Source organism: Tenrec ecaudatus, chromosome 3, assembly GCF_050624435.1.
Source record: "Tenrec ecaudatus isolate mTenEca1 chromosome 3, mTenEca1.hap1, whole genome shotgun sequence".
In the NCBI taxonomy this organism is placed as follows: Eukaryota; Metazoa; Chordata; class Mammalia; order Afrosoricida; family Tenrecidae; genus Tenrec; species Tenrec ecaudatus.
The window spans coordinates 182,501,847-182,573,935 of record NC_134532.1 but is presented as its reverse complement, the minus strand read 5'-3'; the positions used below and the strand labels follow the sequence as shown (position 1 = coordinate 182,573,935).

The window sequence follows — 72,089 nt, the reverse complement described above, 5'->3', positions numbered from 1 at the left end:
TCCCCATTGTTGATGCTTCCTCTCTGGTAGCTAACCGTGGGCTACTTTGAGACAGGCCTCTGACTGAGATGTGGAAGTGCTATTCCTCTTTGGTTTCATCACAACAGAAAGAGCCATGCCTTCCATTTACTCTCTAGAGACTCGAATACTGTCTATTTGATGTGATTTCTTTTAAGGTCTCCTTTACTAATCACTGAGCAGATAACAAAGAATGCGCATAAGCTGTAAGTTTAAAGAACAACAGTATGACAATCACCCAGATACTCCCTCCTTTCTGCGAGCAGAACACCAGTAGCTTCTCGTCCTCCCCGCCCCTCCCCTTCCTGATCCCATCACTTCCTGATTCCCTCAATACTAGTCTTACTTCTGAGTTTATTGTTTCTGCATCCTCCCCCCACAGACTATCATGTATATTTGTATCTCTTAACCAAATGGTTTACTTTTGAATGTTTCAAACTTCTTGTCAACAGCATCAAACTACGCCACTCTCTGTGACTTGATTCTCTCCGCTCTAAGTTCTTAAGGACCATCTGTCCATGTGCCTCAAGTCGCCCTCTCTCCTCTAGCTGATGGGCGACACGTGTACAAGAGGCTGCAGATTCTGTTCCGTTAAAACCGCCAGAAAGCCCCCTCCACTGGATGCCAGCGAACCCTACAACACTGCGAAGGCAGTCGCAGAGTGGGGGCTGGATTACGTCGTCCTGACGTCCGTGGACCGAGATGGTGAGCGCGGGGTGGCCTCTTTCAGAGACGGGCCCATGCGGAACTGTGCCATCACCTTGAGCGGTGGGTTCTCTCCTTTCTAGACATGCCTGACGGGGGAGCTGAGCACTTTGCCAAGACCGTGTCGTACTTAAAGGAAAGGTACCCAGTTTGCATTTGCATCTTTTCCCCCACGTAAATTCAGCTCATTTAAGCTTTCTACCTGAGAGCAAAGGTTATCAGTGTTTAGGGGGTTCTAAATCTTCTGCATTCTGCTGGAGGTTATGTAATTGTTTCTCAAAAAAAAAAAAAAGAGTATTTGCTTGTAGGTACATATTTGCAGACTTCAGTCAGGAACTTAGCTACAGACCTCCGTGTCTTGAGTATTCATTAAACCTTGGATGCTTTCTCAGACTGACCATGAGTGCTGAGTGTTCCTGATTTCAGCAGCACTTACGTCCATCCCTTTCCTTGGTTTGATACGTTTCTTTCTCTCTCTCTCTCTAGAAATCCAAAAATTCTTGTGGAGTGCCTTACCCCTGATTTCCGGGGAGATCTGAAGGCGGTAGAGAAGGTGTCTCTGTCCGGCTTAGATGTGTACGCACACAACGTAGAGACAGTCCCAGAACTGCAGAGGTGACTGTGGGGAAAGTGGACCTGCTGGGTCTTCTCGGGTTTTTCAGGGGAGGACTTGGCAATGAACAACTCCTTTTCTTTCTTACGCAGAAGCACTGCATGCTTATTACAGAAAAGTCAGGAAGTGTAGCCAGCAAAAGGAACTTGAACCTAAACATAGTATCCCAGGAAAATCTTTGTTAGCACCTTAGTACGCATTTAATAAATATATATGTGTGTGCTTTGGTACATACATGCACACAGTGCACATCATTTTTTAAAACATGCTGATTAGTTCCTTCCAAGTGTACTTTTCATAGATGAAAGAGAATAGGAAACCAGACTATTCGCAAAACTAGTAAGTTGAGTTTTGTTGTTGTTGTTTTTAGATTAGTAGAAAATAGCTGGATTGACCAAAAAAGAAAGCTGCAAATCACCACAATAAGAAATGAAAATGGAGACAATGTGAGTGACCCGACAGTGATAAAAAGGGTCATAACAATCCTCCGAACAAAAGCACACCCACAAATATGATGACTGAGATGATAGGATAAACTCCTGGCAACACATGATCTACTTAAACTGACTCAAGAAGAACTAGCAATCTCATTAGACCCTTAACAAATGCAGAGTTTGCATCAGTAGTCCTAGTCTCAAACCTCACATGGCTTCATTGGGGAATTCTATCGACGTCTACATTTCAAAAGAAAAAAGTTCGATAAGAGCTATTGTTCAGATTGTAATTCTAAAGACAAGGCTTTGTGAAAGATGCAAAGTAGATATTGATTCCTGAATCTACTTTCGGCTTTGGCAAGTGAAGAGTAATTTTACTTCTGTTTGTATTCAAGTTGCAGAATAGAGAATGATTCTAACCTTCAGACAAGATTCATCGTGTTTCTTGTTCATCTTTCATTTTAGTAAACTACTCAACGGTGGTTTTGGTTAGCATATACCCATTCTTTCCTAGGACTTGGAAAAGAGTTAAAATAGCCAATAGCCAGCATTTCCACGGATCATCAGCATCCACACAGCCTACATTCCCTGAGCAATCCTTGGGGAGTCTCCTTTCTCTGCTGTCTGTTTTACAGTGATTGGTTAAATTCATAAATGTGTGTCTTCTCCTGCCAATTAAGCTCTGATTTGGGAAAAAAAGAAAGAAAGGCGTCCTGAGTCATTTAGACGATACCTTAGGATTTCAATGCGAGCTGGTTTAACTTGGGTCACTTTCTGGCCCTTGAAGCTCTGGCACAAGGCCTGCAGTCACACCTGATGCCCCCGGGGTGCCTGGGAGACCCGTGCCCTTGGGAACTGGGGAAGCAGGCTTTCTTCGGCGGAGGCGCAGGCTGGGCCGCCAGCAGAGGGCAGCTAGATCTACTAGATCTCGAGAGAATCCTGAAAGTTTCAGCGCTCCTTTGTCCCCGACACGCAGGCGCCTCCGCCCCGTGCGCTGTCTCCACGATGCCCGTGTGCCAGCTGGGGGAGGCGCCGTCGGTTTTCCGCCCTGAAGCCGCACCTGTGGGCTGCGGCCTGCGGTCCCCAAGGGCCTTCCCTGGGCCTGCAGCGCTGCGCCCAGTGCAATGTGGGGTGTTTTCTGCGGGTCTCTCCAAGGAAAGTTCGCGATCCCCGGGCCAATTTCGAGCAGTCCCTGCGGGTCCTGACACACGCCAAGGAGGTTCGGCCGGACGTCATTTCTAAAACATCCATCATGTTGGGTCTTGGGGAGACGGACGAGCAAGTCCACGCAACGATGAAAGGTAAAGAAAACCCCCGGGAAGTGCCCGCTTGCAGGGAGGAGCGCAAGCAGGAACCCCGCTTGGAAGAGCCCATCATCCCATCGGGCTGCTGTCGGTGGGCTGGGACGCCTGCTGGTTTCCAGGGAGATGCCCTGTCCGGGTTCCGCTGCTGGACCCCCACTTCAGCGAGGGCGGGAGACCCCCCAGGCCTGGAGGGGGGACGCCGGCTGCCCCTGTTACATAGGTGGCATGTGGAGGGGACTCGCCTGCCGTTTTGCCCCTGAGGCCCATTTACAATTCCTAGGGATGCTTTCCCGCCGAGGGTGTTTAGATGTTGACATGTAAAACTATTGCTTGTACCAGAGGTCCTGGGCTTAGTTACTTATTGGTTCACAGAGTTCAAATGGCGGTGAAAGGTGGTTCGTTATAATAGTTTCTCTTTCCAAAGCTTCTGGTAAGTCAGAGGTCAAGTCACAATTCCGGAAGCCAGATGTGACCCGCGGGTGGCTTGACGCTGCTCGTTGAGCCCTCTGGCCTAGCAAGCGCCCTCCGCTGACCATTCTCTTCCTCTGTTCTAGCACGGCTTCCAGGGCGGTCAAGGAACTCGCCCCTGTGTCTAGTGTACCACGTGTGTGTCTTAATCGTTGCTCTGTGTTCGATCCGAACCTCAGGCCCTGGCACATAAAAACCCAAAACACCCACTGCCATGGAGTTGTTTCCGGCTCCTGGTGACCCTGGAGGACAGAGGAGAAGTGATGCTCTTAGGTTACGAGGCTCTAAGACTTGACCCAGTGGGTGATGGAGCTTTGTGCTTCTACCTGCTGACCCTGCTCTTTACCCACTGCACCGCTGGGACTCCTTCCCAACTGGGTACAAGACTGCAAATTACAACGTAGGCGCCGTTGTATTAGAAATGCCTAACACCATACTGGGAGAAAGCAAGTATTGACACTGCTTGTTTTAGCGGCTCAGGCATCCGATGCTTCCTTATTTCTTACAAATACTCTTCTATATTGGCCAAATTTCCCATAGAGAGCTTCTGTTATTTTTCCCATCAAAGAAACCCATCTTGAAAAATCCAATACAAAACCCAGCTTCCGGGACAAAATCCATTTGAAAGGACTTCCAAAAGCAAACTCTGCCATGGAGTCCATTCCAGCGCATGGTGACCTTATGGGACAGGGTAGACTGTCTCTGAGTTTCTGAGGCTGTCACTCTCGATAGAGTACAAAGCCTCGTCTTTCTCCTGACGAGCTGCCGCTGGTTTCGAATTGCTGACCTTGCTGTCATCAACCCAGCGTGTGAACCACTTCCCCAGGGTTCCCAGGCACATAAATATGCTTGAATTACTAAGTATGGCTTTACTCCCCAACATCAGCGTCACAGGCCATCCTGAACTATCCCATGAGATCTACAATGTCAGTATGGTCACAACAACTGGAAGTCACCTGTGTTTTATCTGTCGACAGCTCTTCGTGAGGCAGATGTGGACTGTTTGACTTTAGGACAATATATGCAGCCGACAAAGCGCCACCTGAAGGTACACCTGTCTGGTATTACTGAAAGTTTCTTATTGTCCATCGGTGAGATTAAGAAGCCCCTGCTTCTTTAGCTAATGTTCCATGTCTGTTTCTAAGCCCCACCTTCCACTTTATTTGCAGAAAGCAGTCCAGCTGTCACTTGTTTGCTGACCCCCAAATTGTCCGACAGCTCAAGTGAGCCCGCGGGGGGCAAAATTAAGGGTTGGAAATTGCATTCATTCATGCTCGGTGATCTTGCATTCTATGAGCGTCAGAGGTGAAGTGAGGAACAAGCCAGTCTCTGTTTCTGTAGTGGATGCTCGCTCACTCACTCACTCACTCATTCGTTTATTCGAGGAACTTGTTGAGTACTGACCATTTGCCAGGCAGTCCTAAGAAGAAGAAACATGATGAGTAAGACATAGCCTTGTCTTGAAGAATATGAAAGATGTTCCTAATTCTTGATTGTATCTACTGGTCCATGAGACACTAATCCAGATATTACAGACATATGGTCTCATCTTTCTCTGTCTTTGAGATAGCTGATATAGTACAAAACAAAAAGGTTCCCCCTCCTCTCTCACCCCAAATAAAACCCACTGCCATCCAGTCAGTGCCGACGCTTGGTGACCCTATAGGACAGGGTAGAACTGCCCCTGTGCGTGTCCGAGACTGCCCCACTGCGGAGTAGAAAGCCTCCTCTTTCTCCCACAGGGCAGCTGGTAGTCTCCAACTACTGACCTTGTGGGTCCCAGACGAGTGCGTAACCACTATACCGCCTAACTGCCCATGGTTATGTTCTGAGAAAAGGTGGAGGAGGGGTGCTGATAAATTAGGAAGTAAAGACCATTCTGCATCCATGGGCAGAAATTTTTAGTATAGTCAAAATTTCGGTGAATTCTAGATTCTGACCAAAGTCATTCTTTAAATTAGGTTGAAGAATACATTACTCCGGAAAAATTCAAATACTGGGAAAAAGTAGGGAATGACCTTGGCTTTCATTATACTGCAAGTGGCCCTCTGGTGCGTTCTTCATATAAAGCAGGTAAGTTCATCAGCAGGGACTGACTCAATGTAGACCCTAACTCTGTACATTAGGTCTGCCCCTAGGGTACGGTACAGTAGCTGTGGCTGGCTTCTGGTTTCAGAAATGAACGAGTTTCTTTTCTTGGGCTTCCTTAAGAGGTTTGCGCCATGATGGGAAAATCTTTCTTAAATCAAATTTGTTCCTTAAATGAAGAGCCTCTCCCTTTATAGTTCAGCTACAAGGATGAAAACAGAAGCAATCCATTTATTCCCATGATAGCTCATTCAGAAATAACAAATATCAGTCAAGCATTTAATATGGTTTCCTGGAAAATGTACACTCATTTGGAAATGATAATAGCTACATCTCTAAACTTCCAATTTCAGATTAATGTCAGCCCTATGAAGCATCTGGGTGGAAGCCACGCTGCTTACACCATTCATTTCTTTGTGCTTCTCTCCCTCCGACCCCCAGATGTAAAAAGAAAATCTGTATTTTTCCCTGTAGATATTTTTAGTCTTACTAGCTACAGTGCAGTTTTCACCCTTTGGAATCTTAGCTATTATTTTTATTATGAGCCAATATAATATTATAATAGAAATGTAGGTGTTATAGGAACTTGAGCTAATGTATGAAAACAATAGCATATCCCCAGGATTAAAAAGTAACATGATGAGAGAAAAAAGGAAGTAACATTATACATTAAAGAAGAACAATAAACCAGGAGGCCTCACACTTCCTGTCCTTGGGACCTGCTGCACAGCCCTGGTGGTCAAAGCGCCTGGTGCTGGTACGACACAGCCCCAGGGACCAATGGACAGAACGGAGCATCCAGAAGTAAGTGGACAGCTGACCTTCCACTAAGGGTCAAAGCCCATGAAGCAGAGGAGAGGTAGTCCCTCTAATAAACGGGCTGGCAAGACTGGATATCTGTTTGTAGAAGAAGAAACTAGGGCCCGTGCCACACACCAGACAAGACAAACTCAAAATGAATCAAAGACCTAGATCTTAACCCAAAAACTATAAAATGCATGCAAGAAGAAATAGAGGCAGCTCTGGAACCTAATTATGGAATGAACAGAATATCAAAAATGCACAAACAACAAAGGATAATTTAGAAATTGGAACCTCCAAAAAACCAAAACCAAAAGATCTCACCAAAAGAGTAAAAGCTAGACTTGGCAAAGTAAAAAAATTGGTAACAGCTATCTGAAAATAATCTAATCTCAAATTTATTTTAAAACTTTACTGCATCAACAACAGAAAGACAATTTTAAAATGGGCAAAGGGACATGAAGACATTCAGACACTTGTGGAGGTTTGATCGTTAGCCCTTGTGGTTGGTGGGGGCCATCTAGTCAACTGTGACCCATAGTGACCCTACTACGTACAACAGAATGTAACGCTGCCTCGTCTGCGCCACGCTCACAGTTGATCCTGTGCTGAGCCCATTGGTACAGCCACTGTGTCAGTCCATCTTGTTGAGGGCCTGCCTCTCCTTTCCTGTCCCTCCACTCTACCAAGTCCTTCCTCAGGGACTGGTCTCTCCTGGCATGTCCAGAATGTTAAATCTGAGTCTCCCCGTCGTTGCCTGCAAGGAGCACTCTGGCCTTACTTCATCCAAGACAGACCGGTTTGCCCTTTTAGCGGCCATGGTACTCTCAGTGTTCGTCTCTAGCACCACGGTTCAAATGCATCCGTTCTTTGGTCTGCCTTACTCAGTGTCCAACGTTCACGTGCATGTGAGGCGATGGAGAGGCCCTGGCAGGACCTTCGTCTCCAAGTTACAGCCTTGCTTCTCAATACGCTCAAAGGGCCCGGGCAGCAAAGTTGCCTGCTGCAACCTGTCTCCTGTTGTCTTTGCTGCAGCTTCCAGGGGCATTGATTGTGGATCCAAGCAGGACAAAGTCCTTGACAACGTCAACCTTTTCTCCCTTTAATATGAAGTGACCTCTCGGTCCAGATGTGAGGATTTTGGTCTTCCTCACATTGAGTTACAATCCATCCTGAAGGCCACAATCCTTGCTCTTCATCAGCGAGGCTTCTGTTCCTCCTCGCTCTTAGCCAACCAAGTTGTGTCTGCTGCACACTGCAGGTCATTCATAGGCTTACTCCAGTCCTCATGCCACACTCTTCTCCACATAAGCCAGCCTGTCTGACGATTGCTCAGCATGCAGATCACATGATGATGGTGAGAGGCGAGAACCCTGACGCACCCCTCTCCTGATTTCAGACCATGGAGTGTCCCTCGTTCCATCGCAGCTGCCTTGCACTAGTTTCACGTGAGCACAATGAAGTGCTCTGGACTTCTCGTTCTTCTCCAGGGTCTTGCCTTTGCTCAGTCAGTGAAACACAAGGAAACATCGTTCTGGTTGTCTCTGCTTTGAGCCAGGATCCATCTGACATCAGCAATGACATCCCCTGTTCCACATCCTCTTCTGAATCCTGCCTGAACTTCTGTCAGTGTACTGCTGCAGCCGTCTAGGATGATCTTGAGCACAGTCTTACTTACGTGGGATATCAATGACAGTGTTCTATAGTTTGAGCATCCTGTTGGGTCACCTTTCTTTGGAATGGGCACAAATATGGATCTCTCCTAGTCAGTTGGCCAAGTAGTTGTCTTCCAAATTTCCATTGTTGTTGGATGTTATCAATCCCATCTCAACTCACAGTGAGCTATGCACAACGGAATTATAGACGGCCCTGCTTCAGCCACACTATCAGTCTCCTTCACGCCCTTCCCCATTGCTGCCCTCTGCTTTACCAAGCTTGGTGTCCTTCTGGTGTCCACAGGATGTGAGTAAAGTCCTGCCATCCTCCCTTCTAAGAAGCATTCTGGCTCTGCTTCTTCTGAGACAGTTTTATTCATCTCTCTGGCACCCTTTGCTATTCCGTGTTCTTCACCAGCACCACAATCCAATTTTTCCCTGCATCTGAGGAGACTGAAATCACCATGACTCGAGTCAGACACCCCGTACTCCTCAAAGGGACATCTTTGGTTTTCAGTACTTTAATGGAGTATTTTTTATAGAAGATTTGCCCAATGCAACATGTCATTTGATTTCTTTTGTTTTTCATGTTTAAACCTTTTATTAGGAGCTCTTACAAATATTATTACAATCCATATTTCCATTAGATCAAGCATAATTGTATAATTTCTGTCACTATTATTTTCTTTTTATTCTCGTCATTATTATTTTCAATACATTTTTTTCTTGAACTCTTTGATATCAGCTCCCTTCCCGCCTCCGCCCTACCATCCCCATGGATCCTTAATATATTATTTGTTGTTGTTGTTATTATTTCCAGATCTTACACCCTCCGATGTATCCATTCACTTACAATTCTATTGTCCATTCCCCTGAGTGGGGTTATACATTCATTCACTGCTGTCAGTTCCCCCTCCCCCATTGCCCACCTCTCTTCTCATGCCCTCAGGGGATTGTTACTCCCATTACTGTTTGAGGGGTTCATCTCTCCTGTATTTCATGCCTCAAAACATCTAGATTATACAAACGTGTACACGCAGGTCGAGCAAGATTGGTGAGGCAAAAATAAGACCTTAATAGTTGGGGGAGGAAATTTAAAGAACTAGAGGGTAGTTGTGTGTTTCATCAGTGCTATACGGCACCCTGGATTTTTGATAGTTGTTTTCTAGGCCATTGATTATGGATCCAAGCAAAATGTGTTCCTTGACAACTGAATTTTTTTTTTCTGTTGTGATGCTGCTTATTGATCCAGTTGTGAAGGTTTGTGTTTTCTTTATGCTGAGGTGTAATCCTTTCTGAAGGCTGTAGCTTTGATCTTCATCAGTAAGCGCTTCAAGTCCTCTCTCTTTCCTGATCCTGACGCCACATTCTTCTGTATGTCGCCCAGCTTCTTGGATTACTTGTTTGGCTTACAGACTACACAGATGTGGAGAGAGGATTCAGTCCTGATGCACACCTTTCCTGATTCTCGAACACGCAGCCTCCGCATGTTCTATTCAAGCAGCTGCCTCTGGGTTTGTGCACAGGTTCCTCGTGCGCACAGTGAAGGGATCTGGAATTCTCGTTCTTTGAGGTGTCTTCCATAGTTTGCCGTGGTCCGCGCAGTTAGATGCTTTTGCACAGTCCGTCAAGCGCAGGTAAACATCCTTGGCATCCTCTGCATCTGACGACAGCGGTGGTTGCCCTCATCCCACGGCCTCTCCTAGGGCTGGGTTGAATTTCGGGCACTTTCTATTGATGTACATATAGCAGCAACCGTTTTTTAATTATCTTCAGCAAAATTTTACTTGGCACGTGGTATTATTAATTATACTGCTGAGCAGCTACCACATTCTGTTGAACCCGTTTTCTTTGGAATGGGCACAAATCTGGATTTCTCCCAGTTGGTTGGCGACGAAGCTGTCCCATGCATTCCTAGGCATGGACACGTGAGTGCTTCCAGCATTCCGTTCACCTGTTGACACATCTCAACTAGTGTTCTCACTTCCTGAAGCTTTGCTTTTCACCGTGAGCCAATAGAGGGAGGCAGGTCAAAACTACAAAAGATAACATCACACTGTGGTACTGATAGTGTTTTTGTTTTGTTGGTACTGACAGTATTGATCAAAAAGAAACCAAATACTGAGAAGGCTGTAGGATGATTGAAACATTATCACTGCTGTTGGGACTATAAAGTGGTAAAACCTCTATGGAAAATGGTACATTTCCTTTAAAAGCCAGAAATAGAAGTAACATTCAAAACCCAAACCAAACTCACTGCCAATGAGTTGATTCTAACTCACAGCGACCTTCTAGGACAGAGTCGTCCGGCCCCAATGGTGTCGCTGAGGCTGTAACTCTTTCCCTCAGTAGAAAGCCTCGTCTTTCTGCTGTGGAGCAGCTGGTGGTTTCAAACTGCTGACCTTGCAGTGAGCAGGCCAGCTCGTAACCCGTGACACCATCAGGGCTCCATCAGGCCCACTGCCAGTTACAGTCGCCCCATAGAACGAAGGGCTGTGGCTTGATGCTCATGGCAGCCTTAGTCCCGATAGCAAAACTAGGCAAACAGCACTCAGAATGAACAATTGTGGTATAAACATACAATGGAGTATCACAAACAATGAAAACAATGACTGTGGAAAACATGAATCTGTAGGATATTTTACTGAGTGAAGCAAGGCCAAGGGAAGACAATGCACAATCCAGGAGGAGTCAGCATAACGTGACTGACCAAGGCAAAGGAAGACGCTGAGGTATGCAGAATAAAGGACAGTATGACCGGTGCTGCAGGAGAAAGCCAAGGCTTTCTACTCCTGTGAAGAGTTACGGTCCCAGAAACCTCCGGGGACAGTTCTACCCCGTCCTATAGGGTCACTCTGAGTCAGAATAAAGTGCTTGCCAGTGATTTGGTTTTGTTTTATAGTAAATACTATAGCACAATCCAGCAACAATAGTAATGATAATTTGTGCTTGGATACTTAAGTAGACATGTATGCTAAATAGGCGTGGGGGATAGGTATAACCAAAAAACACTGCCGTCAAGTCGATGCCAACTCAGCCATCCTATAGGACAGGGAGGATGGACCCACCCTTTGGGCTCCTGAGGCTGTAAATCCTTACAGGAGCAGAACGTCCCATCTTTGTCCCAAGGAGCAGCTGGTGGGTTAACTACTGACCTGGCAGTTATCAGCCCAGCGCATAATCCACTATGCCACTGGTTGTGGACATGCTTCATATACCTTTCTGTAACTCCAAAGACAACAAGCACCACACTGCAGTGGAGTCAGTTCCGACTAGGACGGGGTAGATCTGCCCCTTGGGTTCCCAAGGCTGTAGCTGCTTAAGGGACTAGAAGCCTCATCTGTCTCCCCTGGTTCAGAACTGCTGTCTGGGTGGCAGCCCGGTGTGTAACCACTACACCACCAGGGACCTACACGTTTGTCTGTACCATGTATGTGTGTATGAAGCCCCGGCCTCAGCACGAAGCTGCTGCCTACAAGGTGAGTGGTTCAAACCTACCACTGCCGCTTGAGAAGAATGCAGCTGTCTGCTGTAAAGATTGACAGCAGAATGCTGCTCCGTCCTAAGGGGTCACTCTGAGTCAGAATGGACTCACTGGCAGAAAGTTTGAGCTTTAGAAGTTTCATGTATATTTGCACATATATATGTATAATAGAATGCATTGAGGCACAGTTATGAAAATTCCGTAGACATAACCAAGTGTCTCCCGGTACTGTGCTGCTGGCCTTGAAGCCGAAGGGCCCTTGACTCTGTGGCCATGTAGAGCAATGGGTATCGCCCACACCAGCCCCACGGCCTTGGAGTCAATTCCAGCTCCTATGGGACCGGACAGAACTGTGCCCCAGGGCCTCCTTGCAGACTGCTCCTACGTGGGGAGCAGATCGCCACACTGTCCTCCGTGGAGAGAGGCTGCCGGGGTCACACTCTTTGGTTAGCAGCCGGATGCTTAAAATACTCCACCGGGCGGCTTGTTGAGGGGCATGGCATAATTCATAACGATGATCTCCTGCCTCCTGGTCTGGCGAGTGGCATGGAGGGGCTCTCAGAGCTTGCACGCAGCCATCCAGACACAGGGAAACAGACTCGGGCAGCAACTAGTCCAAAGATGAACGGCCCCCAGGGGCACCGCGATGCCTGGGAGCAGCAGAACTACGCGGTAGCTACCACCATGAACTCCTGACCAGGCACATGAGAGAGGGTCCTGGTTAGACGAAGTAAAACTAGAACACAGTTCAAACGCATGAAGACCAGGCGTCCTGCCCTATGAGAACACGGAGGAATCCACGACCGCTAACCTGAGCTGCCCTTTTACCGTTTTCCCAGGGAAGTGAGGCCACTCCCGGAGGCTACCACCAACCAAGTAACGGACTGGCCTCCAAACCAGCCCTGGAGAAGGTCTCCAGGGCACAGTCAACTCAGTGCCACCAAAAGGCCTGCTCTGCCCAGCACGGAGGGAGGGAGGGAGCCGCAGGGAAGCCAGGCAAAATGGGAATGGGGCCCAGGATAGAAACGGGGAGGGAGCTGACAAATGTAGGGATGGCATCCAATGTCCTTGGTGCATTGGTGTCTGATTATTCAATGGCAAAGCAGTCTGCTGTGTAAGATTTCACCTAAAGCACAATTCAGTGCTTAGAAAGCATTATGGCCATCACAGGGTACAGGGAGTTATAACTCATGACTGAATGTATTCCATCAAGTGTTTGTTTTCCCTGTCAGGCTTAACTATTAGAATTTTTCTATTTAAAAAACATTGTTTAATAAATCATTTTATTGGGGGCTCTTTTAGAGCTCTTGCAACAATGGGATTTTTCAAAGCATAAGCAGCCAGCTGTTTTTTCCACATGCCTGAAATGTGCTTTATTGCTCTTAATGATCTTACAAATGACTGTTTGATATCCCGGAGCCTAAATTAGAAAGACATTTAAATAGGTATGTAATATACTCTTTTGCAAAAATAAATGCACTCAGAATAATAGTGCTTTCCTATGAAGAAGTTCAAGGTAACTTAATGAACTGCAGCTGACGCTGCTGACACTCTTAAGCATTTGCTTTCGCACTGCCTGCCCGCGTATGGGGACTTTGGACCCCTTCCTCAAGCAGAGCTGCTTCAGACTTACATTATTGCCAAGGAGAAAGCCAAAGGCCGTTTCCAAGCTGGCTCAAGTAGAGTAATACCATTTGGAAAGAATTTTTACTGATTCCAAGAAAGATTTTTAACATTTATAAGGGCGTGACTTGCGGACGTTTCGATGTTTGTTGAAACTACTAGTAAACCATAGACATCTGGTAATTGGCGCGTTCAACGGGGTGGTGGGTTTGAGTGTGGAAATGCTGGCTCTCCTCTCCGTTGTTAGGCTGGACTGTGAAGGGGGGTGTTAGTCGGCCATTGGATGCGGGTATGGGCATGGCCACTCTGCTCTCCTCCTGTGTGCATGCGAGATGACAAAGAGATGTTAATCAGACTCATGAAACCAGGGGTCCTGTGCTGAGCTGGCCAATGAGCGCTAGGCTGCGCTGCACCAGTGATAAGACTAAATGGAACCCTAATGGCCTGAGAATAGTTAATGTGCCCCTCGAAGCAGCTCACTTATCACACAGGCACATCCTAGGAGAGGGGAGGGAGGGAGTCCGTGATCATGACAAGCTCTGGCTTCCCTGGAGGGAATAAGATTCTATCGGATGAGTCCGCTCAACTGCAACGAGGTCTGTTTTATAAACATCAGGTCCAGGCTAAGAATGGAGCAGAATGGCTCTCTGAAATGAATTTTGCCAGCAGCAATGCTGTGTTGGTGATGAGGAATCAGATTGTGCAGGGGAAGTGGACGAAGTTTCCAGGAGCAGGCCAGTGGACACAATAGGGTCACCGAGAGAATAATCTGTTTTAAAAGAAAACTGGCTAATCGTTACTGTTGAAAAAAGGGCCAAAGAGACCGGGGGTATGTGAGGCTACAAAAATAGATGTGCGAGGCTAGAAAAATAATTGCCACTGAAAATGAAGAAACGAACCTCCAATGCATAGCTGAGGTAAGACAAGTACATGTAGGCGGGGAAGCTGAAACCCACTGGGGAGCACCGCGGTCTGAATGTGACATTCTGATCTCAATCCAGCGGTTCTCAACCTGTAGGTCACGACCCCCTCACGGGGGTCGCCCAATTCATCACAGTAGCAAAATGGCAGTGATGAAGTAGCAACGAAAATAATTGTATGGTTGGGGGTCAGCACCACATGAAGAACTGTGTGAAAGGGTGGCGACATGAGGAAGGTGGAGAACCACTGATCTCAGTGGATCTGCTTTGCTTTCAGTTAATTGTGTGTGTCCCTTTTCCCTAACTAGGTGAATTTTTCCTGAAAAGTCTTGTGGCCAAAAGAAAAATGAAAGCCCTGTAAGGCTGAAACGGACCAAGCGGGCAAGGCTGCGGGAGCAGGACGCTGGGCTTGCTGCCCGTCACAGGAGCGCCAGGGGGCCCGGCTGCTGTGGATGAGCTAAATATATTTCATTACTGTGACTCCCTTGGCTTCCAGCATGTCGTCTTCTTCCCCGTAAACAATGCCTTGCTTTGCTTTAACTACAAAACACTTTTAAATGTTAATTTAACAGTTTAATTTTAAAACACAGAAAGAACTTCTGAGACTCAGTTTCCTTGTAACTGTTCAAAGTACACAGGATTTGAATGTGAACTGCCTCTTCCCACGGTGTGACTGTCTCAGACCGGCTCTTCACAATCATCTTCCACCGATGACTTGCTAGGGGGTTCTGTGAAACCTAGACCCCGAATGTTGTCCAAGGCAGGCTCGCGGACCACCGCTCGGCTCAGGGAATGCTGCCTCCATGGCCCACGGCCCAGTCCACTGGGTCCTCGCCTTCTTCCAACACTCTCCTGTCGACGGTGGCGAGCTGACAAGAAAGCCCCTCATTTCGTTTTGACCAGTAGTCAGATTCTCTCCAGTTAACCCACCGGCGCCCCGGGGCAGAAAGGTGAGGCCGCTGCTCCCCGAAGTTACAGCAGCGGGTCTCACCCTGCGCGTCGCGACCCCTTTGGGGGGGTCAAATGACCCTTTCACACTGGTTACCCGATTCATCACAGTAGCAAAATGGCAGTGATGAAGTAGCGATGAAAATAATTGTGTGGTTGGGGGTCACCACCACAGGAGGGACTGTGTGAACGGGTCGCACAGCGTGAGGGAGGTTGGGAACCGCTGCTCTACAGTCTCAGAAATCCCGTGTCGGTCGAGTCGCCACGAGTTAGAATGGACTCAATGGGGGCAGGGCTGGTTGAGCTTTTTCTTCTTTTGGGGGGAGGTGGGGGTACAGTGTCTACATTATTTTACCCCGCCTCAAAATTGTAAAGTACAGTAAAAGGAACGCGTAACTGAAAATTGTGTACGTTTTAATTTAACCCAAAGGAGACAGCTCTACTTAGATTTTAATTTATTTATTTAACAAGGAACATCAAGTCCATCCTGGCCCCGATGAACCCTGTGACACCTCTTGGACAAAGTAGAACTTCCCGTAGGGTTCCCGTGTGTCCCCCAAAGGGCAACCGGTGCATTTGAAGTGCTGCCTTCTTGTGGCAGCAGAGCACCTTGACCTCTGGGCCACCAGGACTCCTATTTTGTCGCTGTGTGAAATTAACTCCAGACATCCCAGGCAACCACCCACTTCAAAGCCGGCTTACCTCACACACACACAAACCAAGTAATTTCAGGCTTTGGCTTTGTGACTTCATCCAGATTTTCAATGGTGACCCAGTCTTTTTAGCAGAAGAGTCATTTTGTCAAATGACATTTTCAAGGAACCAAATATAAAATAGATGAAATGATACTTTATTTTATTAACATTTTGTTTAGAAGTTCCAAATTTCTTCAAAAGCAAATAAGCCTATTCTGGTAACACAAAGGTGAAACTTGGAATCATGGATGATATTTGTAGTCTTGTATCACCTCTACCTATACAGTTCTGACTCTTAGTGACCTACTCCAGAGACCGCCTTAGTTTCACTCCTGTAAAGATTCACTCCTGTCAATCTTCATGGGAGCAAATAGCCTCACATCTCATGGAGAAGCTGGTGGGTTTGAACCGCCAACTTCGTGGTTAGCAGTGCAATGCACCGAGGGTTCCTTTTATCATACTCAGCAGGCTGTTCCCTTTTCATTTCTTTTGGTTGTTCGGACACCAAAAAGACCCCAAACTCACTGCTATTGATTCGATGCCGATTCATAACAACTCTATAGGACAGGGTAGAACTGCCTCATGAGTTTCTAAGATTGTAACTCTTTGCAGGAATAGAAAGCCCCCCCCCCCATATTTTTCCCGAGGAGCAGCTTGTGGTTTTGAACTGCTGGCCTTGCAGTTAGTAGTACAACACGTAACCACTACACCAGCAGAGCCCCTTTTTGGTTGTACGGTATGGAGAAAATTCCAGACGATACAACTAAATACTAGTCAAACTGAAACCACACTCGCTGCCATTGTGCCCAGTCTAGTTACCACAATCCAGTGTGACAGACCAGGACTGCCTCTGTGGATTTCTAAGACATAATTTTTTTTAAATTATTGTCCAGAAGCAACAAAGCCCACATGGAAGCAGCACACCAACATGTGTGATCATGAAGGGTTGAGGGGACCAGGTTTCAAGCAACAAAGGTGGGGAAGAAAATCATTGTGAATGAGGGGAGTGCATGATGGGGACACAATGCCCATCTGTAGACAACTGGACATCCCTTGAAGACGGGTAGTAGGGAGGAGATGAGTCACTGAGGGTTCAGTGTAGCAATAGTGAAACTCAACAACCTTCCTTTAGTTCTTAAACGGTTCCTCCCCTCCAACTATCATGATCCCAATTCTGCCTTGCAATCCTGGCTAGACCAGAGAATGCACAGCAGTGCAGTTAGGATCTGGAAACACAGGGAATCCAGGACAGATGAACCCCTCAGGACCAATGGTGAGAGTGGTGATACCGGGAGGGAAGGGGGTTAGAAAGGGGAAACTGATCTTGGGGATCTACATATAACCTCCTCTCTGGGGGATGGGCAACAGGAAAGTGGGTGAAGGGGGATTCCAGGCAGTGTAAGATAAAATAAAATAATTGATAAATTATTAAGGGTTCATGAGGGAGGGGGAGGGAAAAAAGGAAAAAGCTGATTCTAGGAACCCAAGTGGAAGGCGAATATTGAGAATGATAAGGGCAACGAATGTATAAGGGTGCTTTACTCAATTGATGTATGTATGGAGTGTGATAAGAGTTGTATGAGCCCCAATAAAACGATTAAAAAATATTTCTAATAAAACATTTGTTCCTTTAAAAATCATTGTCATATAATTCACATATACAACACAATAGTTTAATCATATTACAAAGAATTATACAGAGACTGTTAACTCTATGGAAGTACAAAGCCTAATCTTTCTCCCTTGGAGCCACAGATAATTTCAAATTGCTGACCTTGGGGTTAGCAGCCACCCATGTAACCCATTACATCACAAAACACATGTATATTATATACATGCCATATATATATTTGCTCTATATTATAAAACAAAAAGTGCTAAATTCAGGGGGTGGTTTCAGAAACCAAATAGCAAAGAGATTCACCATTTTCCAACTACTGACTCAAACGGAGCCCTGGTGGTGTGGTGGTTACAAGTGTGACTGCCATCCTCATAGTCAGCAGTTCAAAGCCTGAAGCCCACTGTCTGGCAAGACACTAAATGTCTTCCTTGCCAAAGCCCATTTGAATAGGTTTTTCTTACATGAAGCTCAAAGCATTCCTCCCTTGGAGGTTTCATCATCATCATCATCATCATCATCATCATCAGAGGAGGAGGAGGAGGAGGAGGAGGAGTACTGGTAGCCTTAGGCAGAATGAGGGGAGGAGCAGATCCGGGAGAGAACCAGCAGGTGGTAGACCCAACATCATGAACAACAGCTGAGAGGGATGCGAACACCGCGCACGCGCACTAACAAAATGCTACTTCGATTATTTTACACCAGCGTTCCAATGATTCTCCTTCCTGCCAAAGTTTTTCGTTTATTCTTTGCCTTTTCTTACTTTCTAAAAGAATTATTCCGCATCATGATCAGACTATTACCTTCATCAATCAACAGCATGGGTGCAAAAGGAAGGGGGTGGGGAAATGATGTTAAAACTCTTTATTGGAATGCTTCACACTTTCCACAGATCAGAAACTAAAACAAGCCTTTCCATGCATGGTAAGGCACAAAGGCAATCCTCTGGCTTTCTATCTATGTTCAAAAACCAAACTCGCTGCCGTTGAAATCGATGCCAGCTCATCGTGACCCTACAGGACAGGATAGACTGTCCTTGTGCATTTCCAAGACCCTAACTCTCCACAGGGGGAGGAAGCCCCTTCTTTCGCCTGTGCAGCAGCTGGTGTTTTGAACAGCTGACCTTGTGGTTAACAGCCCAGTGCACACTGCCAAGTCACCAGGCTCCTCTTGCTGCCTATACCCATGAGTATCGCGCCACACAAACCTTGTGGGGATCAGCTAGTCCCTGCCAGCCCCGGGTTCACAGCTCGGTTGTAACTTGTGGCTTCCCTCTCGCGTCTCTGCTTCTGCCAAGCTCTGCTTCCTGGCGGTGGTTGAGACCTTCTGCCACCGCCATTGCTCCAGCTGCTTGAACCTCCAGAGCCTCAGTAGTTTCGTGGCTTGGCAAAGCATCGACCTCCATTACCATAAAGGCCAGAGCATCTGCCTGGAAAGTTTCCTGCCTTCGTGGGTCCACACGTGATTGGTGTAATGACTGAAATCATCATAGCTTTTCGCCAACTCCAGAACGCTTCCATCCTCACCAAATCCACTACAGCCCTCCCCCGCCTCTATATCCGCCACGGCTACCACCAAAGACACCGCACCCACTGAGGCGTCCCCTTTGACCACCCAAAGCCCTGCGCAGTCTGCAGAGCCGCCGCGACCTTGGCCTGAAAGAGGCCCCCACCGGCCCCTTCTTGTTTCCACAAGGCTCAAGCTGTGACCATTCGCTGCATGGAATTTCTGAACGACATGACAGTCTTTTTTCTTAATGAATGACAGTCTTATCTGTGGAATCGTACTCATCAAAACTTAGGGGGGAGAGCGAAGCCCCTCTTCTTGCCACTGCTAGGTCACGCTTGATTTCCATCACCTCTGTCGTCTTCAGTGCGACCCACAAACATCTTTTCCACAAGGAAGTGGGCATCTGAGGTCTAAGCGTTTTCTCCTGCTTCCATCCACCTGGTGGCTGAGCCACCTCCGCCACAGCCCCGGGAGCACTCGGTGAGCTCATCCGTGGTTTCTGAGCTCAGCCCCGCCCGTGCGCAAGAGTTTCCACAGCTGCTCGGGCTGTCTAGGAGACTCAGACATGACAGCTATGGAAAAGAAGTCATGCGGAGGTGGTATTCACAGGCTGACCCAAAAATTCCGTTTCTTTTTTTAAAGACTAGCATCATCTTCTGGTTTCCGAGCTGAAAGGTCCTCTCTAGTTTTTCAGAGCCCTGGCTGTCGTACAAGTTGTGCCCGGTCGCTTTTTCCGGTTTCTTTGTTAGAGAAAAAACAGCAAGCATTTTAACCTCATAGTTTAGAGTTATTCTTTTTTTTTTTTTATGGAGTGGCCTTTTATTACTATAAAATAACCTTCTCTATCAATACTAGCAATGATTTCCCCTAAAGTCTACTTTGGTATTTTTTGAAAAACGTTTTAGTAGGAGCTCATACAACTCTTTTCACAATCTGTTAGGTAGCTTAGCCTAGGGAATTGGGAAGTCCATTTACGCATGCCCAGGAGAGCCAGCAAAAGACAAAAGCTGGATTTTCCCGCCGGTGGGCTTGGATGGGCGTTACACCTGGAGCAGCCCACCTGGGCCAGGTGATTGCAATTCAGCCAATGGAATTGACCTGGGGTCGTTCACCACACCTCCCCCGGGAACCCTTGAAAAGGCAGGGACCGGAAGGGAGAGGGTCTCTTGGGCGCCTGGTCTCTTGGTCTTGTCTTGCTTGGGTGGTCTGGTGGTCTTCGTGGGAGGAGAGAGATCCTTGCGTGTCCCGGAGCAGTCTCTGCCAGGCCGCATGGTCAAAGGAATCCTATGGGTGCCGCGTAAAACCTGATGCTTCTTTGAACTTTCATTAAATTCACTTGAATCACGAGCCCGGCTTCGGTGTGAAATCTTTCTCACGTGGAGCTAATAAGGACTGAGGCTGAGATTTAGGCCGGAGAGAGAAACCTAACAAATCCATACATACATCAATTGAGTAATGCACATCTGTACATTCATTGCCCTCATCATTTTCAAAACATTTGCTCTCTACTTAAGCCCTTGGCATCAGATCCTCTTTTTCCCTCCTCCCTCCTCATTCCCCTTCCCTTATGAGCCCTTAATAATTTATAAATTATTATTTTGTTATATCTTTCCCTGTCCGATGTCTCCCTTCACCCCCTTTTCTGTTGTCTGTCCCCCAGGGAGGAGGTCACATGTAGATCCTTGTAATCGGTTCCCTCTTTCCAACCCACTCACCCTCCACTCTCCCAGCATTGCCCCTCACACCCCTGGTCCTGAAGGGATCGTCCACCCTGGATTCCCTGTGCCTCCAGCTCCTATCTGCACCAGTGTACATCCTCTGCTCTATCCAGACTTGCAAGGTAGAATTCGGATCATGGTAGTTGGGGGGGAGGAAACATTTAGGAACTAGAGGAAAGCTGTATTGTTCATCGGTGCTACATCACACCCTGACTGACTCATCTCCTCCCCTAGACCCCATTAAGAGTTATTCTTAAACCGTTACAAAACTTGTTATAAAAACTAGCCCCAGCGTTTCCTAACTTCAATGTTGCTACTAACATGTATCACCTACTGCTATGCTCCCTGAACTTCTGTCATTCAGTTCTAATACTTGCAGATTCTGCCTGATCTATGTGTGAATGAGAGTACTATATATTAATTTTGGGGGGAGTTGAATGAATTTTAAACCTTGAATTCATTTAAACGGAAACATTATGTGTGGGACACAAAAACTTTTCCCCAGCTTTGTCTCCCCCAAAGATATGTCAAACATTAGAGGCTATTTGCCAGCACATGGTGGTGGGAGGTCAGATGCATTCAGCCTTCAGACTGTCAGGTCCCACCAAGGTGCCCACTCCCTGCTGTTAGGGACAATGGATTACTTCTCCCTGAAGGCTTTCAGCCATCAGTCTGGTCCACTGGTTCACACCCTACTGATAATGGTTTTAATGGAGAGCCAGAGAACAGGTCAAACCTGCTCAGTGACATTCCAAAATTAGGCTCCTCACTGAATCTAGGATCCACCCATCTTGTCACATATGTACCCCCAATCCCTCCCCTTCCTATTGCGTGTCTACCCTTAGATCGTCCCCCGCCCATCACTGTATTACCTATAGCACAACCCCTTCCTGTGACGCATGTCTACCTGTGATTAGGGGGCTTGTACACCCCCAAAAGATATCTAAACCTTGGTTAGTAATAAACCATTCTCTCTCTCTCTTTCTCTCTCTCTCTCTCTCTCTCTCTCTCTCTCTCTCTCTCTCTCTCTCTCTCTCTCTCTCTCTCTCTCTCTCTCTCTCGCAGTACCCACCTTCCACATCCTCACGTCAACCACGAGTGTGACTGAGGTGAGCGTGCTACTATGAAATATGTCCGACTCCTTTATTTCAATCTCTCTTATTATCTATGACTTTACTATAATCTTTATTTATTATCGCTGTACAATTGCGCCTGCCAGACCTGTGATGATTTGTTAGGAACTGGCTCCCCTGACAGTTAAGTCTCTCCCACGCTGAACTAGCAGCCCTGTGATGGGCAAGGTTGAGCCGGGTAATTATCCCTGATTTCTGCACCTCCCTTTCTACAATCATAGCATTGATAGCTGGCAATTGGCCATTCTGTCCAAAAACCACACCTCCCACACTCCTTTGCAGCTGGTCTTGGAAGTGCCCCTGACTTTTGGCCAACAGTTTGTGAGCAGAAGTGACTTGTGTGCCTTCTGGATGTGCTTTTCAAGGTTGGGGGGTGGGAGTGGGGGTTGGTGTTGGGGAGGGGAGTTGATGTGGGGGTGTGTGGTGTTGCCTTTCCTTTGGGCCTTTCTCCCTTCCCAGCTGGCTCCTCAAGAGCTTGATGGTTGGTGCTGGACCTTGTGAAGAGAGATCTGGGTCAAGGATGACAGGACAACCAGCTGAAGAAAGTTGGGTCTCTGAGTGCTAGGAGTTCTCCACCAAGCCTGGACTTTTAGGTGAACAAAAGCAACCATATATTCTGTTTGGGTGTTCTTGCTCATTTCCACCGAGGTGCCTCCAATTCACAAAGACTGCAGCTCCGACAGGGTGAACGGTTGCTGGGTCCCTGCTGCCTTAGCACATGGCCTAGTGGATATGCATTTGTTTTGCGTAAACCTTTTTTACAACAGCACTTTTTACCACTTCCTCCTTGGATTCTTTGCTTCCATTCATTCCCTGCCCCCTCTCCCCTCCCATCCTCCTCCCCCCTCCTCCCCCCCCACCCCCCCACCAGTCCCTTCCCATTTTCTGAGTTTGGGCTTTGAGGAAATGCTGCCCTTGTCTGTCTTCTAGTATGGAGGATCCATCTGAGGGGTCCATTGCTCGTGGGGATGACTGTTGACTTTATGGGGCTGTGGGATTGAATGAGCTCTGGGAGGGGAGCTGGTCCCTGTTCTGAAGGTTGTCTAAGGAACCACTGCGTGCCTTCCAACCTAAGGGGTGATCTTCCATCACTATATTAGATAATATTCTGTTGCGATCCAGAGCGTTTGCATCGACTTATTTCTGGAAATATATCAGAAATAGACCTTTCTTTTCTAGTCTGTCTTAGTCAGGAAGGTCTGCTGAAACCTGTCCATTACGGTAGCAGAGCTTTAAGAGGCATAGCAACAACACACGCCCTACAGTATGACAACTGCAGTCTGTAAGTTATATCCATTTGAAGGCTTATTAAGACAAATAGATAATTATTAAAATAATCTCCCACATTATTAGTTTCAGCAAATGGAGGCAACCCTGGAAATGCTCACTGGTCAGCGCCAAGAAATTTGGAAAACTGTTTCCTGACCAAACACTTGGCCTACTCCAAATCCCGGTGCTGCAACAGAATGTAGAAATTATTGAACCATATCCTTAATATCACATGCAAGTATGAATTTGCTGGCAATGACAAAAATAGTTGCAACTATGCATTGACAGGAACTACTAGAAATTCAAGCCAGATCCAGAAGAGGATGTGGAACAAGAGATACCATTGCTGACTTCAGATGGCTCTTAACTAAAAGTAGAGCATCCTAAGAAGATGTTTGCCTGTGTTTCACTACACGAACTTATTGTCGGTGAAGTTCCTAGTAAACTGAAGATGATATTGATAAAAATGGGAACTTTAGAACATGACATTGAGAACCAGCACATAGACCGAGAGGTCGTCATTAAAATAGAATCAATCAAACCCAAACCCGCTGGCACTGGGTTGGTTCTGACTCAGATGGGGTTTCTAAAGCTGTAAATCTTTATGGCAACAGATAACTCCAACTTTCTCTCGAAGCAGCTGGTGGGTTTGAACCGCCAACCTTTGGTTAGTAGTACAGTGCTTACCCGTCAGTACACCAGGGCTCCTTTGAACAGAACAAAGATGTTTAAAACCAAGGTTGTATCCTTTCATCACATTGATTCAATCTGTATGCAGAGAAATAGCTTGAGGAGCTGGCCCCTCTGAAGAGAGTGTGGCATCAGGACTGGAGGAAGACGACCGCTTTCTCTGTGGCTTACACCTCCACCGGAAGGAAACAAATCCTGACCTCTGGATCGCTGAACGTCCATCATGATCAACGGAGAAAAGGGTTGCTAGGAACCAGAATCGACTGGATGACATTTTTTTTTTAAAGGAAGTGAATCTCAGTATCAATGGCTCTTTTGGGTTAAATAAAAATGTAACCAATTTTCAAGTGTATGCTTTATTTTTATAATAAATACTTATTTAAAACGAAATTTGCTATGCTGTACATAGTTTACAACATCCTTTCTAAAGATGACGTGGAAACAACTCCCCTCCGACCCCAAACTAAACAAAACAAACCAAACGCCGCCACGGAGACTATGGCAGCCCCGGCTACCGAGAGTGCAAACCTGCACGGGCGCAGCGCCTTCCCTCTCCCAGAAGGAGAATTTCAGTCAGAAGGAGAATTTGATTACGCGTAGTTATGAAATTTCTTCCTCAGGTCACCACTGTCGACCTAGACATCAAAACCCAGAGGTGAGTATGAATGCGCTTGTCCGGACTGCTAGACCCTAACTTCACTAGCCGATGGTGCTGCCCGGCCACCTTCCTCCCGGGGGGCCTCACGCCCCTCTGCGTGCTGGGAGGCCCAGGCACCAAGCCTGTCTCCTCACAGCTCTCTCCGCTGCTGTCAGGGCTCTTTTGCTCTATGCACCTTCTGATTCTTTCCTATGAGACATGACGTCCCTCACGGACCCATAGTCCTACAGGGGAAAACACCGGAGACACAGTGTGGGAATTGCGCCCCATCTGATCCCGCCACACCGAGGCAAAACACTAAGGGGGTGCAACAGAATAGCAAGGCAACGGAGCAGCAGGTCCCCAAGGAATGCTGAAAGTGGACTTTGGGGTCAGGGCGTGGTGCCCCAACAGACGGGACTGGAAAATTGCTCCTAAAGGCCAACAAAGAGTCCTTGAACTAACTACAAGCTTTTCTTTCTTGTCGTGTTTTGTTTCGTTGTCATTGGTTTGTTGCTGTTTTGTTTGTATATTGTTGCTTGGTTTTGCTCTGCCTAGTTTTTGTGCATGTTATTATCTCCACACATAGGCTGGATGAATGTGTTAGACAGGATTCTCTAGAGAGATAAAACCAGATTGCTGATAATTTTATATATATTTATAAAGATAGATATGTAACACAAGAAATGAACTGTTTAAAAAAATAAAAAGAAATGAACTGTTAAATTATAAACAGATAGATATATAATACAAGAAATGAACAAGTTAAATTATAAAGCAGTTCAAATGGTTCAGTGCAAATCACTCCCATGAGAGAGTTGTGAGACACTGGCAGTCCTTCAAGTCTTGAGAGCCGCCAGGTAGTCCTCTGTAGAGAGAGCTAGGCCATGCCAACACAGGCAGCAAACAGCAAGGCAGGTCACCAACCGTCAGTCCCCAGCTGCAGAGATGTAAATTCCAATCATGTGGTCTTAAAGGGACCTCAACTTACAGCGACACAGTCCACAGGCTAGACGTCCCACAGGTGGTGTGCCCTTTAAATTGAGGCACAGAACAAACAAGGCAGCTGCACACTGGTCAGATGATTAAAGAGTGAGAGACAAGAAAGTTTAGGCTCACCGAGCCATTTATCTCTCTGCCCTTCAATTAATCCCACTTGTGTTTATCAGCCAGGCTGGCACAATAAACTATCTCAATGAACAATCTGGAGGAGAGACCGAGACCCACAGTTCCGGGGGGACATGGGAGAGGAGGAGGTGGGGGGAAAGGTAGTGGTGTTAACAAACCCAGGGACAAGGGAATAACAAGTGATCCAAATCAGTGGTAAGGAGGGTGTAGGAGGCCTAGGAGGGCGTGATCAAGGTAATGTAACCAAGAGGACTTGCTGAAACCCGGGTGGGGAATGAGCATGATAGTGGGACAGGAGGAAAGTCAAAGGAAACAGAGGAAAGAGCTAGGAGGCAAAGGGTATTTATAGAGGTCTAAATAAAGGCATGTACATATGTAAATATATTTATATATGAGGATGGGGAAATAGACCTATATGCGTATATTTATAGGTTTAGTATTAAGGTAGCAGAAGGACATTGGGCCTTCACTCAAGTACTCCCCAAATGCAAGAATGCTTTCTTCTATTAAATTGGCATTCTATGATGTTCACCTTCCCAACACAACCGCCGAAGACAAAGCGGGTGAATAAGCAAATGTGGTGAAGAAAGCTGATGGAGCCTAGCTATCAAAAGATACAGTGTCTGGGGTCTTAAAGGCTTGAAGGTAAACACGTGGCCATCTAGCTCAGAAGCAACATAGCCCACATGGAAGAAGCACACCAGCCTGTGCAATCATGAGGTATCAAAGGGATTAGGTATCAGGCATCATCAGAACAAAAAAATCTTATCATAGTGAATAATGGGGGAGTGCGGCATGGAGACCCAAAGCCCATTTGTAGGCCACTGGACATGCCCTTACATAAGGGTCTCGGAGAGGAGACCAGCCAGCCAGGGTGCGATATAGCAACGATGAATAATACAACTTTCCTCTAGTTCCTAAATGCTTCCTCCCCACCAATTCACTGTCATGATCCCAATTCTACCTTACAAATCTAGCTAGACCAGAGGATGTACACTGGTACAGATAGGAACTGGAAACGCAGGGAATCCAGGGTGGATGATCCCTTCAGGACCAGTGGTGTGAGTGGCGATACTGGGAACGTAGAGGGAGGGTGGGTTGGAAATGGGGAACTGATTACAAGGATCTACATGTGACATCCTCCCTGGTGGATGGACAACAGAAAAGTGGGTGAAGGGAGACGTCTGACAGGGCAAGATATAACAAAATAATTTATAAATTATGATGTATGTATGGATTGTGATAAGAGTTGTATGAGCCCCTAATAAAATGATTTTAAAAAAGAATAAGTACAACCAGTCATAATGATTTTGACATAGAACTCCCTCCCAGGAGGATGGACAACAGAAACGTGGGTGAAGGGAGACAGTGGTCAGTGTAAGACATGAAAGAAATAATAAGTTATAAATTATCAAGGGTTCATGGGGGACAGAGGGGGAAAATGAGCTGATACCAAGGGTTCAAGTAGAAAGAAAATGTTTTGAAAATGATGATGGCAACAAATGTACAAAGGTGCATAACACAATGAATGGGTGTATGGATTGTGATAAGAGCTGTAAGAGCCTCCAATAAAATAATTTTTAAAATAAGTATAAGGGAGAATTGATTACAAGGATCTACATATAACCTCCTCCCTGGGGGATGGACAACAGAAAAGAGGGTGAAGGGAGACGTAAGATATGACAAAATAGTAATAATTTATAAATTATCAAGGGTTGATGAGGGAGGGGGGTATGGGGAGTGAGAGGGAAAAATGAGGAGCTAATACCAAGGGCTCAAGCAAAAAGCAAATGTTTTGAGAATGATGATGGCAACAAATGTACAAATGTGCTTGACACAATGGATGTAGGTATGGATTGTGATAAGAGTTATAAGAGCCCCCAATAAAATGAGTTAAAAAATAAGTATGAGGACAAACCTCTAAAATTAGATGCTGTCATCTTTGAATAATAAAAACGCCTATCCAAAGTGATTTAATGAAACAGGATGCTTCTGAGCTCATCAACCAGGAACTAGCATTCCAAGCTGACTGGTTCACGAGCTCCACAAAATCACCAAGGACTTAGATTCTTTCCATCTCTCATCTTCACTGCCCTCAGAGTTGACGTCACCCAGGCTGTCAGCATGGTGGCTGAAGCTGTCACAACCAGCTGTCCGGGCATAGTATTCAGCCACAACATCCAGAGGATGAAAAGGAAGCATTTTTTTCCTGTAGCTCTCTCAGGAATGTGAGCTAGAAGCATTGCTCAGACTGCCACTCAAGTTTCAGGGGCCGGCAGTGGTTACATGGCTGTTCCTGAAGCAAGCACTGGGCAAGTGATCAACACTGGGCTGCTAACTGCAAGGTCAGTGGTTTAAGAACACTAGCCTCTCCGTGAAAGGAAGTTGAGGCTGTCTGCTCCCGTAAAGATTAATAAAGCCTCGGGAAACCATATATAGGGTTGAGTTGGAATCGACTCTCTGACAGTGGGTTTAATTTATTGGGATCTGAAGGTGAGTTAGCAAGCAGGAAGGGGTGGATATCTGATCATAGGGGTTCTGTTAAGAGGCAGAATGAGGAACGGAGGCTGCAGGAAGGGCAACCAATACAGTAGTCACCCCAACACCTCACATTTGCTGAGTGTTTACTGTGGACCTAGTCCTGAGCCTACTTCTTTACATGAATTATGTAATGTAGTGTTCAAAAAAATCTTCTGAAATATGTATTACCATATTTTTGTGTATAATGAGCTTAGCATGAATAAGAAACTAATACACAAGGGAGTTATGTAGTTTGAAAAGCAACATACTATGTTCATATTATTTGCATATAAACAGGATCCCTGGTTTAAGTCTGAAGAAAATGACACTTTTTTTTTTTTTTGAGTTGAGAAAGATTTTATTGAGGCAGGGAAAGAACTCCCGGGAGGGAAGGTAGAGCAGAGAAGCGCAGGGGCATCTTGAGCCCCTCTGGGCCAAGATCTCATAGCTTTGAAATGGTATAAACAAGATACAAACTTAGGCCATTGTCAAATTAACTGATTCATGTAAGAATCATCCAGGGGAGCGAAAATTGGTGGGTGAGAGTTTGATGAGCAATTCCATCATCTAGTATCTCTTACGAAGTAAGAAATACTAACTGCAAAAAATAAAAAAACCCAAAAAGAATTCAGAAAAGGTTTGGGTACCAAAGGAAGCAGACATTGATGGTTAGCAGGAGTAAGAGGGGCAGTAATAGGCTATAAGGTAGATAGGTGTGAACCTGGGTGAGAAACAAACTCTCACTGCCATTAACTTGATGGCGACTCATAGTGACCCTACAGGAGAGGGTGGAAGTGCCCCTGTGAGTGTCTGAGACTGTATCTCAGTGCATGAAGTACGGGGCCGCTAAGAGTAAGGCAAGCATTTTAAACCCACAAGCAACTTCGTAAGAGAAAACTAGGCTGTCTGCTTGCATAAAGATGTAAGTATCAGAAACCCTGTGGAGGATTCTACTGTTTTACAGGGTTGCTGAGTCAGAAGGAATCAGTGGCAGTGGGTTTGGCTTTTTTTTTTAAACAGCTGTGAGAACTGAATTAAACATAAAACCTCCTGGCCCAGCAAGCCCTGAGGATGACACTCCAGCTTAGAGCATCCAAGGCACAGAGAGGCCCCACCACAAGACACGACTTCCCCTCACTGACCCACAGGGCTGCAGGGGACAGTACCAGAGACACAGTGCAGAAAATGTGCCAGATCTGAAATCATACACACTCCCCTCCACTGCGGCAAAACACAAAGGAAGGGCAACAGAGCAGCAAGGGGAGCAAAGCTACGAAGTCCCTGGGGAATCCTGAAAATAGACTTCATACTCGGAGGGCAGGGCTTGGTACCTCATCAAACTCTATCAGAAAACATATATCACAGTCAGCAGACAGACCTGGAACTATTTAGAGGCCCTTAAGTATTTATCTTTTTCCCCCCATGTGTAGCTATATAAGACAGGCAAGATAAACAATTCCCAGGAGAAAACAATGGGACCGGTGGTTGGGGTGAGGGAGAGGTGGGGAAAGGGAGGGGGACCTAACAAACCTAGGGACAAAGGAACAAAATATCTAAAAATCAATGGGGAGGAGGGTTTAGAACATCTGGTTTGATCAATGCAATGTAGCCAAGAGGAAACAGAGAGCCGAATGAAGGTTGAACCTGATAATGGGACAGGAAGAAAGTAAAAAGAAATAGAGGAAAGAACTAGGAGGCAAAGACATTTATAAGGGTATAAATATAGGCATGGATATATGTAAATATATTAATATATAATGATAGAGATATAGGTCATGCACATATATTTATGTTAAGTATTAAGGTAGCAGACAGGTATTGGACCTCTACTCAAGTACTCCCTCAATGCAAAAACACTTTATTCTAATATCCTGGCATTCTGTGATGCTCACCTTCCCAACATGATCTGCTGAAGACAAAATGGTGCATAAGCAAATGTGAAGAAAGCTGATGGTACTGGGCTATTACAAGATACAGCGCTGGGGTCTTAAAGGCTTGGAGTTAAACAAGTGGCCATCAAGCAGGGAAGCAACAAAGCACATATGGGAGAAGAACACCAGCCTGTGTGATCATGAGGTATCAACAGGAGCAGGTATCAGGCAGCAGAAGACCCAGAACAATCACTCATATTAATGTAAATGAGGGGGTTTGGAGTGGAGACCCAAAGCCCATATGAAGACAATTGGACATCCCCACACAGAAGGGTCACAAGGAGGAGCCAGTCAGGGTGCAGCATAGCACCAGCGAAACACACAGCATTCCTTTAGTTCTTAATGCTTCCTCTCCCCGCACCCCACTATCATGACCCCGGTTCTACCTTACAAATCCGACTAGACCAGAGAATGTACACAGATACAGATGAAAGCTCTCAACGCCGGGAATCCAAGACAGATAAATCCCTCAGGACCAATAATGAGAGTATCGATACCCCGAGGTGTCAATGGGAGCAGGTATTAGGCATTAGAAGACCCCAAACACAAAATTCCTTTGGTTCTTTCATGCTTCCTCCCCACCACTATCATGACCCCGTTCTATCTTACAAATCAGCCTAGACCAAAGCATGTACACTGGTACAGATAAGAGCTCTCCATACATAGAATCTAGGACAGATAAACCCCTCAGAACAATAATCGAAATAGCAATACCATGAGGGTAGGGGGTAGGTGGGAGAAGGGAAAGGGGGAACTGATTGCAATGATTGATGTGTAACACCACAACCCCCAAGGGGGATGAACAACAGAGACAGTGGACAGAACATGAAAATAATAATTTATCATTTATCAAGGGTTCACAAAGGTGGGCTGGTGGGGGAAGGGCGGTAAAAAGAGAAGCTGATATCAAGGACTCAAGTAGAAAGAAAATGTTTTGATAATGACAACATATGTACAAATGTGCTTTATACAATTGATGTATGGATTGTTTTAAGAGCTGTAAGAGCCTCTAATAAAATAATTTCTTAAAAACAAAAACATAGGACCTCAGGCTTTCTTTTGCTTTGAAGGCATAATTAGGACAATTGGTGAAATATGAGCAAGATGTACAGAATTGGATTAGTGTTAATTTCCCAACTTTGATCACTGTACTATGGTTTATGTAAGTTTCCCTCATTTTAGGATATAGACTCCTAAAGGTAGCCAACAGCCAGGACTCTCTGAATGGTGCAGTTACTGTCCTTAACTGCTCATCAAAGATTAGAAGTTTGAGTCCCACAGAGGTGCCTCTGGGAAATCAGCCACTGACAAACCTACGGGGCCCCTCGTGGCATGGAGTTGCCACGAATCAGACTGCTTGACATTGAATGGCAAGCCAACCTGCACGATGACTCCCAGTGATTTTCACCGTCTGGTATTCATGTTCTTTTAAAAAACAACTTTTATTGTGAAATAGGTGTGGGGTTACATATCAGATGTATTCATCAGCTTTAACAATTTATCAACACCCCCATAGCTTGCCCTGTCCCTTCCTCTTCTTCCATCTCCCTCCTGTAGACTATTTATTATCTTCCCCTTTGCCAAGTTAACACCTACCTGTCTAAACAAACCAAATGGACTACATCTGTGGGAAGAGATGATGAAGCAGCTCACAATCAGCAGCTAAAACCAGGCCAGAGACCACTGTGGAACAGACCACCAATTGCTCATATGCAAGTTCAGGTGGAAGCGCAAGGAAATGAACACATCCAAGAGAGCTGTTCTGTGAATACTTATCTCACATCACTCTCATCATCACTTTGTGAATTAAAGATCTATTTTTAAAGCAAGGACAATTGGGCTCTCAGGTAACCTAGAAGTTTAAAACATGACAATGGGTGGGGCAGTCAGGATTTAAAGCCAGAGTTTTAAATTGAACAATGAGTTTTAGAGAACACACAGTGAGGGAGTTTTACTTTTTTACATACCCTTTTGTAGCAATTTCACGATTTCTTTACTACTTACATGTATTATCTTGTTTTAGGTGCAGTACCTCCCTTCACTTCCCAAATACTGAGCAGCCCCGATGGTGTAGTGGTCATCTTGGGCTGCAATCCGGTCAGCAGTTTGAAACCCCCAGCCATTCAGTTCTGCCTTGTCCTGAGTCGCTAAGAGTCAGCATCAGCTCAGTGGCAAATACTAGCCAATAAAAATACCTCTTTTATACTAATGAGGTTTAATTCTCCAGACTAACCCATTGTCAGGGAGTCAATGACTTGATATGACCTTACATGACAGTGTAGAAATGCCTCTTTGGTGGGTTTCCGAGACTGTAAATCTTCAAAGATAGGAGCAGGAAACCTCACCTTTCTCACAGAGCAGCTGAGACTTGAACTGTTGATCTTTGAATTTTTGAGACTTTTCACATGAAGACCTAATTGCCCTATTGGGTTACATACTGTTTCTGGGTTCTCTCGCTTCCTCCATACTTGGTGTCCGGCAGGAGAAAGAATTGTTACCAAAGAAATTTAATGCTAGCAAACATCAAATAGGTCTCAACTTATGGTGACCCCAAGCACAACAAGGAAATGTCATCTTGTGCCAGCCCAAGATTACACGCAGACAAGCTTTGGGCAATATTCAGGCATTTCTTCCTAGTCCAGCTTGGTGTGGAAGCTCTGCTGCCATCTGGTCAGCATCACCGTGACTCACGTCTGCACTGGCCAACACCCCTGTGCATGAAGGGTGTTGGCCACAAACGATCCTCCTACATGAAACATCAGAATTCTACTACTGATACTACCTAGCTTTCTGAGTCCTTTTAGCCCCATCTGCCACAAGTTCTACCTTTTAGGAACTAGGCTGCTTTACACGGAATTATTGGCTAATCCTAGTTCTTGAAGCATCCTGAAGTTTAAAACAAGTGCCTAATTCTACTTTAGCAAGACATCTTCAGGTGATAATTCACCTTTGCTAGAATACAAATTCATTAAAGAGAACACAATAATGTTTCAGGTAGAAACATAAAATCAATTCTACTTGATAGTTCCATCCATCCCTCAAATGTTTATGAATAAAGGCTCATTTTTATGCTCAAACACTAAATATTTGTCTCTTTGGGGGTCTGTATGTTTAAAGCACCAGGAAGCAAAATTGAGGCTATTCTGTACTTATATAATCTTCTGAGATATTATATAAGAATAGAAAGCTCTTTCTTCGCTTGCAGGTGGCACTCTAGATTTGGCCCATGGCCAATGCTTGTCTCTTAATTTCCTCCCCTTCTATCATTAGTTGAGTAGAGTGACTTTTTCCCCTAAAAAAAAAAATCAGACTATCATGATCATTAGTCATGGTGGGTAGACCCATGACAAAAAACACACCCACACAGTTGTTGATGACGTTTGCTTTATTTATGTGTTGGAAATCTGTACAGAGGCGTCTGCCGCATCTTTATATTTATCTCTGAAAGACCCGGACTCTCTCTGTACAAACGCAACAGAGCATATGCGTCAAGGGGACATCTGACATGTTTCAGTGATAATGAAGCACAACAGTACACAATCACTAAAACATAAAGATCAACAACGGCTATAAGAAAAACAGACATACTGACAATCAAATTCTTATTTTTAAATGCCACTAAGTAATGTTGAAAGTCTACTCTTTAGATTTATGCATGAGACGATATGTTAAAATGGCACAATTGTAATTATGAAGAAGAAGGAAGCGAAGGCAAGTAGCACACACTGTTGGTTCTTGGGTTAGAAATCCATGAGCACTGAGGAAAAATGAGACAAAAAGGGGGAGAAATAGTCTACATGACCCATTTTCTCTTATCAAAAAGACTCTAATTATACATACATGTATTGATTGTACAGGGACATTCATTTTAGGCAAAAAAAACAAAACAAAACAAACAAATGATAGAGCTCATTAAAACAAAGTATCAACGGAATTTTCACGAGACCGTACCTGTAAGATTCATTCTAAAATGAGAGGAGAGGGGAAATGTCGTAGCATATTCAAAAAAATAAAGACACACAAAGCCTTATCTTGTTCATACCCCCTCCTCAGTCCAGAGAGACAAGAGATGAAAGCACTTTACTCCATTAAATCGGAAACCTGAAAGGTTAACAGGCTTAGCCCAGTCTTTAGCATGGCAAAAAATACACAAGTACTGACAAATTAACAAAGCAATGTGATCCTGAAAGTGCTGCCATTTTTAAAACTGAGAAGTGTTTGAAGTTTAATTCTTTTATTGTAGAAAATTGACACCATTAAAACCAACATGATTATTTCCCACTCATTCAATAACCGAGGTAACAATATTATAAAAATATGTTAAAAAACCTTGTAAATTCATAATTACCAGGTTTGCTAATCATCATATAGTGAGTTTAAACTTGATTATTAAAAAAATAGTTTTATTTCTTTAAAAAATACTTGTTCATTCACCATTGAATGTCAGACCTGTCATCCTGAAGTAGCAGAAAAAGACAAATAAGAGGGGGAAGTGAGGTGGGAAGAGGGAAAATGAGGAGCCGATACCAGGGGCTTAGGTGGAGAGCAAATGTTTTGAGAATGATGAGGGTAACAAATGTACAAATGTGCTTTATTCAATTGATGTATGGATGGATTGTGATAGGAGTTGTATGAGCCCCTAATAAAATGATTAGGGGGTAAAAAAAGACAAACAAGAACTGTTTAAAAAAAAAAGAACCGTCAAGGTCTATACTCGGGGTTTCTTGTTGGGTGGATCCTGAAGACTAAACTTTGGAATTTCACCAGAGGCAGCATATGGAATTCTCTTTGAAGACACCTTTTTGCCAATCGTTTCAATCTAGGGGAAACATTTTTAGAAAGAATTAGTAATGGGTACAATACATAACTATCAGAACTTTCTGATGCAGTATCACGGGGACAAGGACCTAGGTCACGCTTTCTTTGTAAGAGCACAAGTTTCTCAAGTGGTGTGGTGCTCTGAGCGTTCTGGGTTCCCGTACCCAGTTTTGTTCTTTGAGTCGACTATCCCCCACTTTTCCTAGTCCTGCTGACATGACACATGCACCTTTCTGCTCCTCTCACCCCCAGGCTCTCACCACCCCCCACCCCTTCCCCCTCGAACCACCTGCCACTGGTCTAGCAAGGAGCCCGGCTGACTCAACAGTTAACCACTTGGCTGCTAACTGATGGTGGGGATGAGAACCAGCCCAGCTCCAGGGACAATGCCCCGGTGACCTGCTTCTGTAAATCTCACAGCCGGAAAGCCCCAGGGGGCAGTCCCACTGTCCTGTGGGTTCTCTCTAAGTCGAAAACCAACTCAAGGGCACCTACCAACAACATTGTCTTAGTAGCAGGTATAAAAGCATTTAACAGATTCACGTCCAGGTAGTTCATATTTTCTCTACTATTCCACCTTCATTTCCACTGCCCTTACCCTGAGGCTTCAGAGGTGAAAGACCCAGCTGGAGTCCTCACTGACACGTCCTGTGTTACCTGAAGCCTCTGAGTCTTTTTTCCTTCACTCGTAAAAAACACGGTGCTGCAACCACTTCCTCCCGAGGCCCCGATAAGGACAAACCTGGGTAACATGTTCACCATGCATAAAGCTCGACAGGCCTTCAGTTTTTAATAAATAGGGTGCACTTTTATTCTACACATTATAGATCATTTCCCACATATATCCCGGATCACCAATCTTATGTCAAAGATACAACTTCACAGGCTGACAGTAAAATCTGAGCACGTATCTTGAGTCTTCCTAGCCTGGCCCCTAGTCTCACCCTCCACTCCACCCTCTACTGCTCAGAGGAAATGGAAAGTACTCCTCTTAATACTTCTGGGTAAATTTGACCAAGAAATAACATATACAAGTGTACTGTCCTGGGCGGACTTAAAGACTGTCCATCTCCCCTTGGAGTTCTCGTCGTCCTGGGGCAAAGCAGAGCTCTCAAAGGCATCGGGTAAGCACCTGATGGATGACCAGACTTCCTCCAAGCACCCAGTGGTGAGCACAGGGACGACAGTCAGCATTCCTCCCACACCACCACAGCCACAATCTGCAGAAGACTACAAGGAACTGGGTGGCTGGGAATAACAGCTGCCGTACACCTGCCATCTATGTAGCATGTCGCAGCTTTAAGAACATAGTCACACTGTTTCTGATTTGATCTTCATTACACGAGGCTAAGGCCAGGCACATCTGTCCTTCTATCGTGGGCAGCTGATGACTCGTTGGAAACTATTGATCAGGGAGACCAACACTGGAGTGAATGAGTGTTAGATGACAGATTTAGGGAGAGATTGAAGCAGTTACAACAATCCTGAAGAAGCCTCCCCAAAAACCAACAGGCTGTCCTAGTGTTATGCTATTGCTGAAACAAGAAGATATTTAAAATTCAAAACTCAATGCCATTAGAAGGTCAATGTTACAAACCAAAGGACAACAGTCCGGGATCCGAATTACCTGGAAGCCAATGGTTTGCAGTTCATTGTGGAGGCTATCCAGGACACGCCGTCCATCAAAGATAAAGGCTGGCTTCAACATTTTTTTATGGATGCGTTCATAATCCAGTTCCTGCAAAGACAGAACAGAGGAAGATTGGAGCATGTACACACCCATATACCGAGCCCTAACTGACACCGGGACACCTCTAGAATTCTCCCCTTAAGCTCATTTGTCACTTCACCTTAAACATGTCCCACTCGGTGCAAATAACAACAGCATGAGCACCATCACATGCTTCATATGGATCCTTGGAAATGGTCACCAGTCGGGCCACTGTCACAACAAAGGAGGACAACCGGAAAAGTTATTTGAAGTCATGGATTTTTACACCACAAAGAGAGAAGGAATTGAGGGTCTATGATGGTAATCTATTCCGAGATCCCTAAGTCTCCAATTTATGCTGAAGCCAAATTGCTGAGAGAAGTGGGGCAGTTTGGTTGAAGTGCCAGTGGGGAAGATATAGTGCAGGGTCCAGAGCATCCTCATATTGCTCCAGAAGGACTGTCTTGGAATCTTTGGGGATTTATGGAATATTGTGAGAAAAAGCCCACAACCAAACAGTAACTCACAGCTGATCACTTCAAACCTGAGAGGACACGGCAAAGAGGTTGAAAAGTGTGGGAGGCCATACTCCAGCCTTACCTTGGTCATCAGCTGAGACGCCTGGATGAGAAAGATCCACAACGATTTGTTCCCTGGGTACTTTGGGGTCATAAATATGGAGGTGTGCACCTTCATCCATCAAATATTTGCTAATATATATACTAGAGGACTCTCTGAAAAGAAAAAAACAAAGTATAGTGCTGTATTTTAATGCATTACATTCTAATACTCAGGGAGTATAAGATACAGGTTAAGACTGTGTTTCTTAAATTGGCTAAGTGATGAGCAAATTAATGATGACTTTACTTTGAATCTTTGTTTTATATAACCATATATCGTTCTTGCAACACATAGCAACCCTATGTGCAACAGAATGAAACCACGCTCGATCCTGTGCATCGTAGCATTATGGCTGTTTGTGGCCACTGTTGCAGCATCCAGCTGTGAGGGTTTCCTCTTTCCAACGACCCTCTGCGTCACCAAGCACGAGGGCCCTCTCCAGTGACAGGTCTCTCTGACAACATGTCCAACGTGGGGGAGTCCTCATCCTCGCTTTTAAGGATGCATTCTGGCTGTACTTCCCCCAGACAGGTTTAGTCATTCTAGCCGTCTAGTAATATTATTCACCACTTCACAAATCAAATACATAAAATCTCCTCTGTCTTCCTTACTCACTCACTAGGTTTTGTACACAGATGAGGTCATTGAAAATATTATGGTGTTGGCTGCTGTCTGGTCCATGGTGACGCTACGTGCAACAGAATGAGACGCTGTCTGGTTGTGCCTGTGCCTGAGCCCATAGTTGGAGCCACGATGTGATGTCGGGCCATCTCCTTGTGGGCCCGCCTCCCTTTCACTGCTCCTCCCTCCGCAGTACATGAGCCACCACACACAGTGCTGCAGACTGCCAGGCACACATGTGAAAGCTGAACACTATTTGAATAAGGAAGCCTGGAGTAGAGCCGGTGCGTTTGAATTGTGGTGCTGGAGAAGATTATTGAAAGTACCATGACTGCTAAAAGGACAAAGCTGTCTTGGAAGAAGTTGGGTCAGAGTACACCTTAGAGGCAAGGGTGGCCAAACTTTGTCTTACATGCTTTTTGAAGAATTGTCAGGAGAGACCAGTCCTGGGAGAAGGACAGCATGTTAGTATTTATAATCTTTTAGAAATGGTAATATTAACAATTAATTAGTTGACATTATAAATAAAAATCTTAGCTCTTAACCGAAGATATTTGTGTGTGTTGGGAAAGATCCTAGTTCTTCAACATTCTTTTTATGACTTAGGTGCAAGTTTGCAAAGCAGATTTGTGATGCTGATTATAATTCCCACTTCCCTGTGTTCCCAATTTTCATTCCTTTCTTTCAGAAGCCTTCCTGCCTTTTGACCTTTTTTCTTGGGCAAATGGTACCTATTGGATTTTCCCTGCGGCGGTTAACCTTGTACACCTGCCTAGCATGTGGCTGCAAGTTGAGCCACAGGGCAAAGAATGTCAAAGAGCCAATCTCAGTGGTTCCGGTCTCTAGCCAATCAGTAAGTCTGGTCTTCCCTATGATTTTGTATTTCTTTCCACATTTTCCTCCCATTCTATCCAGGACCTTCTAATGGAATCCCCTCCAAAGTTAAGAAGTAGTTTATCTTATGGTAGTCTATGCAGTCTCAGAGTTGTGGAGGCTGAGGCTCATGTGATCTCTTAGTCTTTGGGACTAATCGTTTACTCGTGTCTTTGAATTTCCGCACTCTTCTTTCTCGGGACAAGAGGGGACCAGAGTTGCATCTCAGAGGCTGCTCACACCTGCTAAGAGCACAGTCGCTACGCATCAACGCAGCATGTAAAACACCATCTTTGTGAACCTTATGCTAGTTGATGGTGGTGCCGCCCCCAGACTGTGATCCTGAGCCCCGAGGCCCAGTGACATTTTCTCATGCTTGATTAGGACTGCAAAACGGTCAACTTTGCCTTCCCATGCTGTAATGTATTCCTGAATCTATTTTTGCACATATAGAAATCTCAGCTTTCAAATCTATGTATACATATATAGGAGATAGTCTTATTTGCATTCCTAATTGTTCAGCTTGAGTATTTATCTTTGTAGTCCCTTGTATAGCAGAGACTCATTGCCATTGAGTCATTCTGTCAAGTGATGACCTTCATTGCAAGACTGCCCATATAATTGTATTACCTTTGTTGCTTCTATCTCATTTTCTTCTCAAGGCCTTCCTCTGTCCCAAACATTTTGGGCTGACCTCTCTCTTACTGTATATTGCCTTTCATGCTTCCTGCACGAGTCACTATCTCACCTCTAGACTCCTTCAAAGGAGCAACGTTAGGCTTCAGTTTCTTCTTTATTTCTTTCCATTTGAGAAATGGCTTCTATGATTTATTTTCCTTTTTGGCTTTTCAACTCTACGTTTTTGCATATTTCATTATACTTTGTCTTCGTGAGCTGGTCTTTGACATTTTTTATTCAGCTTTTTACTTCATTTCTTCCATTCACTTTACCTACTCTGAGTTCAAAAGCAAGTTTCAGAGTCTCTGACACCTATTTTGTATACATCTCACACACACCTCCACCAACCAACCAATCAGGATAAGGTAAAGAGTTTCACACTCTCAGTAGGGTTTGAAATACTTCAAGTAACTGATACCTCGTATCACCAGTGTCCTTTTTGAATGCAAATCCCAGAATAGCTATCTTCTTATCAGTCACTGTGTTAAATAAGCTGTCTATAATCCGGGAAGCAAACCTTCTCCTCTGGTAGTCATTCATGTCTATGACCTGAAATTACACAAACAATTGTGCAATGATCAGTTAAAAGAGGTGCAGCTAATAATTTAACATTAATCAGATTTTATGTTGAGTATTCTTTTACGATTACAACCCTTCCAAATTAACTGGAGGCAAAGAGTAACCAACCTCTTTAGCTTGTACACATTAAAAAAATGAGGGGATGAGCCCCCTTTCCTTTCTTCCTACAAGCCATCCTAGACATTCTTCCTTCCATTTGGTTTGCCGTTCCATGAACTGGGCTAAGGTGAATGTACAGAAGGGGAGGCTAGAGAAGATTCATCCATAAGAGTATTTGAATACAGCAATGAGCCAACCTAAATATGGTAAATAAATTCAGTGATTTTTCTTCTTTGTCAACTTTCTAGACCCGTGGAAACAAGGTTGTAAGTAATCAAACCCCAAATATTACCTGCTTTACTTCTCCCCTTCCATAACTCCCCACCCTTGACCAAAATTGACTGTAAGAGTAGACAGGGAACAATTAAACAATATACATTGTTATAGCTGTCTCTAGGCAGTCCACACCCCCACAAATACTTGATAGGCTTTTAAATTAAATATTTTAAGAATCTTTGATCACCTAATCTGTTACCCTTCCAAGAATTATATAAATAAGACTTCAGGTTGGTAACCAGGTGAATATAAGGAAAGAGACAGTTCTGTTTGTCATTTTTTAAATGGTATTAAATTTCTAGGGGTCAACTCAAACCTGGAGAATTTAGGAACTTGGGAAATTAGGCCCAAGTGTAAGTCAGCCATTATCTGCATTTTCCCCACGATACTAAGGTGAAGTCATCATGCTGAATTGAATGAAGGAACAGGAAACATATATATTTCTCTTTCAAAATAAAGCACATTTCCTTAGCTTTTCACCCATATCTATTGCTGAGAAAAGTTAACAACAAAAAAGTTAACAAAAGTAAACTATTTGGGAAAGGCATATTAGGCAAATTACTTTATGGCTTTAAACCTAAGTTTCCTCATATATAACCAATCTCAAAAAAAAAGGGACAAAAAACAACCACCTACTACCACTAAGTTGATGCCAACTCAGAAAGACCCTGTAGGGCAGAATTGCCTCTGTGCATTTCCAAGACAAACTCTTCATGGGAGTGAAAGAGCCCCGTCTTTTTCCCTTGGAGCAGGCTGGTGGTTCTAAAGTGCTAACCTTACAGATTAAATTCTATTTCATAACCACTGCATCACTTGCCATAAAATCTATTCTCAATCACTGAGACCCCATATATGTCAGAAAAGAATCAAGAACTATGCCCCATGGGGTTTTCGGTGGCTGATTTTTCAAAAGCTGATTAGTAGGCCTTGCTTATGAGCTGCGTCTGGGTGGACTTGAACCTCCAACCTCCCATTTAGTAACCAAGTGAGTTACCTATTTGCCCCACCCAGGGATACCTTCCATCTATAAATGAGAGATCATGAGGGTTAAATAAATGTTAACTCTTTCCTAGAGCCCATTCAATGTTCCTAATTTGGGAAAAGTCATTAATTTTAGCCCTGTGGATCTGGAAAAGATAAAACAAATATCAAAACATGCAAACTACTTGAAAGTATTGCAGTCTAGGTTATGCAATACTTTATGCAATATGATTGCGCTTTTATGCCTCTCAAGATAAAAAAAATTAAAATTAAGAATAACAGTTCTTGAATTATTCTGGGAACAAATTTAGTTTAACATTACGGGAAATACTGGCTTCTAAGAAACTTCCAACATAGTTGTTTAGCAAAACACCAACAAAGTAGAGAGCAAATACTTTGAGAATGATGAGGGTAACGCATTTATAAATGTGCTTTATACAATTGATGTATGTATATGAGTTGTATAAGCCCCCAATAAAATGCTTAAAAAAAACCAAACTGAAACACCAACAAAGTAAAAACACTGAAGTCTAATAAAGTAAATAAATATAAAATAAAATAGTTTTCTTGGGGTAAATAAGTATATCCCGGCTACACGTCTCGTAGGCAAAGCATGACTCGTTGTCGTTAACGGTAATAATACGTTGTTGGTGATAAAGATGAGTACCTGCTGCCAATAGCGAGCTACTTCAGGCAGACTCAGAGCCTCACAGAGATACACCAGATTCAGAACGTCTTTTTGAAAGCAGCTCCCACCAAAACCTGAAGAAAAAGTCAGCATATTTTATGCAAGAACCACATGCCAAATCAACAAGCAGACTATGCTAGGAGTTCTCATATTACATTACAGATGTTGGAGAGAACTCATGGGTTGATACCTTGTGTGACATTAGTCAACATTTTAAGTAGTTTGCAAATAATCTTAAGTTTTATTATGACATTTGAATTTTTGTCATTTTTTATTTTCTTCTCTTTTTTTCATATGTGGTATCGCAGTCCCACATTTATTTTTTTCAAATGTGCCATGTACCAGTGACCGGGCTATGGAGGCTGCTGAAAAGGAACAGCCCCCATGCATACATCACAGTATTGCTCTGGCCCATTGCCATCGACTGGAGTGCTGTACCTGAAACAACAGCACCCAGCAACCACAGGGCATTGTCCCACGTCTCTTACTTTAACAAAGTCAACAAGCAAAATGCCTTCAGTGTCCCAAAAAACTGTTGCCACAGTTAAAAGACAGAACAACTAGCAAAAAAGTCAACAAAGATATGGAAAAACTATACAGGGGGACAGAAGGAAGAAAACAGAGAAGCTGATAGCAAGGGCTGAAGTAGAAAGAAAATGGTTTGGAAATGTGATGGCAACATCTGTACAAGTGTGCTTAATACAGTTGAAGGATGTATTGTTGTAAGATTTGTAAGAGCCCCCCCCCACAAAAATAAATATTTGTAAGAGCCCCCAATAAAGTGATTAATAAAAAGCAAAAATAAAAAACTATACAATAATTAATCAACTGGACTCTGTGGGCATAAACAGAACACTTCACCCAACTCAAGTACAATATCCATTTTTTTCTAGGGTACATGGAATGTACTACATATATCAGACTACAAAGCAAGCATCAAAAAACTTAACATTGAGATACTACAAACCATTTTTTTCAGATCACAATGCTATAAAATTAGAAATCAACCATCAGGCTGCAAGCCATAAATAAATAAAACCAATGACATGGAAACTAAACACTTTTCTTAAAAGCCACTGGGAAACTGAAGAAATAGAGTACAATTTTTAAATTCTTTGAAAGAAATGAGAACAAAAATACAACTAACCAGAATCTCTCTAGGACACAAGAAACACAGTACTCGGAATACACATCAAAGAGGAAGAAAAGAATTACAATAAACCCTTTACCACATCACCTACAACAATTAGAACAAGATCAGCAAATGAACCCTCATACACTAGAAGAAAAAATACCAAATATTAGAACACATATAAATAAATCAGATAATAAAAAAACCAAAAAAATCAGTAAGACAAAAAGTTGGCTCTTCAAAAGGATGAGTAAAGATTGATAAACCACTGACACCTTAACAAAGGAAGATAAGGAGAAAAGCAAATAAGAAATTAAACGGACATCACTACAGAATCAGCCAAAACAAAAGATAATTATATAGTATCATGAAAAATTGTATTCCAACAAATTTGGAAAACAAGAGGAAGTTAATAAATTTCTAGAAACATATTACCTACCTAAATTAATGTAGACCAATGTAGAAAGCCTCCATAGGCTTAAAACACAAGAATTAGATCTGGTCATTAAAAAACTCCCATTGCTGGACTGGAAAATGCTCCTAAGGGCCAGCAAACGATCCTTGAACGAACTACAAGCCTTTCTTTTGTGAAGTGTTTTGTTTTGTTCTTTGTCAGTGGGTTGTTTATGTTGTTTTATTCTCTGGTTGTATACTGTTGCTTTGTTTTCCTCTGTCTTGTTTTCGTGCATGTTAGTGTCTCCACAGGTCTGTCTGAATAGGACAGGCTGGATGAACTATCTGGAGGAAAAACAATAGGGCAGACAGTTCCAGGGGGACAGACAGATCCGGGTGGGGGAGGGGTTAAAAAAAAAAAAACTCCCATTGACAAAAAGTCTGATTTTACTGGGGAAATCTACCAAGCAGTTAGAGAAGAACTAACATCGATCTTACATAAACGATTTCAAAATATAGATTTCACAAAAAGGATAATATACCACACTAAGCTCATTTTAGGACGCAAGCATAACCCTGATACCAAACAGAGACATCACCAGAACGGAAAGTCAAAGACCAATATCCCCCTTATGAATATAAATGCCAAAATCTTCCAACATAATTCGAGCCAACAGGAAGGCAACAGTGAAAATCTAAGAGGTCCAGACTAGTTTTGCAAAGATGCCTCAGTATTAGAAGAACAATCACTATACACCACATAAACAAAGGAAAATAATCATGTATCAATCAATGCATAAAAGGCATTTGATAAAAGTGAACATTTGTTTTTAATTTAAAAACTTAATAAAATAGGAATAGAAGAAAAATTCCTCAACATAAGAAATCCCCTATATGCAAAATGAATGTCTAGCACAGCTTCTCACTCAATGGGAGAAATACAGCCCAGCACCTGCAGATACCTGACTTTGGACTAAAACACATTAAGTGGAGAAGAGATCGCTTTTTCAATAAATGGTACTGGAAAAATTGGATGTCCTCCTATAAAGAAATGAAACAGGACCCATACCTTACACCATGTACCAAAATGACCTCAAGAAGGATTATAGAACTAGATATAAATCCTAGAACCATAAGACATGATACAATTTTTTTTTACAAATTATGAGGGTTCATGAGGGTGGGAGAGTGGGAGAGCAGGGGAAATGAGCTGATACTAAGGGCTCAAGTAGAAAGAAAATGTTTTGAAAATGGTAATGGCAACATATGTACAAATGTACTTGACACAGTGAATGTATGTATGGATTGTGATAAGAACTGTAAGAGTCCCCAATAAAATGATTAAAAAAAAAAAAGACTTCAGCAAAAGAGTGAAAAGAGAACCTTTATAGGGAAAATACAACTATCAAGGGTTCATGAGGGAGGGGGGAGCAGGAAGGGAGGAGGGAAAATAAGGAGCTGATACCAAGGGCTCAAGTAGACAGCAAATGTTTTGAGAATGATGAAAGCATCAATGTACAAATGTGCTTGACACAATGGATGTGTGCATGGATTGAGATAAGAGTTGTATGGAGCCCCCAATAAAATGATTTTTTTTAAAAGAATATAAATATCCCAAACAAAAATGGCACAAGAGCTGAATACACTATTAAAAATGACATCCATGTGGCCAACAATCATATGAAGAAAATTCGAAAACATAAGCCATATGAGAAATACAAATAAAAAACAATGAGATACCACCTAACAACTGACACTATTAGCAAAATTAAAAGAAAAATTACTAGAGAGGATGTAGCGAGTGTGAAACACTCACTTATTGGCAGTAGAATTGTATAACTAGTCTAGGAAACAGTATGGTGCTTGCTTAAACAAATACAAATACCTTCTTATCCAGCAATCTCTTTAATCGGTTTACACTCTATAGGAATAAAGAACAAAATACAAACAGATATATGTACACCCATGTTTATTGCGGCAATTTCCATAATAGCAAAAATATGGACACCATCAAACTCCATCTGTGGAAGAACGGGTAAACAAACGGGCACATCCGCACAATGGGATCTTATGCATCCTTACAAAACCATGACAAGATGGTCAAACATCTCATGACATGGACAAAACTGGAGGGCACCATGCTCAGCAAAGTTTGTCAAGCGCATAAAGATAAAGACTTCATGACTCCATTACCATAGAGGGGGGAAGTGGTTTCACACGAAGAGAGAAGACTTTTGACGATGACAGTGTGGCCAGGGCTGGCAGCCAGGGCTGGAATGAAGTGGGGGAGGGTACAGGGAAGAAACAGGGGTAAGGGAAAGCGAACCACATACCCACCGGAGCGCTTACTAGAACATGACCAGTTTCACTAGATGGGCTCTGCAACTACATGCATTCTGTTTTCCTCTGTATGGGGGGTTAGAGTCCAGAAATAAGAACGAGGAGAAAAGGAAATAAAATTGAATGTTTTAGAGAGAGAGAAGGGTTGCGACCTTAAAAGCTCTCCAGATTCCTTACCCAAGAGACCTACGCACTGCTCTGAGCAGCTGCAAAAGGAGGAAAGTAAAACTGACTTAAATTCTACGTGATTCGCAAGCAAGTCCTTCCCCCACCACCCTCAGCCCCAAGTCCTGGCCACATCACGGCCACACCTTTTCCTCTGGTGCGAAAACTTGCTTGCTAAAGATCAAGGATTGCAATGTTCAGTATGGATTACAACTCAATGTAAAGATGACCAAAATCCTTACAACTGGACCAAAAGAGCATCATGAGAAATGGAGAAAAAGTTGACGTGGTCAAGGATTTCATCTCGCTTGGACCCCCCATCAGTGCTCATAGAAGCATGCGGCAAACGTGATGCACTCCACTGGGTGAATGTGGTGTACAAGGACTCTCCTAAGTGTTGAAAAGCACGGTTACTTTGAGCACCAAGATGTGTCTGTCCCAAGCAATGGTATTTTCAATTGCTTTATATGCATGTGAAAGTTGGAGATTGAATAAAGACTGAAGATGAATCAATGTTTGAAGTATGGTGCTGGTGAAGAATACTTAAAGTATCATGGACTGCAAAAAGTAGAGATGGATCTTGTCTTGAAGTACAGCCAGAGTGCTTCTTAGAAGCAAGGATGTACTTTAGACACGTTGTCAGGAGAGACCAGACCCTGGAGAAGGATATCTGCATGGAGTAGAGGGGCAGCAAAAAAGGCGCTCGACAAGATGGACTGACACAGTGGCCTCAACAATGGCTCAGACATAAGAACAATTGGAGGATGTCTCAGGACTGCGCAGTGTTTGCTCTGTTGTCCAAAGGGTGCCTATGCATGGGAAGACTCAATGGCAACTAACACAAACTAGTTTGAAACAAACACCCTTGACATGACCTTTCCTCTTGACTGGACCACTTCCACTTCTTGGCAGCGATTTGATTGCACTTTTTCTTCAAGGTCGTTACTGGAAAAGCCCTATTTCATCTCCTCTTAAAATTATTTAAAGAAATTCTTCAGGATCTTGATCCTACTTGTTTCAAATCTCCTTGGCAAGCAGTGTCTTGTTTGCAACTGATCTGGGCACAACAGTTTTGGCACCTATTGAGCAGAAATTTGCCAGGAATGTGTAAAATTAAACAACTCAGATGTCTATGATTTTGGCTACTGTGTCTCCTGTTAACTGTTGGTCGGTCCTCTTTAATTACGGGAAGAACAAGATTTTTTCCTTACAAATTGATGTGGGTGGCCTGCCCCTCAGGCTTCAACTTCAACAGTTTTATCCTTTCTTTAAAAAAATATTAATTTGTAAACTGCAGATTTATTTCGGGCATTTTCCCCATACATTTTTGATAAAGTATTGATTTCACCATTTTTTCACCCAGGCTTCACTTTAAATTTGATGTTCTTGTTGCAATTTTAGCAGAATTCACGTTACTCTGACGGTGGCTCTTTTCAAGCGGATGTCTTTATGTCTTTTCTTTCGTGCCTCAAACTAGATCCTATCCAGATATGTTGTAACAAGTCAGTACATGTTTAATTAGGTGCAAAAAAGATAAAAGAAATCCATGCATAGTTAAAAAAAAACACATGCTCTTTCTATGACTTTTTTGAAGACCCCTTGTATTTTTATTAAGTGGTGGCTAGAAGAAAACAACATAAAAATAATAAATAAAGGCAGGGAAGCAGCCGTGGGAGAAAGCATGTTGCCATGTTCGGCGCCATCACGTTGGTTCCAACTTGCAGGCACCGTGTACACAACAAGGAAGTACTGCCTGGTCTGTGCTCCAGTCACAGCTGTTGTGATGCTTGAGGCCATTGTTGCAGCCACTGCCGCGGTCCAACTCTTTGAGGGTCGTCCTCTCTTTACCAAGCGTGATGTCTGATGCCTCTGTCCAGGAACTGCTCCCTCACGATCCCATGTCTAAAGCACGTGAGACGAAGTCTCGTCGTCTTCACGTCTCAGGGGCATTCTGACTGATTTCTTCGTTGCTTCGGCAGTCCATGGTTTATTGAATATTCTTTACCAACAACATAACTCAAAGGCCTCATTTTTCTTTGGCCTGCCTTATTCCCTGCCCAGCTCGCTTATGCATGTGAAGTGAATGAAAAGGTCCTGGTGTCAACCAGACACATCTCAATCCTCAAAGTAACACCTTAGTTTTTCAACATTTTAAAATATTAAAGAGGGCATAATTCAAAAACTCACTGCCATCGAGTCAATTCCAACTCACAGAAACCTAGAGGACAAAAGAAGAGCTCCTGTGGGTTTCTGAGACTGTAACTTTATGGGAATAGCAAGCTTCATCTTCTTCCTGGTGCTTTTTTCTTTTTAATGTGCCTGGTGCTTTTGAACGACTGACCTTGAGGTTAATAGTCCAATGTGTAAACACCAAGCCACTTCTAAATGGCATTCAAAAAACTCACTGCCATCGAGTTGATACCAACTTATAGTGACCCTGTAGGAGAGCGGAGAACTGCTTCTGTGAGTTCCTGAGACTAACTTTTTTTTTTTGAGACCAACTTTTTATGGGACTAGAAAGCCCCATCTTTCTCATGGAGTGCCTGGTGGTTTCGAACTGCTAACCTGTGGTTAGCATCTGAAAGCATAACTACTATACGACCAAAGCTCCAAAGAGAGCTAAGGACCCTAGAAATATTGAATAGGCTGCCTAAAGTCCAATCTGTAAAAGACTGCATTCATCTTTATATTAATGTTATTAAACTCGTTGCTGCTGAGTCCAGTTGGACTCACAGTAACTCTACAGGGCAGAGGGGTTCTGAGACTAACTCTTTAAAGGAGTAAAAGCCTTTTATTTCTCCTATGGAGTGGCTAGGGGTTTCAAACTGCTGACCCTGAGGTTAGCAGCCCAACACACAACCCAGTACTCCACCGGTGCTTAGCTACCTTAAACAGTATGTCACAAGGTCCCATTTTCATAAATATACTAGCAGGGAATTCTTTTCATGCTTGATTAAATAAGCTGTTCATTGAATTATTTTATATGTGATATCCCAAAATTGTTTTTCTTAAATGTTTTAACGAAATACTACACCGAATGATGTGTATCTTCCCGAACTAGTGAGGAATTACCACACAATGTAAGTAACTATTGCCTCACTTAAAAAACTCCCTGGTAGGCGGAAAGCCATATGTATAATAGCATCTTTTTTTTAAGGGCATTAAGTTAAAGATTTGTTTAAAGTTGATTATGTAGCAAAAAGAACCAACTTTACTTAGAAAAAAAAATTCAATTTACCAACACTGGCTTTCAGAAACTTATTTCCAATTCTCTGGTCCATTCCAATGGCTGTCGCTACCTCTTCTACATCCGCTCCTGTTGCTTCACAGAGGGCACTTATAGAGTTAATGCTGCTGATTCTCTGGGCTAGAAACGCATTTGCTGCCTTGAAAAAGAAAAGTGAAGTATGATGAGCTAAAATTACAATTTTATACATGTATACTACACTTCATTAAGCTGATTCAAATTACTAAGGGAGATGAAAAAGATACTCAAATTTGAGAAGGCATTGGAGGGCTTTGTAAAGCAATACGTTTTACTTGAGAAGAGAAAGAAGATTAAGAGATTAAAAGGTTGATGATGAAAGAAAAATGGTAATTTTAATGTACTTCCCATTTTATAAAAAATTTAGATTTTCCCCAAATATTTTATGCTCTGATAGTTGATCCCTCCCCTCATGAAAATTATCTCATAATTTGAAAATCCTTGGCTTTACATTTAAATGGGGAGTTGAATGCTATGTACCAACCAGTTTGGAAAGCTCTGAAGACCAAGTATTAGTCGTGAGAATTTTCTCTCTGGGAACCCAATGTTCATACACGGCACACAGTGCCTGCACAGCTTTCTGGCCCTCTGGGGTTTCATCCCCTCCAATCAGGACTCTGTCTGGGCTCTTTAGGTCCTTGATGGCCGTCCCCTCTGCCAAGAACTCAGGGTTGGACAACACCTACAACCCCAGAGAAAATGAGAGTTTAAAAACAGAAAGAAAAGAAGAGTGTTAACTGCACTTACCTATGGGCAACTTCATGACTTTAATATTGACATAAGCAGCAACAGATTCTAACCCTCCCTTTTCTATACCTGTAAGTTCAAGTTGGGTTTTGTGTTTGCATCAAATATACGACGGATACTTTCTGCTGCTCGCACTGGAACTGTGCTTTTCTCAGTCACGATTTTGTACCCATGTGAGTTCTGCACGATGCGTCTAGCACAAGCTTCAATGTACTTCAGATCGGCAGCCCGGCCTTTCCCCATCCCATAGGTTTTTGTCGGAGTATTCACCTAATGAAAACACAGAGGATAAAGACCAGAGTACCTGTGAGATATTCAGGGATTCCTCAGAAATACCTTGTATCACCAATTAGCCAGCTAAGTTCAAGTTAATCACTATAAGTTACGCTTGTTTAACCATATTTCAATTCCATGGATATAATACTTTTTTTTTTTTACAAAAAACAGAAGCATGTTTTATTTCAATCCTGTTGAGGGAGTGCGGTATGGAAAACAAAATGAGGGGAGGGTTCTCTTTATTCACACATATAGACACATCAAAACCAATTACAAAGAATAATGCCCCCCATTCCACTGCCCCTACCCCCAACGGATATAATACATTTTATAAGCTTAATAGAACCAGTTTAATTCCAGAAGCATCAGGAGAATATAGTCAATACAGTTTGTTGAGAAGTTACTCTCTATGAATCAGGGAAGGCAGGTTCTAAGCCAAGCTCTAGAATTAAAAAGATGAATGAAACAATTCTTAATGTTAAGGCGTTCAAAGTTTGAAATTAAAAATGTGTCTTCGTTCTTTTCTTTATTATATGTAATATAATTCTTAAAACTCAGTTTAAACTTCCTTTTTTTACTCCCCCTTTTTATAGGCTTATTATTAATAGCTTAAAATATATCTATAAAAATCAATTAAAATGTTTATATTATCATTCACAAATGCTTTTCTGGCTCTTTAAAGTTATAAATTAGCTAGTATGTTTAGCATGTAAAATACTATTTGAAGAAAGACTTTTAGGTAGGCAGAAAATAATTCATGAGCCCAAAGTCTAGGCACTTAGTTTTGCTTGTTTTTAAATAATTTTATTGGAGGTTCTTAGAGCTCTTATAATATCCTATTATGATAAAGAGAAAAAGTTGAAGTTGTTAAGGATTTTGTCCTACTTGGATCTCCACTCAATGTTCATGGAAGCAGCAGTCAAGAGATCAAAAGATGTATTGCATTCGGTAAATCTGCTGCACAAGACTTCTTTACAGTAAGGTACAGCAAGGATGTTACTTCGGGGACTAAGGTGCACCTGACTCAAGCCAGAGTACTTTCCACTGCATCATATGCATGTGAAAGTTGAACGCTAAATAAGGAAGACCATCGAAGAATCACTACATGTGAATTGTGGTGCTGGAGAAGAATACTGCAAGTACCATTGACTGCTAAAAGGACAAACATCTATACTGAGAGAAAGAAGGCCAGAGTGCTCCTTAAAGGCAAGGATGGCAAGGCTTTGTCTTACATACTCTGGACACATGTCCCTGGAGAAGGGCATAATGTTTGGTAAAGTGGAGGGGCAGCAAAAACGAGGAAGGCCCTCAATGAGATGGACTGACACAGTGGTTGCATCAATAGACTCAGACACAGGAGCAATTGTGAGGATGGCACAGGATTGTGCAGTGTTTTGTTCTGTTGTGCACAGGGTCCTTATGGGTTGGAGCCAGCTCGAAAGCACCCAGCAGCGAGAACTCAATAGAACAGTTATGGTGTCTAACTCTTGTAATATGCTGTTGAATTCTGTTGGCTGTAATATTTATGGAAGCAGATATTCAGATCTTTCTCCCTCAGTCACTAGCGGGTCTGAACTACCAACCTTTTTTTCCACCAACATTTTGGTTAGCAGCTGAGCGCTTAACCACTGCACCAGATTACTTTGAAAGTGGTTAAATGCATCGCTGTTCTGTCGATTCTAACTCATACCAACTCCACTGAACAGAGTAGAAGTGTCTCATAGGATTTCCAAGGCTATCAATTTCATGGAAAAAGGCAGTTACAGCTTTTTTCTTTTTTTTTAGTTACAGCTTTTTTCCCAGAGAATAATGAGTGGCGTTACTTCTAGTTTCATTACCACTTTCTTCTGGAGCTCACATATCCTTACATTACTACTTTTGTCTCACTACTGTCAAAAGAACTCCTTAGTCAACAATCTACAAATACTTACTATACATAACCAATGAGTAACATTTACTCTATAAGGATCCCATAGAAGTTCTTTCCTTTATTTTATGGGACAGAGACTACCATGTATACTCGTGTATAAGCCAAGTTTTTCAGCACATTTTTAATGCAGTTTTTGTGGTAAAAGTTAGGTGTCTCAGCTGAGATTCGGGTCAGCTTATACTCGAGTATAATCGGTATGTTCACCCCTTTGGCTTTCCCTTTATTCACAAGGCAATAATCGTATGTTGCAATTGGTGATAGTTATACCATCACATATAGGATGTTTGAGTATATATTTATGAGATATTAATAAATTATCTTGATTCAAACATTGTATTACTCACGTTTAATCCATGAGTTAGTTTTTCATTCCAAAATTACATTAGTAAGTTTAAAGGTTTCTGGGGGTTTAGCATGATAACCAACAAACACAAAATTCCAAACAACTAAATTTAAAATGACTTTGGGAACATAGTTCATTGAGATAAAACTCAAAAACCAAACTCACTGCCATGAGGTTGATTTTGACTCAGAGAACCCCTATAGGACAGGGCAGAGCTGCTCCTGTGAGTAATTCTTTATGGGAGCAGAAAGCCTCATCTTTCTCTGACACAGCCATTGTTGGTTTGGAGTTACTGACCTTGTGGTTAGCAGACCATTATGTAGCCCACTATACCAACAGAGCACAAGTTCATTTGCAGCAGGAATGTCTGTATTCTATGCAAATGAGTTGACTTTACGTCTTCTCTATGAACCAGTGAAAGCAAGAAATGATGTAACATACATACGCACAACCCCCCCCCACAGATGATCATAATGTACTCCTGCTTTATCAGTACTTTCTAGTTCTAAATGTCAGATAGAACTTTCTCCAAGTTCACTGGTTCAGTGTTCTGAAGTGGTATTTGACAAGATGACTATGAATATTTAACCAAATGATTGTAAGATTTGGTGAACTGACAGACATAAAGTTAGTAGTAACCAAAATTCAACTGGGTAATTCTATACCATAGTTCCCAAATTTATTTGGCCTACCACCCCTCTAAGAGAAAAAAAAATTATTCAGTGTCGCAGTGGCTATTAAAAACTATGGCATATAAAAAAAAGAAAAGAGAAAAAAAAATGATTAGGGCAAAGACTGTACAGATGTGCTTTATACAATTGATGTATGTATATGTATGAATTGTGATAAGAATTGTATGAGCCCCAATAACTTGCTTAAAAAAAACAAACAAAAAAAAAACTATGGCATAAAGTATAGGTATCTGTTTTTGCAGTTCCCCCGATCATTCCAGAAGTTCCCAGAGGGTGTGGCATCACCCACTTCAGTAAACACCGCTGTACAGTAAGTAATGTTGTAGCTTCATATTAATTAATGTACATTGAAACTTTCAGATAGACAAGAACATATTAATATTCAAACAACAAAGGAAAATCCTTACAGAAATAAAGACAAGGTCAGCTTCTTTAATGGCATCATCAATATCCGTAGAAAAAAAGAGGTTCTTTCCTCGACAGGATTCAACCACTTCCTTTAGTCCTGGCTAGAAATAAAAAAGAAAAGAAACTGTATACATGGAGTTTATAATTTATATTAGACAATTTTATAAGACAGGATTACATTTGTTAAGAAGGATTCTGATGATGTAATTGAATGTGATGATGCTCTCAGGTAGTATCTTTGTAGAAGAGATAAAAGACAAGTCAAAAATCCTCAATGTACACTAAACAGCATGACTAAGTCAAACGAAAATCGAGTCTATCATAATCAGGGCAGCAGTTGATTTTAATCCTTTGTCACTGTTTACCAGAGATTGAATGTTTCACAATAGTTAATTATTGACTCAGTGTTAAACACATCAGAAAAGTCAAGGTCTTCTGTGACTTCAAACAAACATTACATTTTGCACTGTCATTATGAATGCAGGTTTCTTTCTTTTTTAATCGTTTTATTAGGGGCTCATACAACTTTTATCAAAAATCCATACATGCATCGATTGTGTAAAGCACATTTATACATTCACTGCCCTCATTATTCTCAAAACATTTGCTCTCCACTTAAGACCCTGGCATCAGCTCCTCGTTTTTCCCCTCCCTCCCAGCTACCCCTCACTCATGAACTCTTGATAATTTATAAATTATTTTGTCATATATTGACCTGTCCAATGTCTCCCTTTACTCACTTTTCTGTTGTCCATCCCCCAGGGAGGAAGTCACATGTAGATCCTTGTAATGGGTCCCCCCTTTCCAACCCACCCTCCCTCTACGTTCCCACTATCACCACTCACACCATTGGTCCTGAAGGGATCATCCGCCCTAGATTCCCTGTTTCTGGTTCCTATCTGTACCAGTGTCCATCCTCTGGTCTAGCCAGACTTGCAAGGCAGAATTGGGATCATGATAATGGGGGCCGGGGGAGAGCATTTAGGAACTAGAGGAGAGCTGTATTTTTCATCGTTGCTACACTGCACCCTTCTGTAAGGGGATAGCCAGTGGCCTATTAATGGGCTTTGGGTCTCCACTCCACACTCTCCACCTCATCACTAAGGTAAGATTTTTGTTCTGATGATGCCTGATACCTGATTCCTTCGACACTGCATGATCGCACAGGCTGGTGTGCTTCTTCCACGTGGGCTTTGTTACCTTCAAGTCTTTAAGACCCCAAACGCTATATCTTTTGATAGTTAGGCACCATCAGCTTTCTTCGTCACATTTGCTTATGCACCCATTTGTCTTCAGCGATCATACCATGGAGATGAGCACACAATGATATGATTTTTTGTTCTCTGATGCCTGATAACTGATCCTTTCGGCACCTTGTGACCACACAGGCTGGTGTGATTCTTCCATGTGGGTTTTGTTGCTTCTGAGCTAGATGGCCGATTGTTTACCTTCAAGCCTTTAAAACTCCAGACGCTCTCTTCTGATAGCTGTGAACCATCAGCTTTCTTCGCCATATTTGCTTATTCACCCGCTTTGTCTACAGCAGTTGTGTCAGGAGGGTGAGCACCATAGAATGCCAATTTGATAGAAGAAAGTATTCTTGCATTGAGGGATTACTTGAGTGGAGACCCAATGTCCTTCTGCTACCTTAATACTAAACCTATAAATATATGCACATAGATCTATTTCCCCATCCTCATATATAAATATATTTGCATACATGCATGTCTTTATCTAGACCTCTATAAATGCCCTTTGCCTCCCAGCTCTTTCCTCTATTACCCTTGACTTTCCTCCTGTCCCACTACCATGTTCAGTCCCCACCAGGGTTTCAGCAAGTCCTCTTGGTTACATTACCCTTGAGCATACCCTCCCACACCCTCCTCACCACTGATTTGGATCACTTGTTGTTCCCTTGTCCCTGGGTTTGTTAACACTACTACCTTTCCCCCCACCTCCCACTCACCCATGCCCCCCCCCGGAACTGTATGCCCCATTGTTTTCTCCTCCAGATTGTTCATCCAGCCTATCTTATTTAGACAGACCTGTAGAGAATAACATGCACAAAAACAAGACAGAGCAAAACCAAGCAACAATATACAAACAAAGCAACAACAAATCAAAACAAAACACAACAAGAAAGAAAAGCTTGTAGTTAGTTCAAGGATTGTTTGTTGGCCTTTAGGAGTGTTTTCTAGTCTAATCTGTTGGAGCACCACGCCCTAGCCCCAAAGTCCACCTTCAGTATTCCCTGGGGACCTCGCTGCTCCATTCCCTTGCTGTTCTGTTGCACCCCCTTAGTATTTTGCCTCGGTGTGGCAGGATCAGATCGGGTGCAATTCCTATACTGTGTCTCTGGTGTTGTCCCCTGTTGGCCTAAGGGTCAGTGAGGGGCGTCATGTCTCACAGTGGGGCCGGCCATGTGGTCCTCTCTGTGGACTGGCTGCTCTTATCAGGAACATCGTCCTCAAGGCCTGGTGGGCCAGGATGTGCTCCATCTTCTTCTCCCCCTTCATCTACTCCCATGTGCTCCAATCAGATATGTCTCTCTCCTGGAACAGCAGATTCAATGCCTGCCTTTGAAATAAATTCTTCTGGGGGAAATGCAGGTTTCTATCTCCAATCATTTAGGTGACAGAACTGGTCAAAAAAAGCAGCTCAATATATGCATTAATATTAATATATATTTTTCTAAATCAAAATACAAAGTATAAAACAAGTATAAAAAACAAGTGTGGATTCAATCAGTAAAATATAAACTGTAAAAATGTCTACTGGATAATCAACATGGTTTCTCCAAAAAATAAACTAAAAAAGTCGAGGGAGAAAAAAATTATTGTGTCTTAAAAGGCAGTTAAGACATATTAATCTATCTTAATACATGTACACCGATCTTACTTTAACTGTGATTTAAATAAACTACTAATAGAAGCTGGTCATAAGCATTCTTGACATTAAGAAATTACTTTAAAAAAAGTGCCCTCAATAGAATGATTTTTTAATTAAAAAAATGAAAAAGAAAAAAAGGAATTTACTTTTTATTTTAAGTAGCAGTAATTGTCATATGCATGTGTTTAAAGAAAGGTCATCATGTTTGGTAAGGTAGGTATGTGTGAGGGTAGACATGTGTGGCAAAGAAGAACATCACATCTGGTGGAGCGGAGGGGCAGCAAAAGAGGAAGGTCCTTGACAAGATGGATGGGCACAGTGGCTGCATCTGCGGGCTTCGACATCGGAACAACTGTGAGGACAGCGCAAGACTGTACAGGGTCAGAGCCAACTCAATGGCACCTAACAACAAAGAAAGAACAAGCTCGTGGAAATTGGAGTAAATAATCCAGGATGATGGTAGGGAGTGGGGGCCTACTGGCCATATTGATAATTATTAAAACCGGGTGATGGGCACATGAAGATTCATCACACTATTCACATAGTTTGAAATCTTCGATAATAACAGAATAAAATCCCAGACCCAAACTATTGAAACTTATTCCTCTTAGAGAAGAAAGTTCAAATACTATCTACAGTGACAACAACGTTTAGAAAACTATATAGCAAAGTGAAAGTCACTTCAGGCACCACAGGACTAGAATGATATCCAAGAGCAAATCACTCTTCCAGTTCTGAGGCCTTTATACTTACACAAGGGGCAGACATGAGGACCTGATGCTAGGGGCTTGGGTGGAGAGCAAATGTTTTGAGAATGATGATGGGCAATGAATGTACAAATGTGCTTTACACAACTGATATATGTATGGATTGTGATACGAGTTGTATGATCCCCTAATAAAATGATTTTTTTTAAAATGAAGAGCTGATACCAAGGGTTCAAGAAAGCAAATATTTTTAAAATGATGATGGCAACAAATGTACAAGTGTGCTTGATACATGGATGTATATATAGATTGTGATAAGAGTTGTATGAGCCCCCAATAAAATGGAAAAAAAAATTCTGGTTTCCATTAGTTGACTAAAATAACAAACTCCAAAACCAAACTCATTGCTATTGAGTCAATGGCAACTCATAGTGACCCTATAAGACAGGGTAGAACTACCCTTGCGAGCTTCTGAAACTGTAACTCTTTACAGGAGTAGAAAGTCCTTTCTCTTGAGGAGTGGCTGGTGGTTTGAACTGCCGACCTTGCAGTTAGCAACCCAATCAATGGGTAACCACTAAGGCACCAGAGTGTGTACTACTAAAAAACAAAACAAAACAAAACAAAAAATCACCCAAGACTAGCAAAATATAAAGGAGGCCTGACTGCAGCTGGTATGTGCTCAGTTGCTAACTAGAAAGTCAGCAGTTGCAACACATCAGCTGTTCTGAGGGAGAAAAATGGGCAGTCTGCTTTTATAAGAATTTACAGATTTAGAATTCCTATAGGGCAGTTCTACTCTATCCTAAAGGGCCAACATGAGTAGGAACAGACTCAATGGCAAAGGAAGGATTTGGTTTGGTTTCTGGCAAAATATACCAATCACTATGACCATGAATGTGTGTCTCCAATCATATCAATTTTCTTCTTAGTTATTTCAAGGAGATGCTGGGAAATGAGTTATGAAGTTAGGATTTTGTAGAGAATATTTAATTTGGCACTATATATAATCTGCTAATGAAATTACACTAAAATGAGAGCAAATGTGAAAATATTCGTTGCTGCTGAGTTTCCACTCATAGCTACTATAATCAATCCTATAAGACAGAATAAATAAAATAGTATAGTACCTCTTTTAAAGTTCATTATATAGTTATAATCAGTATTTTGAATTTATATACTGCTTTTTATGGAAGAACCTAATTTTTTTCATAGGGAAAATATCTTATTTTATTTAGCAAAAGCAAATTATAAATTTTGCTTAAAGTACTTATAAAATATTTTTAATGAACAAAGTTAATCTAAAAAGCAGTAACTACAAAATGAAAAGCATAAACTACAAAAATACAGTAACACCACAAAGTGTTTGTTAGAGATCACAAATATCTACTGTTATTTTCTGAGTAAAAACTTAAATATTTTATTAACAATTTTATTGGGAAGACCAAAAAATCACCTACCTAAGTATACCAAATAACATAAAAGTAAAGTAACACTAACATATTTTTCAAGACACAGTTCAAAGCTATGATGAAACTGAGATTGAGTGTAGCTGCTAAGGAAGGAGGTAGGTGGATAACACTCTTTTAATGGCTTTTTTAATGGCTCACTGTAAACAGTGAAAGCTGGTTTCACTTTTCACCTGTTTCATAGAAGTAAAAAGTAGTATGGATTTTTTTAAAATCGTTTTATTGGGGGCTCCTACAGCTCTTATCACAACCCATACATCCATCATGTCAAGCACATTTGTACATGTTTCATCATAATTTTCACATTTTTTTTCTACTTGAGCCCTTGGTAACAGCTCATTTCTCCCCTTCTCCCCCCTCCATGAACCCTTGATAATTTATCAATGATTATTTTTCAATCCTCTGGATTTATTCTGGTTAGCGAAGACAAGTACCATTATGATTAAAGTTATGTGTCAACTTGACACCATCATGATTCTCAGTGGTTTGGCAGTCAGGATGTACTTTGTCAGGAATGACGTAGTCATCCCCAGGATGAGATCTGCCATGAGCAGATCAGTTATAAAGGAGTTTCTTTTGGGGTATGGCCTGCATCCAATATAAATGGACATTCTGGCAAAGCTCTCTGGCTTTTTGCTTCATCTGGATCTTGCACCTGGTTCCAGTTCTTTGGACTTGAGCTAGAAGTCTGACATGTTGGTTTTTTGCCCCCTCCTTTCCCATCTACCAATGGAATGTATTTGAAGCGTTTATTGAATTAAGTGGTTCTAGCAACACTGTTAACTATATTCAAGCCAGTGCAATCAACAAAACAGGGTGTACAAGCATCATTCACTATAGCTTTGCCTGTTCTCTCCCAAATCCTCAGCGTAAACAAAGGAAAAGAGGTCCGGTATTAGATAGGCTGCTCGGGCCAAACATCAGATACATAGCAGAAAAAGCCTCACCCATATTAATTAGGGGAGGAAGGGTAAGGAGGTAGGTCTTGAGTGTGTAGTTAAAAAAAAACAAACATAGAAGGCTCAGCTCTCTCTCGGAAGAAGAAGCCATAATAGTCTTAAATCCTTTGGAATCCTGAATCCTGTACTTTGATTTCCTGGTGTCTGCATAATTGGGTCAGTTTTAAGTGCTTCACATACAAACCATCAGACTTTGCGACCCCAAGATCTACAAGGATTAAGTGTCTCCTAGAGTTTTCTCTGGACAGTTGGGGAAGAGTACTTATGATATTCTTAGGCCACGAGCCCACTTTCTGGCCTGTTACTTGCTTGGGGAATCAGGAAGATAAAGTCCTGACTTCATCACTGCTTACCTCTTGGCTGTTTCCTCAGCGACACTGTGATTTAGCCACTTCAGTCTCTACTGAGCATTCAGTAAAATGGTGTTGACCAAGACAATTCTTCACTGAACATCTGGTCCTTATGCAGCACAATTTGGTAGCTAGGTTGTTCATTTGTTCCCAGAGTTCTGCATGTCTCTGTCAATGTGGATGTGAAATCTGTTGCCTAGCCTTCTGCAGAAATTTGTTGCAAACCCTTGGTGAAGAGGTCCCTGCCTACAGACAATGCCACCAGAACCAGCCCCAGCCATCACACTATCTTACATTCAGAACCTGTCAAGGACTCCAAGAACTGATATATTGCTTTCTAATCTTAGTATTTGTTAGTCCCATCAGGGCTCCTGTGATTGGTAACAAGAGTCTTATAAATAACTAAACCCTTCCGGGGGAAAAAAAAAGAATATAATATGGGATGAAAAATGTTCCTATCAAATTTTAAGTACATTCTCATTGGTCTTCAAAAGTATATATCATATCTTGAATTCATTTTAAAATAAAATAATTTTTAAAATGAGACCCAGATAGCTAAGTATAATAGAAGCATATTTTCCTAACTATAAATTTTCAAAATTCACAGAAATTTTGAAATTTAAAAAATATTTGTGATATTAAACACTAAATATGAAACTCATTATCGATCTAAAGTTTACCTTGTATAAATACAATAATATAAAAGTATATTGGACTTATAATATTAGTATTATAGTTTGTACTAAAGATTACATTAAAAAATCACATTTCATTTTAAACATTGCAATATGGTATAGTTAAAAAATTCAAATGTAGACAAAAGAAGAATCACTCATAATCCCATTACACTAAGATGCAACTATTGATAGTTTGATACACTTACACACTTTCTTCCAGTCATTTTTCCTGGAAATATTTGAAAATTATAATTAGCATTTATTATCATTTTTCCATTTAATTTCTTATCAGTTACAGCCCCAGATAATAGTACATATAAATTACTTAACTAGTAACAAAACAAGGAGTAGGAGAAGCAAGCGTTGTTTAAGGTGGCTTACCTCATAAATAGGAAGTGTAGGAGAGTTCCATGCATTGATTCTGGATTCATTGACATCAACTACCGTTACCCTAATTTCAGGGCACATATGAGCAATGACACTGCACGTGGGTCCTCCAACGTAGCCCGCACCGATGCAACAGATTTTCTTAATTTCAAACATGATTGTACTAGAAGGGAAACAGTAAGAATGTTCTAGTATTGAAAACAAAATTTATAGAAATCACACTGCACATCCATTACATTTCCTGCCATAACTCATCGTGACAGGAACTTGCATTCCAATACGATGCCCATGGCTATTCTTGGAGCTCTAGTGGCACAGTGGGTACGCCTTGGACTGCTACCACAAGACCAGCGGTTCAAACTCATAAGCTTCTCCTAGGCAGAGAGACAAGGATTTCTGCTCCCATAAAGATTTAGTCTCTGTTATATCGGGTTGCTATGAGAGAATTCACTTGATGGCACTGAGTTCAGTTGCATGCGCATGCAACAATGAAACCATATGGGGAATATAGTAACTGATATCCTGGGAAAGGCCACAGAAATTAAACCTAATATTCAGAAAATGAAGAAAAAAGTAAAATTTCCCCAAGGCCTCTCCTCTAATATAGTAGGACAACTTTGATTGCTGAAGGAAACACAATAATGCAATTCTTGCTTCATGCAGTTGTATAAAGGTGATCTTAATGACAGGTTTAGACTAATGTGATAGATATTAAAATTAGTTTCATAGTTCAAGATTGTCTGAGAGTGTACTCCTTACACACTTAATTTAGCTTCAGCAATTTATTTTTAAGGACTGGACCATGGTCTTAAATGTAATTTTACCTTTAATCAGAACCAAGGAGATGGGTAAAGGATGGTCATTTCTGTAGTTGCCAAAACTGTTAAACAGATTCTGATAGGTTTTCAAAAGCTGTTAAGTGATACATACTAAGTAAACCCACTAGGGATTTATGTGTATGTAACAGTCAGTTTATTCCTTTATAAAACAATCATCCAAGTGATAAGACTTAGAATGTTAGTCCTTTCTAAAATGTCAAGCTGGTGGTTCTCAACCTTCCTAATGCTGCGACCCTTTAACACATTTCCTCATGTTGTGGTGACCATCCCCAACCATAAATTATTTTTGTCGCTACTTCACTGTCATTTTTCTACTGTTATGAATCAGGTGACTCCTGTGAAAGGGTCATTTAATCCACAAAAGGGTCGTGACCCACAGGTTGAGAACCGCTACTCTAATAGAATCCTTCATAAATTCCAAAGAGGAGGAAAATGGTAATGAGTTTGAGGATTTTCTAATAAACTTGTATGTACATCAGAGAAGGTATTGTGGAAAGCTAGACTAATTATAATACCTGAAAAGGACAGACTTTTTTTTTTAAAGCGCAAAGCATAGTAATAGCATCCTTTAAGAGTATCTCATGCCCTTTGGTCTAAGTCTTTATTAATCAAACAGTACTCTAGCCTTTATTTGGTTTCCTGTATAGATTTACCGATTGGAAGACCAGTCGCTACAAGTGTCCACTAGTTTGCTTGCTGCGTCACTGCATTAATACATAATCTGGTTTATAAATTTATCTTTAGTGGTTATAATTAGCAGGCATCAATTCATAGAGTCTGATACAAATTATTTTTAAACTATCAAGATAAATTGAATTTTAATAAAATTAAAATGGACAGAATTTGGAGTGTTTTGAAACCAATTACAGAAAACAATATTGAAAATTCATTTTAAAAAATAGAAAGAGTTCACAAACTGTTTTATGGTCCCTCATCATAAAGAACTTGATTATCACCACCACTACCCTTAAGAAAAATAAAAAGCTGCACTATATTTCACTGAGTATACCTACCAGGAAATACTAGAACTATTTGCTGACCTGAGGAGAAGCTGGCTTGAACCTCGCCATCTTGTGGTTAGCAGCCTAATGCTTACCACTGGCTGTCAATGCCACTTGTGATCGCTGGAAGGCCTTCCTAGATCTGGTAGGTTCTTATGGTAGTTACACAATGTCGTGTCAATTTGAAGATATAGAAGTGAAGGGGTGGAGGTTTGTCTGTCAATCAGGCCACAGCCTGATGGTACCTCCTGGTTGGCATGGCCTTCTTACAAGGAGGATCCCGGGAATGTCCTCTCTGTTTCACTTTCTGGTTGGTGAGCCACATGCAGCTGAGCCCTACCAGAGGCCTGGAGATGCATTCATCATCATTGGAGCCACAAAACTCTGCACCCACTGGCCTGTGACTTTCCTGCATTTTACATCATTGCATGTGGCTGCATGAGTCTAAAAAGGACTTACGGACTACTGTCAGACTTATGGACTTGATCTGTACTGGGCTGAGATGTTTGCTTGATACGTAATTACTTCTTGATATAATGCTCTCTCATACATGTGTGAGTGTCTCTGGACCTCTGGATTTGTTTCTCTAAGTCAACCCAGCTTAACACAGTTCTCTCCTTAATAATATGACTAAGAGAGAGATGCCTATCATGGGAAGCCATAAATAAGCATATATTCCCATTAAACTTTGAGGATTCCAAGATTCACTTAAGCAAAAACTCTGAGTCAACTTGGGAAAACTTAATTTTTATTTTTCCTTTCTTCACCCATCTGTTTTTCTTTTCTCTCTCTCTCTCTCTTTTTTTTTTTTCTTTTTAAGAAATCTTTTATTGGAATAGAAGGCCTGGTCTTTCTCCCACTGAAAGCTGAGGGTCTCAAACTGCTGACCTTGGGGCCAGCAGCTCAACTTACAATCCACTATGCCACCGGGGCTCCTTCCTGCCCATCTGTTCTTCAATATTAGCCTTTAGCACTGTCCAAGCAGCAGTTGCCCTGCATGTGAGCAGAGAGGCTGCAAAGGGGAGGGAAGAGAGCACTGGAACTGCTCAATGGCTAATGCTCAAGGGAACGTGCCCTGGAAAGCCCCCATTCTTGGGTCATGAGCAGGTTTACTCATTAGGAGTCTCCTGCATTTACTGCTGCCGCCTCCAGCATCTATAGTACAAAAGGTTTGGCATCTTTTTTTTTTTTTTTTTTAGAAAAATAGCTCAGTTTGCTCCAAGTCTATTGCCTTATTCTCTATCATGAAAATTAAAAAACCCACACAATATAGCAGAGAATTAATTGGGGCATAGCGTTTCTGACAAGATTATATTTAAAAATCTATTTGGATTTGGAGACTAAGTCAATCAGAAACATTTATTAAAGAACTCACTATGTAATAGCTACATTATTCTATATTCTGTGGATACCAAGTAAAACCGCTCGAGTCCTTTCATTTACATAGTTGATATTCAAGTGGGGGTAGAAACATAGTAATTGCAGTTGTGGCAAATTCCATATAAAAAAATGAGACAGGACACCCCTCACGGACCCATAGCCCTACAGGGGACAACACCAGAGACACAGTATGAGAACTGCACCCAATCTGATCCCGCCACACCCAGGCAAAACACTAAGGGGGTGCAATAGAACAGCAAGGGAATGGAACAGCGAGGTCCCCAGGGAATGCTGAAGGTGGACTTTGGGGCCAGGGCGTGGTGCTCCAACAGACGGGACTAGAAAACACTCCTAAAGGCCAACAAACAACTTGAACTAACTACAAGCTTTTCTTTCTTGTTGTGTTTTGTTTTTTTGTTGTTATTATTGTTGTATGTTGTCGCTTGGTTTTGCTCTGTCTTGTTTTTGTACATGTAATTCTCTCTGCAGGTCTAAGTAAGATAGGCTGGATGAAGAATCTGGAGGAGAAAATAATGTGACCGACAGTTCCAGAGGGACATAGGAGAGGGGGAGGTGGGGGGAAAGGAAATGGTGTTAACAAACCCAGGGACAAGGGAACAAGTGACCCAAATCGGTGGTAAGAAGGGTGTGGGAGGCCTGGTAGGGCATGCTCAAGGGTAATGTAACCAAGAGGACTTGCTGAAACCCTGGTGGGGACTGAGCATGATAGTGGGACAGGAGGAAAGTCAAGGGAAATAGAGGAAAGAGCTGGGAGGCAAAGGGCATTTATAGAGGTCTAGATAAAGACATGTACTTATGCAAATATATTTATATATGAGGATGGGGAAATAGATCTATGTGGATATATTTATAGGTTTAGTATTAAGGTAGCAGAAGGATATTGGGCCTCCACTGAAGTACTCCCTCAACGCAAGAATACTCTCTTCTATTAAATTGGCATTCTATGATGCTCACCTTCCCAACAGAGCTGCTGAAGGCAAAGCGGGTGAATAAGTAAATGTGGTAAAGAAACCTGATGGTGCTCGGCTATCAAAAAATATAGCAGCTGGGGTCTTAAAGGCTTGAAGGTAAACAAGAAGCCATCTAGCTCATAAGCAACAAAGCCCACATAGAAGAAGGAATCAGTTATCAGGCATCAAAGAACAAAAAAATCATACCACTGTGTTCTCATCTCCGTGATATGATCGCTAAAGTCAAATTGGTACATAAGCAAATGTGGCAAAGAAAGCTGATGGTGCCTGGCTATCAAAAGAGATAGCATCTGGAGTCTTAAAGGCTTGAAGGTAAACAAGGGGCCATTTAGGTCAGAAGCAACAAAGCCCACATGGAAGAAGCACACCAGCCTATGTGATCATGAGGTGTTGAAGGGATCAGGTATCAGGCATCATCAGAACAAAAAAATCTTACCATAGTGAATGGGGGGAGGGGGGTAGGGAATGCAGAGTAGAGACCCAGAGCTCATTTGTAGGCCACTGGACATCCCCTTCCAGAAGGGTCTTGGGGAGACAACGAGCGAGTCAGGATGCGAATGTAGCAATGATGAAAAATACAAGTTTCCTCTAGCTCCTAAATGCTTCCTCACCCCACCCCACTATCATGATCCCAAATCTACCTTGCAAGCCTGGCTACACCATAGGATGTACACTGGTACAGATAGGAACCAGAAACCCAGGGAATCCAGGGCGGATGATCCCTTCAGGACCAGTGGTGTGAGTTGTGATATTGGGAGGGTAGAGGAAGGGTGGTCTGGAAAGGGGGAACCGTCAAGGATCTACATGCGACCTCCTCCCTGGGGGACGGACAACAGAGAAGTGGGTGAAGGGAGATGTCGGACAGGGCAAGATATGACAAAATAATAATTTATAAATTATCAAGGGCTCATGAGGGAGGGGGGAGCGGGGAGGGGGGGAAAAAGTGAGGAACTGATGCCAGGGGCTTAGATGGAGAGCAAATGTTTTGAGAATGATGAGGGCAATGAATGTACAAATGTGCTTTACACAATTGATGTATGTATGGATTGTGATATGAGTTGTATGAGCCCCTAATAAAACAATTTTTTAAAAAAGGATGGCGAGGTCAGAGTCAAGATGGTGTTTAGGTAGAATCACCTGCCTGGCGCTAGACAAGAAAATTAAGAGATAGGCCTGGGAAGCAGGTCAGAGGAGAAAGCAAATGAACTGAAAGTTTTGGAGGGACTTAAGAGGAGGAGGTGGTGGCGGGGAAAGGGAGCAGTGAACAAACAACGCCATAGACAGAAGAACAACTAAGGAATTAAAATCAACGTGGAAGACATAGAGAACCTGGGGATGTTGGAGCAAAAGCAATCTAACTGAGAGGAATTACTAAGAGGCAGAAAAAGGGCACGTGTGATGGTGGGAAAGGGGGAAGATAAAAGGAAACAGGAAAGCTCTAGGAAGCAAAGCTATGGATAGAGGTATAAACATAAGTGTGCACTTATGTAAATATATGAATTCATAAAAATAGAGGTATTGGCATAAGTACACAAATTCATATGGTAATACATTGAGGAAGGGACAGACTTTGAGCCTCTGCTCAAGCCCTCCCTCAACACAAAACACTTTGTTCTAACAATCTGGCATTCTGTGATGCTCACCCTCCTGGTACAACTGCTGAAGACAAAAAGGGTGCATGAGCGAATGTGGTGAAGAAAGCTGATGGTGCCCGGCTATCAAAAGATATAGCGTCTGGGGTCTTAAAGGCTTGACATTAAACAAGCAAGCGGCCATCTAGCAGAGAAGGAACAAGCCCACACAGAAGAAGCACACCAACCTGTGCAATCATGAGGTGTTACCTTCAGGTAACAGGCATCAGAAAACCCAAAACAAACAAACAAAAAACAATTTGGTGAGAACGAGGGGGGTCAGAGCAGAGACCCAAAACCCATCTGTAGACAATGTGACATCCCCTCACAAGAGTCACAGGGAAGGAATTAGTCAATTAGGGTGCAGTATAGTACCAATGAAATACACAAGATTCCTTTGGTTCCTTGAGACTTCCTCACCCCACACTACCATGATCACAGTCCTGCTTTTCACTGTCGGCTACACTGGAGCATGTACACAAGTACAGGTTAAGAGATAAGAGCTCAAAACGCATGGAATTCAGTGGGAGTAGCGAGACCAGGAAGGTAGGGGAGGAAGGCGGAACTGATTGCAAGGGCACACAACTCCCCTCAGGGGGATAAAGAACAGAAACTGTGGGGGAAGGGAGACAGCTGTGGGCGTAAGATATGAAAATAATTTACTGAGCAGTCATAAGGGTGGGAGAGGGAGGGACAAAAGAGTAGCTGATACAAGGGTTCAAATACAAAGTAAATGTTTAGAAAATGATGATGGCAACATATGTACAAATATACTTGATACAAATGATGTATGGATTGTTATAAGGTCTGTAAGAGCCCCCAATAAAGTGATCTTTTAATAAAGTTTTAAAAAAAGAGTATTAACTTATCTCATGAGTTTAATGATGTCAACCTCTAAAATTTTATTAACCCTGGGACCAGAATTGGGAAAGGGGAGTGGTAGGGAGGGGCTTGGTGGGAATCTACCTTCTACAGCTGCAAGGTTGAAGATCAGATTCTAAATTTTAATGAATTTGAAAAACTACACTGAGAACCTAACTGGACAGCTAGCCGCCTTCCCTCTAATTACAACCCCCCAAATCTAGAATGCCTAGAGAGCAGAATCTCAAAAGTACTTAAAAAAAATATTTTTATTGGGGCTCGTACAACTCTTATCCCAATCCATACATCCATCCCATTGTGTCAAACACATTTGTACATTTGTGGCCCTCATCATTCTCAAAACATTTTCCTACTTGAGCCCTTGGTATCAGTTCCTCATTTTTCCCCTCCCTCCCAAAATACTTTTAGACTAGAGGATTTTTCTGTTATGACTTATTCACATAACCAAGAGGTTATCTGGGAAGCTTTATGCCCAGGTTCCAATCAGGGCAAACCTAACAGTAATGTAATAGACTTAGATTAAATGTTTACTTGGTACAAACTCCAGGGCGCTAGGGGTTCATAGTTTAATAAGGCACTCCCAGGTAAACAGTTGTTACCAGCCGTGCCAACCAAAAAACAAACTCACTGCCACCAAGTCAATTCCACCCTACAGGGCAGGGTAGAACTGCTCCTGTGGGTTTCTGAAACTGTAACTCTTTACAGGAGTAGAGAGTCTCGACATTTTCCCACACTGCATCTAGAATGAGACTCTCAAAAATTACTGAAGCAGGATGTAAATCTGTGTAAGTCCAAACAAACTGACATTTGGAAGTTTTAACAAAATTTCCAATAAACAGTGTTGGTGATATATTTTACATGACATGTCTTCCAATTCTGGTCTCTATTTCTACTTCTGTGTGCTTTTAGTGTATTGTTAAATTATAGTAACGGCACAATAAAGGCATAACTGGTGTTAAAGGAGCCCTGGTAGGGTAGTAATTATGTGTTGGTCTGTAATAATCAACAAGGTCAGTGGTTTGATACCATTAGCTACTCTGTGGAAGAAAGATGGGGCTTTCTACTCCTGTAAACAGTTACTGTCTCAGAAACTCACGTGACAGTTCTACTCTTCCTAGAGGGTCACTATGAATCAGTACTGACAAAATGAAAGTGAGTTTGATTTTGTTTCTTTTACTGTGCTGCTAAAGAAACAGGGACTCTGCTTATGAATGAGTTATTTTGAAATGAGTTTTTATTTTTTTTAAATTTAATCATTTTATTGGGGGCTCGTACACCTCTTATCACAATCCAAACATACATCCATTGTGTAAAGCACATTTATGTATTCGTTGCCATCATCATTCTCAAAACATTTTCTTTCTACCTGAGCCCTTGGTTTCAGCTCCTCATTTTTCCCCTCCCTCCCCACTCCTCCTCCCTCATGCACCTTTGATAATATATATATATATATATTATTATTATATTTTGTCATATCTTACATTTTCCAATGTCTCCCTTCACCCACTTTTGTCCATCTCCCAGGGAAGTTATATGAAGATCCTTGTTATCGGTTCCCCCTTTCCACCCCACCTTCCCTCTACCCTCCAAGTATCACTACTCTCAGCACTGGTCCTGAAGGGATCATCTCTCCTGGATTCCCTGTTCCAGTTCTTATCTGTACTAGTGTGTATACTCTGGTTTAGCCAGATTTGTAAGGTAGAATTGAGATCATGATAGTGAAGGGGGGAGGAAGCATTTAGGAACCAGAGGATAGTTGTATGTTTTCATCGTTGTACATTGCACCCTGACTGGCTCATCTCCTCCCTGGGGCCCTTCTGTAACAGGAGGTCCAGTTGCCTACAGATGGGCTTTGGGTCCCCAATCTGCACTTCCCCTCAATCACAATGATTTGATTCTTTGTTCTTTATGCCTGATTCCCGACCCCTTAGACAACTTGTGATCACACAGGCTGGTGTGCTTCTTCTATGTGGGCTTTGTTGCTTCTAACCTAGAAGGCCGCTTGTTTACCTCCAAGTCTTTAAGACTCCAGATGCTCTATCTTTTGATAACCAGGCACCATCAGCTTTCTTCACATTTGCTTACGCACCCGCTTTGTCTTCAGCGAACCTGTCGGGAAGGTGAGCATCATGGAATGCCAGTTTAATAGAACAAAGTATTCTTGCATTAAGGGAGTACCTGACAGGAGGCTCAATGTTAATATGCTACCTTAATACTAAACCTATAAATATATTGCACATAGATCTATTTCCCCATGCTCATACACACAGATATTTACATATGTACATGCCTTTATTTAGACCTTCATAAGTCCCCTTTGCCTCCTAGCTTTTTCCTCTATTTCCTTTTACTTTCCTCTTGTCCCACTATTATACCCATCCTTCATTTGGGAGTTTTTACTTTTTACTTTAAGAGAGTCACAACAAACCAAGCCACAATGCAATCACGCCAACTAACACTGCCGTAAATTTAGATCACTATTTCAATTAGATGTGATGAACAAATACAAGGGCTCTAGTACCATTTAAGCAGAACAGAAATCAATCCTTCCTTTCCCACCCTCTTCAGTATAAATGGTATTAGGTGTCCAAGGAGCTAAAGCAATAGGCACTACAGTTAGAAACACCCACTTCACACATTGCTAGTCACTTAAACAAATAAAACACTGGCTGGTCCTGATCCAAGAGAAATATGTAATCAGTGTGGAAGACTGTATCATATAAGGCTGTGCAAACAGCAAGAGGGGAGATAGAGTATATTTATCAGTTGTTGAATCCTAGAATGTGTGTGAAAAGAGTTCAAGGCTGGGAGAAGAAAGGTGATTCTTTTAAGTAGAGCTGTCCCCCATTTACCTTTCAAATCAGATGGTGGGTAGCAACCAGCACATCTGAGAGGAGACAGAGAGGCTCTCATTTTCAGAACCCTCTCAAGACAGACGAGACTACTGTGTTCCCTTGCATGGGGGATTTGAAGAACCTCAAAGACTCACTGTGTCTCTGCGGTCTAAAATGGACAGCACAGGCCGAGGACAACTCCTTCTCAGTATATCCCCGAACAGTTCCCAGTCAGTGAAATCCTCAGCCTGCACTAGACGGGCCTCCTGCACAAACACGGGCCCTCAAGCACACAGGAAAGCCGTCCCGGCTAGCCACGGGTTCCAGGGAAATCCGCACCCGTCACGACAGCATGTCTGAAAACTGCACCCTCCAGGGCTTCCTGGCTTCGTTTCCTCTGTGGGCTAAAAGATTCCAGGGAAGCTGCAGCCCCCCCCCCCCCCCACCACCACCCAGGTGAGTGGGCTCAACACACAAAGGCTCCAACTCTGAGGCCAAGGTGGGTGGCCCCGCCCCCCCACAAGGACCGCTTTTTTTTTTTTTTTTGAGGACCGCTTTCTTCAGTGGGCACTCATTCGGTTTCCTGGGGCGGTAGAGAAATTTCATTTGTTTCAAGGCAGGCAAGTGGATAAAAAGCAGAAAGGGAAGGAGCTAGAGGCATGAAGAGCCCCGGTTACACGGTCCCCAGAACAGCAGACCCCAAAACGGAGAGCGGTGGGAAGCCGGGGACGCGCTGGAGCGGGGAAGCGCGCGCGTCCCGCCGCCCCGGCTCTGGCCCCGGCGAGCGCGAGCATCCCGTCGGCGGCCCGCCCGGAGGCGCTTACCCACTCCCAGCCCCGAACGCTGCGGCTGCTCGTCGCCCGGCGGCTCCAACAGCACCTCCCTCTGGACCTCCGATTCAGCCCCGCGCCTCTGGTGCCTGGCGTCCGCACGCCCCTCCTTCAGCCTGCTCGGCGCCACCCCCCGAGCCCGTATTTAAAGGTTCCTGCCGGAGAGGGCGGGGGCTTCATCCCGCGCAGCCCGGCCCTCCGGGACTCTGCCCTCAGCTACATGCCCGCTCCAGCTCCCGCCACGCACCGGTCGCGGCGGGCCCAGCCCCATTTCCTGGAAGGCCTGGGGGCGGGGCAGGGCGGCGCGACGCGGAGGCTCGGCGTGGCAGGCCCCGCCCCGGGCCGAGCCTCAGCGAATCAGCTGCGGCCAACTCGGCGGCCCCGCCCCTGCGCGAGCGACGCCAGGATGGGACGGGCTGGCGTCGTGCGCGCCGAGTCCGCTAGGCCGGAGGGCGGGGGCGCTGCGTGCGTGCTGCCCGATACGTATCCGGCGCTGGGCCTCGAGTCTGGCGTGGGTTTCCATCCCCTGCAACCCCTTCCTAACTGGCAATTGGCGCGAAGAAAGGGGCTTCGCTCCTCCCTCAGCCTTAGGCACCGGCTTGCCTGCCTCCCGAGGTGACCGGAAGGCCCCAGTCCCGTTCTGTTTCTTCTGCAGCTGTGGGAAGGGCTGGCCTGGTCTCCCAGCCCCCCGGACTCTGCGGGTCAGCCCCAGCCAGC

At 43.1% G+C, this 72,089-nt stretch overlaps 2 protein-coding genes and 1 non-coding gene across 3 annotated transcripts in view; 1 reads left to right on the top strand and 2 right to left on the bottom strand.

The window, feature by feature from the left end:
• The window catches only part of LIAS (lipoic acid synthetase), a 19,611-nt gene extending 4,901 nt beyond the window's left edge, over positions 1-14,710 (top strand). Inside the window, exons 5-11 of the mRNA XM_075544422.1 lie at positions 567-723; positions 807-864; positions 1,210-1,338; positions 2,926-3,071; positions 4,520-4,590; positions 5,504-5,615; positions 14,422-14,710. Coding sequence (XP_075400537.1) covers positions 567-723; positions 807-864; positions 1,210-1,338; positions 2,926-3,071; positions 4,520-4,590; positions 5,504-5,615; positions 14,422-14,474 — 726 coding nt within the window. The 3' untranslated portion in view covers positions 14,475-14,710. The remainder of the gene's footprint in view (positions 1-566; positions 724-806; positions 865-1,209; positions 1,339-2,925; positions 3,072-4,519; positions 4,591-5,503; positions 5,616-14,421) is intronic.
• Positions 14,711-33,282: 18,572 nt separating this feature from the next.
• On the bottom strand, positions 33,283-71,633 carry UGDH (UDP-glucose 6-dehydrogenase). Its single transcript, XM_075544421.1, has 12 exons — positions 71,367-71,633; positions 60,978-61,146; positions 53,545-53,646; positions 49,966-50,166; positions 49,634-49,831; positions 49,123-49,270; positions 41,834-41,928; positions 39,650-39,780; positions 37,039-37,172; positions 36,578-36,669; positions 36,355-36,465; positions 33,283-34,728 (listed from the first exon to the last, which is right to left on the bottom strand). The coding sequence occupies exons 2-12, from the start codon at positions 61,137-61,139 to the stop codon at positions 34,618-34,620; spliced, it is 1,485 nt and encodes a 494-aa protein (XP_075400536.1). The 5' UTR covers positions 61,140-61,146; positions 71,367-71,633; the 3' UTR covers positions 33,283-34,617.
• LOC142444248 (small nucleolar RNA SNORA84) lies at positions 42,189-42,323 on the bottom strand. Its single transcript, XR_012783894.1, has one exon. It is a non-coding gene; the product is annotated as a small nucleolar RNA SNORA84 (small nucleolar RNA).
• Positions 71,634-72,089: the final 456 nt, after the last annotated feature.

Coding starts and splice junctions, on each gene's coding strand:
- UGDH (XM_075544421.1), bottom strand. CDS start 61,139: ATGTTTGAAATTAAGAAAATCTGTTGCATCGGTGCGGGCTACGTTGGA. Junction 49,271..49,633: donor CTTCAGAGCTTTCCAAACTG/GTTGGTACATAG, acceptor TTCTTTTTCAAG/GCAGCAAATGCGTTTCTAGC. Junction 37,173..39,649: donor AAGGACACTGGTGATACGAG/GTATCAGTTACT, acceptor TTTTCTTTTCAG/AGAGTCCTCTAGTATATATA.